At 43.3% G+C, this 72,089-nt stretch overlaps 1 protein-coding gene across 1 annotated transcript; it reads left to right on the top strand.

The window, feature by feature from the left end:
• Positions 1 to 33,485: 33,485 nt before the first annotated feature.
• LOC124788935 (trypsin-2-like) lies at positions 33,486 to 47,848 on the top strand. Its single transcript, XM_047256221.1, has 2 exons — positions 33,486 to 33,869; positions 47,486 to 47,848. Exons 1-2 carry the CDS (start codon positions 33,486 to 33,488, stop codon positions 47,846 to 47,848), a joined length of 747 nt encoding a protein of 248 aa, XP_047112177.1.
• Positions 47,849 to 72,089: the final 24,241 nt, after the last annotated feature.

The following is a 72,089-nucleotide window of genomic DNA, read 5'->3' as shown; positions in this document are numbered from 1 at the left end:
AGTAACGTTTGTTACGTGATTCACTCATATTTTTATGACTCTGGCTTTCATTTCTGCACCAATAAGACTTAATATATTGACACACGCAAACCTATACTGAAGAATACAAACCATGTCCACTCCATTTACTTTCTGAACACCAATTTGTAACTCAATCATCAGTCTGTCAACATCAATGTGTAACTCAAAATCATTTTGCCTTTCACTCGGAAGCTTTATAGGCAGTTCTAAATACATTAGCAGTTACTGACTTGTCATTCTCCAGTGCTTTAACACAGACAGTTTCCAAAGGTTTTCCACTTGCTGCAGATAATATTTTCAAAACAGCTTTGTGATCTAAGCTTCCTTTGTGTTTCAGGGGCTCTGGAAATGTTCAAAGTAATGAAATATCTAGTTTTTACTTTTTTTTGAATTTTAATAATCTAAAATCTTTCCCCTTTCACAATTATTCATTTCAGCAGTTTCAACTATTTTAAATATATTTTTGAAATCAGTTCTGCATGGGCATGACCCGCTGTGGCACTGTTAAACTGCTGTCAAATGTCGTACTCGTGAATGTACATGCTCGTCACGTACATCTTAGTGATGTGAGAGAAAATAAGTGTAACAAAATAAGTGTTGTGTCTAACCTGTGATAGTTCGATATATATCGCTCACTCGATTGCTGTGCTTATTTACTCTTTTGTAATCCTGAAAATATTCGTAGTGCCTTCTGTTCATTGAAGTATCAGTTTTACTGAAGGATAATCACGGGTAAACGTAAAGTGATTAGAAATCCTCTGAAGGTTTTTAAGAGAAGTAGAAATGTTGGAAAGTCAAAGGTAGGTGTTATTACCGTAAACGATAAAGACGATAACCAAGAGTGTGAACCTAACATTGCTGACACACCTGCCCATTGCAGTGAGAAAGAAAGTACTTTGCGGAGGCAGCTTGCATCAGTTAGTGAAAAGTATGAATGTTTTATAGACGAATGGGATGTGAATGAAATATCTGATATGTCAGTTCTCAACGGAACTATTGTCGACTGTGTATGATGTATTCAGCGTAGTGAAGTCGGTCTAGAACTCTCTATAAAAATCACGTAGGACTTGCCAGTGAAACGGAATTAAAGTGTGGTAAAGGTTCATACATGGCCACCTTTTGGAACAGTGTTGCAGTAACTCCAAATGAAGAAAATGTAGCAAAATCTATGAACACAACATTAGATTTGTTTATGCGTTGTGTAAAATTGTTAAGGGTGCTATTGCAGGTGCCAGTTTCTGTGACTTAAAGAATCTTCCAAATCCCCCAACCAAGTTTAGGAACTATAATAGATTTATAGGGTCTAAAGTAGAAGATATCTGTAAGGAATCTATGAATTAAGCTGTGGAAGAGGCAGTAATAGAAAACAGTGGTAATAGAGGCTTGGATGCAGCATTCAGTGGTACCTGGCATAAACGGCGACACACATCTCTTCGTGGTGTAGTATCTGCCACCAGTATGTACACAGGGAAAGTCTTAGATGTAGCAGTAATATCTAAATGTAGTAGGTCCCCACAAAAAAGTAAAGGTACATATGAAAATAATTGCACAGCTAACTATAGTGGTAGTAGTGGAGGAATGGAAGTGACTGGTGTTACTAGTGTATTTCAACATTCTATTGCGTGTGATAAAGTGCGATATGTGAATTACTTTGGTGACGGTGATTCCAAAAGTTTCAAGTGTATTCAAGAATTGAAGCCCCGCGATGGTGATGCTATAGTGCAGAAGTCTGATTGTATTGGAGACATACAGAAATGAATGGGTTCAAGACTTCGGCGGCTGAAAGTTTCGTTCAAAAAACAAAAACTCAGTGACAGTAAAGGGTTGGGTGGGAAGGGACGGTTAACTGACAGTGTACTTGACAGAATACAGAACTATTATGGAGTGGCTATTAGGATAAACACACACAGTGTCGATGAAATGAAGAAGGCTGTTTGGGCTCTTTTCTTTCATACCTATTCAACCTATGAAAATCCCCATGATTGCATGTGTCCCACAGGAGAAACAGTTGGTGTAAGAACAACAAGAGATTGCTGACTGGTAAAGTGAACAATCGTGAACATGGTGGTAATGCAGGAGATAAAAATCTATTTTTAGAGAGAAAGCAGCAACGGAACTGTTGAAAATGTGTGTTCATGGAAAAATCCCAATGAAAGTGTAAACAGTGTTATACTGTCAATAATCCCCAAGACTATGTTTGTTCGAACAGAAACACTTCACTTTGGTGTGTATGATGCTTTTGCTACTTTAAATGACGACAATATTGTAAGAGGCAATATATTTCAAAATATGGCAGTGAACACGGGATTCAACATGGTACAAACGATGCTTACTTTAGACAAGGGACTTCTTTGGGCTGCTGACAGGGCTGTAAATAGCCCAGAAATACAATCCAAAGTAAACAGGTGGAAGATGAAAAGCAGGTTGGAGGAGGAGTTTGCAAAAGATAAAGATAATCCATCCTGTGGCTCTAGAATGCACTAAAAAGTAATACAAACTTTGTCGGTCGATTCCCGAAAGCTTTATTTTTTCATACAAATTTCATGTTTCCTCACGATTTACCCAACCAATTCACTTCAAATTTTCAGTAAATGTTACACAGTTCCTTTTGCGTAAATTAAAGCACCCTTTTTTCAAAAGGAGTAAGGAATTAATGATAACGAAGAGCTTGCAGCCCTTGGAGAACAGTATGTTGGAAGCACGAAGCGAAATGCCGGAAAGGAAAGAAGCGATGTAGCAGGCTTTGTGAGGACGACTGGGAGTGAACTTATTCTCACCGTATCAGTGCCTGGAGTGACTACAGTAGGTTCAAAAGGAACTACCACCAAAATGAATGTGATGGAACATAGCTATGAAAACTTGACTTGGTGTTTTAACCTAGCCATGATGGAAGTGGGGACTCTTGGAGCGAAGGTGTAAGTAGGGGGACAAGGTTCGAGACACCCCACTCTCCATTGTTGCCAAATTTATTCAAGATGGCAGCGATGACGTCATCCAAGACTCCATGTAGACTTGGCAACATCACATGACGTCATACAATATGGCGGCTTTTGGCGGGAAAATAGGCCAATTGTGCTACATCCACTAACCTAACTTCAAGAAAAAATGGCAGCAATTTTGAATTTTGGCGCTAAAATAGCCCAATTGTGCTACGTCCACTAACCTAAGCCTCCAGAAGAAAAAATGGCGGGAAGTTTGAATACCAACAGGATAATGCATGCACAGACCATACTTGTCTTTTTATTACTATTGATTATCATTCATTAACATTCATCATTATCTATTATTATTTATTATCATTTATAATTATTTATTGTTATTGGCCTACCTCCACTAGAAAATTGCCCCAAATTCAAATTCCAACACGATATTCTCTCGAAAACTGTACTTCTATGTATTATTATCATTTATAATTTATTCAAGATGTCCGATTATTCTCGGTGAGAAAGCCATTCTCCTTACATCCATAACAAAAATCTATCACAAGTTCAAATCCCCAACACCATAATTGATCACATGTACGAGCTTTCTCCGTCACTTACCTTTTTTCACTGGTAGCCTAACATAATCGCGTCAAATAATAAACTGCTCTTATAGTAACGTAAGTCACGTCCTTTGATTTTGCAGGGGGGAAGGGACTGAAGACTTTATTTCAAGCAGTGCGGTCATCACTTGTTCTCCAACACAGTCAGGACACACATCTTTGATATCGCAGTGCAGCCACCACGACGTCCACGCTCCAACTGAATTAATTCAAATCCTTGCCACCTCCTGGCCAGCACACGGAGACACTGCCTTCGCCTGTCACGTGAGGCGGCCGGCCACTAGCGCAAGGAGGGGGGGGGGGGGGGTGGGGGGCGAGCCAAGCGATCGCTCCCACATCGTAAACATGTTTTCGCTGGACACGCTGGAAGTTGTCGAGTTAGACATCACAGCGACCCCTTGTCCGCTCACCCCATGAATTCATCGCCTCCGCACGTTTCCCGCCAAAATTGTCTGCCTCGGAGCTGAATCACACAACGGTTGGCCGTTTCCCTGCGACACTTTCGGCACCACGTTCAAACGTGTCGATGCCGACCGCTCACCGTCCGCCACGTGTCCCTGTGCAAGCGAGAACGCAGTGCTACACTTTTGTCGGTAAAGTATGCTCGACAGTGGAAACCGCCATGACTGTATAACAGCACGTTTGGACCGCACTAGAACGCCTGCTAATTGACTCCCTCTCGCGCGCGCGTAATAACTGTACAATCGATGCGCCGCCCCCCCAATTAGTCACACACCCTCCATACACGCGACGGACATAGCCTTCTGTAAATACCTGGAAAATAACTCTTTATTTAAGACATTACGGTCATGCAAGTGTGTCCAAACTGACTTCCCCATGCTCACACAGCGAAACTCCAGAGTGCATCTGACGTACGGGCGGCCGGCTGAGCCCGCTCCATCGACAGCTCCCTGGCCGGCTGACGTCAAGCGACCAGCCGTGCCCGCACACCCCCACGGCCAGCGCACAAGGTAGGCGGCGACAGGCGACTCAGTGTCCGACTACCTAAACATCTATCGGCGCCTGCGAGCACTTAACGCTGGACACGATGGAACCTGTTGACCGCGTGTCGGACAAAGGATACCTTTGGCGCTAGAGTCTGACCGACCCCGGAATCCACCATGACGGTATAACAGCGCGTTTGCTCGTCACCACCCCGCTATATTAAATAATTGAATTTACAATTTCATATACGTATGCAAACGTGTTCAACTCCCGAATATGAACTACTTTTCGAGGACCAGAACGCCACCTCCTCCTCCTAGGAACCAGCGCCAAGTTTGAAATCTGCCAGTAAACAAAGCTCACTTGCGCTTCCGCCACCAACCTAAGAAAATTGTTTCAAACTAAGCCACCAGCACTCAACCTCTTCCTACACGTTTCTGGTAAACGGACGCACCCTGCACTAGGTCCATGGACCGAGGAAAGGATTTACTTTATTTAGCAATGGATTATATGTATCACACCGACATGTCCCACATCATACAGACCTTCAAAACACTCCTAATAACTCATTTATAATGTTCAAGACACACGCTTGCTAATTGTAAACAGTTAAAAATAACTCAGAGCACAGCCTACAGACATGAGAACCACTCATAAATAATGCAAAACATTTACCTCCATATAGCCAAACAACTGCTAATTTTCGGAAATAATTTCAGTGCATAGGCTGATGGAAGGAAAACGAGTGTACTTTATTTATTTGCGACATATCGTTTTGAAACTTTTACTTCTCATAGGTTTCGATATGTAAGGCTGACATAAGGCAGTTTCTGAACTCCAGTAGTGCACTACACTTGGCAACACAACCACACCCACCAATATATTCATTCCAATCCAGACCTGTAACTCCTCTACAGATTAATTTGAACAGTTATTTGTCTACTCACTCGTATTCTGACCAGATTCCCGTTATTACGCAAAAACAGCTCAGACTGCGCTGTGCTGCTCGGGGAAGTAAGGAAGGGCTGCACTCTATTTATTTGGAGCCCTTTTATTTAGTCGTGGAGTATATTTGTCACAAAACACCCGCACTGATCCCACTCTGGTCATCTGACACCGGCCACAAACACATAACCAACTCTTAATTTCACCACACAATAGCAAACAGCTCTTAAATAATGCAGTACACAATATCAGCAGACGAGCTCAGTTCTCTTAAACTCTCCAAATAAAGCACTGCACAGTGCACAGACATGCTCGCAAAATAGTGCAACAGACGCGCCCAAACACCACCAGCTAGCAAACCGACCAAAAGTATCTGCTCGGCCTCCCCCAAAAATGACCTCAACACAGTCGCATTCGCACCTATTACCGGAGAAATTGATATCGCCTATGCGCCTTAGATTACGCTCCAAGGCAGGCCGCGCGCGCGTGCGGTCGGCGGGGAAGTGGATTACAGAGTCTCCAGCCAAGTTCAGCTTCTGAGCGCTCGTGACAGCCGACACATGTGAAAGCTGCATTGTTCTTCTCATGTATACCGCCGGTGTCTCAGGTCTGGACCTGCCTTCACGTCTATTCTCAGAATAGCTCATAGCTCGTTGACACACTCGATTAACGCGGCCGGGAATACATTTACTACTCGCAAGCAACCGAGATGGCGACGGAAAACCAAATCACTCTGACCTGCGCTACAGGCGCGTGTAATCATTGAGAACACTATTTATTTTTTTCGAACAACTTATTTAACCATACAGTGTATCTATCACGCTATCACAAAACATCAATCCCAGATGTGCCCTGGGCCATGTTGCACAGCCCACAGACACGCACCCAATCATAATTTCAGTACACTGCTACTAAATAATACATCACACAGATGTGTATATACGCTCAGTACTAAAGTATCCTCATAACGCATTAGCAGAGTCTGCAGATCCGCTCGCAAAATAACTCAGCAGACGTGCGCAGGTACCCCCACTCTGCAGCCTGCCCACAGGGTCGTGAAGTCACCCATCCGTCTGATTTCAGACCTCGCACAGCCCCTGCTCGGCTTCCGCAAGCGCGAGTTGGCGCGGTCAACGCGCTCGTCAGCGGTCAAAGCACACACATACGTCCGCCCAGGACCACGATCCCGAGTCGCGACCACCCAACTTTCGCTCCCATACAACAAAGTTGGTCGAAAGATTGAACGGTGCACAGATAACTTAGTCTTGGTACTGACTTCCTTCTTGCAGAAGAGAGTAGATCGTAGCTGAGCGCTCACTGCATTAGCTTTGCTACACCTCGCTTCCAGTTCCTTCACTATGTTGCCATCCTGTGAGAATATGCATCCTAAGTACTTGAAACCGTCCACCTGTTCTAACTTTGTTCCTCCTATTTGGCACTCAATCCGTTTATATTTCTTTCCCACTGACATTACTTTCGTTTTGGAGATGCTAATCTTCTTACCATAGTCCTTACATTTCTGATATAGATCTGTAATATTACTTTGCAAACTTTCAATCGACTCTGCCATCACAACTAAGTCATCCGCATATGCAAGACTGCGTATTTTGTGTTCACATATCTTAATCTCACCCAGCCAGTTTATTGTTTTCAACATATGATCCATAAATAATATGAACAACAGTGGAGACAGGTTGCAGCCTTGTCTTACCCCTGAAACTACTCTGAACCATGAACTCAATTTACTGTCAACTCTAACTGCTGCCTGACTATCCATTTAAAGACCTTTAATTGCTTGCAAAAGTTTGCCTCCTATTCCATAATCTTGTAGACCAGACAATAACTTCCTCCTAGGAACCCGGTCATATGCCTTTTCTAGATCTATAAAGCATAGATACAATTCCCTGTTCCGCTCATAACACTTCTCCATTATTTGCTGTAAGCTAAAGATCTGATCCTGACAGCCTCTAAGAGGCCTAAACCCACACTGATTTTCATCCAATTGGTCCTCAACTAATACTCGCACTTTCCTTTCAACAATACCTGAGAAGATTTTACCCACAACGCTGATTAAAGAGATACCTCTGTAGTTGTTACAATCTTTTCTGTTTCCATGTTTAAAGATTGGTGTGATTACTGCTTTTGTCCAGTCTGATGGAACCTGTCCCGACTCCCAGGCCATTTCAATTATCCTGTGTAGCCATTTAAGACCTGACATTCCACTGTATTTGTTGAGTTCCGACTTAATTTCATCCACCCCAGCCGCTTTATTGCACTGCAATCTATTGACCATTTTTTCCACTTCCTCAAATGTGATCCTATTTCCATCATCATTCCTATCCCATTCTACCTTGAAATCTGAAACATTACTGATCGCATTTTCACCTACATTGAGCAACTCTTCAAAATATTCCCTCCATCTGCCCAAGGCATCCACAGGATTCACCAGCAGTTTTTCTGACCTGTCCAAAATACTTGTCATTTCCATCTTACCTCCCTTTCGAAGACTGCTAATTACACTCCAGAATGGCTTTCCAGCAGCTTGACCCATAGTCTCCAACCTGTTTCCAAAGTCATCCCACGATTTCTTCTTGGATGCTGCAATTATCTGTTTGGCTTTGTTTCTTTCTTCAACATAACTTTCTCTGTCTACCTGGGTTCTGGTATGTAGCCATTTTTGATACGCCTTCTTTTTCCTTTTACAGGCTGCCTTGACTGTATCATTCTACCAAGCTGTTTGCTTCATCCTACTTTTACACACTACTGTTCCAAGACATTCTTTAGCCACTTCTAGTACTGTGTCCCTGTACCTTGTCCATTCCTTTCCCAATGACTGTAATTGACTACACTCAACTAACTGGTACCTTTCTAAGATCGCTGTTACGTACTTGTGCCTGATTTCCTTATCCTGAAGTTTCTCCACTCTTATCCTCCTACATATGGACCTGACCTCCTGCACTTTCGGCCTCACAATCCCAATTTCACTGCAGATTAAATAATGATCAGTGTCATCAAAGAATCCCCTGAATACACGTGTGTCCCTCACAGCCTTCCTGAATTCATGATCTGTTATTATATATTCAATGACAGATCTGGTTCCCCTGCCTTCCCAAGTATACCGGTGAATGTTCTTATGTTTAAAAAAAAGAGTTTGTGATTACTAAGCCCATACTGGCACAGAAATCCAAGAGTTGTTTCCCGTTCCTGTTGGCCTCCATATCCTCTCCAAATTTACCCATAACCTTTTCATACCCTTCTGTTCGATTTCCAATCCTGGCGTTAAAATCACCCATGAGCAGAACACTGTCCTTGTCCTTTACTCTGACAACTACATCACTGAGTGCCTCATAAAAACTATCCATCTTATCTTGATCTGTCCCTTCACAATGCGAATATACTGACACAATCCTAATTTTCTTGCTAGACACTGTCAAATCTATCCACATCAGTCGTTCGTTTACATACCTTATTGCAACTACGCTGGGTTTCATTTCTTTCCTGATGTAAAGCCCTACACCCCATTGTTCTATTCCTGCTTTGACTCCTGACAGGTAGACCTTGTATTCTCCCACTACCTCTTCTTTCTCACCCCTTACCCGAATGTCACTAACAGCTAAAACGTCCAGCCCCATCTTACTTGCAGCCTCTGCCAGCTCTAGCTTCTTCCCAGAGTAGCCCCCATTGATATTAATAGCTCCCCATCTCATTACCATTTGTTTGCCAAGTCGTATCTTAGGAGTACCTGGTTTGTCAGTTAGAGGTGGGACTCCGTCACCTCCAAAGGTCAGAGGCATTTTGCTCTGATTGTTGCCAGCATCATATTTAAAGTACCAGGGAAGCAGGTTGCTAGCCTTACTTGCCCTGAGTCCCATTGGGTTTTACCCCTAACGGCTGAGGGACTAACCGGTGGATTTGGTAGTCTTTGCCGTATGAGCACAAAGGTGACCATGACTCAGAATATGTCCGAGATGCCCAGCCTTATTCCAAAGTAACTGGCATCCCGACTGTCGGGACCACTTACTTGGCCACTCATACGTTGCCCATGGTTCATGAACTAGGACATGACTACAGGAACCCACACCATGAACCACTTTCTTTCAGCAGCAGACAACTATTTTTTTACAGTGGTAGCTAAAATTTTAATGTAAGAGGACTAGATAGATCTGTGACCGCCATAAGCAGAGAGATTGATCGAGTACTATGCGTGAGGTCTTAGAAATACACTCCTGGAAATTGAAATAAGAACACCGTGAATTCATTGTCCCAGGAAGGGGAAACTTTATTGACACATTCCTGGGGTCAGATACATCACATGATCACACTGACAGAACCACAGGCACATAGACACAGGCAACAGAGCATGCACAATGTCGGCACTAGTACAGTGTATATCCACCTTTCGCTATTCTCCCATGGAGACGATCGTAGAGATGCTGGATGTAGTCCTGTGGAACGGCTTGCCATGCCATTTCCACCTGGCGCCTCAGTTGGACCAGCGTTCGTGCTGGACGTGCAGACCGCGTGAGACGACGCTTCATCCAGCCCCAAACATGCTCAATGGGGGACAGATCCGGAGATCTTGCTGGCCAGGGTAGTTGACTTACACCTTCTAGAGCACGTTGGGTGGCACGGGATACATGCGGACGTGCATTGTCCTGTTGGAACAGCAAGTTCCCTTGCCGGTCTAGGAATGGTAGAACGATGGGTTCGATGACGGTTTGGATGTACCGTGCACTATTCAGTGTCCCCTCGACGATCACCAGTGGTGTACGGCCAGTGTAGGAGATCGCTCCCCACACCATGATGCCGGGTGTTGGCCCTGTGTGCCTCGGTCGTATGCAGTCCTGATTGTGGCGCTCACCTGCACGGCGCCAAACACGCATACGACCATCATTGGCACCAAGGCAGAAGCGACTCTCATCGCTGAAGACGACACGTCTCCATTCGTCCCTCCATTCACGCCTGTCGCGACACCACTGGAGGCGGGCTGCACGATGTTGGGGCGTGAGCGGAAGACGGCCTAACGGTGCGCGGGACCGTAGCCCAGGTTCATGGAGACGGTTGCGAATGGTCCTCGCCGATACCTCAGGAGCAACAGTGTCCCTAATTTGCTGGGAAGTGGCGGTGCGGTGCCCTACGGCACTGCGTAGGATCCTACGGTCTTGGTGTGCATCCGTGCGTCGCTGCGGTCCGGTCCCAGGTCGACGGGCACGTACACCTTCCGCCGACCACTGGCGACAACATCGTTGTACTGTGGAGACCTCACGCCCCACGTGTTGAGCAATTCGGCGGTACGTCCACCCGGCCTCCCGCATGCCCACTATACGCCCTCGCTCAAAGTCCGTCAACTGCACATACGGTTCACGTCCACGCTGTCGCGGCATGCTACCAGTGTTAAAGACTGCGATGGAGCTCCGTATGCCACGGCAAACTGGCTGACACTGACGGCGGCGGTGCACAAATGCTGCGCAGCTAGCGCCATTCGACGGCCAACACCGCGGTTCCTGGTGTGTCCGCTGTGCCGTGCGTGGGATCATTGCTTGTACAGCTCTCTCGCAGTGTCCGGAGCAAGTATGGTGGGTCTGACACACCGGTGTCAATGTGTTCTTTTTTTCATTTCCAGGAGTGTATGTATAGCGTTGTCTGGTATAATTTGATCGTCTTTATGTCTTCGAGAATTAAGTGTGAGTGGACGTGCTGAGTAGTCATCTATGAATGGTCGCAATGATACTTGCAAAGTAGAGGATGTATGGTTTAGCTATGATACCGAAATTAAGAAAACTAGCTGTCACATGATTGGCCAGTGTTGGACTTACTGTAAAATTGTTCGCGATATCAGCTGTGATAGATAATATTACAGTAGATCGGTGGTGTCTTATCCATCGCATCTGTGCATTGGGTACGACATAATGATTGACTGACAATGCTTGCTTGAGTTGGGGGAGAAATTTTGGTTGATGGACCGAAACTTCCAGGGTTGCTAGCACCGAAAACGGTGATCCTGTACTTGTGTGCAAAAATGACCGATCACTAGAAAGTGAATGCAGAGTTATAAACAATTCGGTCACTGCGACATATGAGTTTAAATGTAGAGGTGGTCAATCACTTTCGAGGGAAGTGGCTACACGCCAGCAGGCTCTTATATTTTCCTTGTCTTGAGGGTGTCCTTTATTTAAAATCATTCACTGTTATGCTATCGACTGTAAGAATAGGATTTATAAGGTGCAAGGTATAGTTTCCTGTGAGAGACCGTGCATCAGTCCGTATTAATGTCTGTTTAGAATCAGACAATGACTTCGAAGTCGCGGCAGAAAGACGAAATGTTCGGCAGTGTGGAAAAGCGTGTTAGAAAACATTGTTTGAACAAGGGCCAGAGGCAACTTCTCATTCGCTTAGAGTATGGGTGATCAAACTTTAAAGGGGTCTCTGCAGCATGTGTGTATATTTAATATGATCTTGTTCGTATAGGCATTTGTAGTTTGAGATGTTGAATTTGGTAAGCTGTTAGGAATTCTTGGATGGTTGCATTCTGATATATTCGGGGGGAGCATTGTGAATTCCGTTTGTCCGCACTGGAGGTGGATCGCATTGGTGCCTTCGTGACTTTTTCACTGTTTGATGGTAGAGGATAAAGATGATAGGGTGTTGAGGATCTGTTGTACTTGTACCTAGTTTGAGGCATACAACATTGCGTGCATTTCCGGCGAATGGTCAAAACAAGGTCCTGTTGTAGTAACCGAGATCGTTCTGTTTATAGACAGGTTGCAGAAGGTAATAGATATGTCTTTCTCCGACTGAAATTGCAGAGATCAGATGGGTGAAGACAAAAGCATACTCATCTATGCTTAGAAAGGGAGAATGCTTTTTTATTATTAAGAGAGTTTTTGCACTAGTGAATATGGTTTTATACATGCGAGTGGAAATTATCAGTGAAGGGTGAATGACGTTGGGTTCGCTGGCTGGGGGAGACACTGTTTACATGTCCTGTTGGAGATGCAAGAGGGAGATTGAGATCTGCGCTATTCAGGAATATATTTCTGCATTGTATGTCGTTAGACAATAGCTGGAGAGCAGGTATAGGGAGAACCCACTTCAGCATTCTGGTCCTGGGGCTGAGTGGACGGCTGTTGAGATGGACAGCTATGTGGCTTTGACATGCCGCCGGCGGCTCTCGGACACTCGCTTTGTAAGGTGTTATGGGATTAGTTTGAGCATTTAGTACTTGTTTCAGTGGTTATTGGATTAAGAACTGTAATATTGAAGGTCATGTCCTCAGCAGGACCACTGTGTAATTGAATAAGTGGGTTTACGTATTTGAAGATATGTTTCGCGAATGGTGATGTTAAGTTGATGGCGCAGTTTCGCTACCACTGTAAAAAAAATAGTTGTCTGCTGCTGAAAGAAAGAAAGAAAGAAAGGGATGACCTTGCCCCCAGACCTGATGGATGAGTTATTAGATAAGAGCAAGTGATAGTTGAATGATGCCATGTGTTTGGATATAGCAGTCTCTAAACGGCGGGGCGAGATTTTTTTTATGTGGAAATTTATGCAATCTATAGATAGTGATATTCGACCGCTAGTGATGGTTAAGAGCGGAAAAACAGGTACAAATCGAGCGCTGGTAGAATGTTGCGGCAATGGTAATAATATTTAATTAAAGGTGGAGGTGGTAAATATGGACCAGGCTTTGAATATTGTCGTATGTGCTTGATGCTCTGTATAAAAGTTTGACTCTTTAATTGCGTTTGGTATTTCTGGGTGTGTGTAAAATTAATTTTACTGTTGAAAGTGCGAGAAAGATGAGTTGATTGGTGTTTAGATACAGGCTACGTTTGTAATTCGAAAATGGTAAATTGATTGATGGGCATGGTTTGTGGGGTGATATATGAGTGTCAAGATAGGGTTGAGTACGTTTACATATGTTGGTGGTGGGACGGATGGGAGGTTGGGTGCAGTGGGAGGTGTAAATTAGACCGTATTTAAAAAAAAATGTTGTAAAGTAAGAATAATATTGAGAAGGTTTTTAGATGGGTGGTCACGCGACGAGGCGACAGCAGGGATGTGTAGTTATGTTTAGTTAAAGGGCCGTGTAATGTCTTGTGAGGAGCAATGTGCAGTGTGCTACAGTGTCATAGGAGGTAAAGACATGTGCTGCTATGATGTGTCTAGCGTATGGAGGCTGCGCTTTGGAATTATGCTACGTTGATATAAAGTTGACTTTCATGCGCGTTCGGTGGTCGCGGCTCGGGATCGCGGTCCTGGGCGGACGTATGTGTGTGCTTTGACCGCTGACGAGCGCGTTGACCGCGCCAACTCGCGCTTGCGGAAGCCGAGCAGGGGCTGTGCGAGGTCTGAAATCAGACGGATGGGTGACTTCACGACCCTGTGGGCAGGCTGCAGAGTGGGGGTACCTGCGCACGTCCGCTGAGTTATTTTGCGAGCGGATCTGCAGACTCTGCTATGCGTTATTAGGATACTTTACGAGTACTGAGCGTATATACACATCTGTGTGATGTATTATTTAGTAGCAGTGTACTGAAATTATGATTGGGTGCGTGTCTGTGGGCTGTGCAACATGGCCCAGGGCACATCTGGGATTGATGTTTTGTGATAGCGTGATAGATACACTGTATGGTTAAATAAGTTGTTCGAAAAAAATAAATAGTGTTCTCAATGATTACACGCGCCTGTAGCGCAGGTCAGAGTGATTTGGTTTTCCGTCGCCATCTCGGTTGCTTGCGAGTAGTAAATGTATTCCCGGCCGCGTTAATCGAGTGTGTCAACGAGCTATGAGCTATTCTGAGAATAGACGTGAAGGCAGGTCCAGACCTGAGACACCGGCGGTATACATGAGAAGAACAATGCAGCTTTCACATGTGTCGGCTGTCACGAGCGCTCAGAAGCTGAACTTGGCTGGAGACTGTAATCCACTTCCCCGCCGACCGCACGCGCGCGCGGCCTGCCTTGGAGCGTAATCTAAGGCGCATAGGCGATATCAATTTCTCCGGTAATAGGTGCGAATGCGACTGTGTTGAGGTCATTTTTGGGGGAGGCCGAGCAGATACTTTTGGTCGGTTTGCTAGCTGGTGGTGTTTGGGCGCGTCTGTTGCACTATTTTGCGAGCATGTCTGTGCACTGTGCAGTGCTTTATTTGGAGAGTTTAAGAGAACTGAGCTCGTCTGCTGATATTGTGTACTGCATTATTTAAGAGCTGTTTGCTATTGTGTGGTGAAATTAAGAGTTGGTTATGTGTTTGTGGCCGGTGTCAGATGACCAGAGTGGGATCAGTGCGGGTGTTTTGTGACAAATATACTCCACGACTAAATAAAAGGGCTCCAAATAAATAGAGTGCAGCCCTTCCTTACTTCCCCGAGCAGCACAGCGCAGTCTGAGCTGTTTTTGCGTAATAACGGGAATCTGGTCAGAATACGAGTGAGTAGACAAATAACTGTTCAAATTAATCTGTAGAGGAGTTACAGGTCTGGATTGGAATGAATATATTGGTGGGTGTGGTTGTGTTGCCAAGTGTAGTGCACTACTGGAGTTCAGAAACTGCCTTATGTCAGCCTTACATATCGAAACCTATGAGAAGTAAAAGTTTCAAAACGATATGTCGCAAATAAATAAAGTACACTCGTTTTCCTTCCATCAGCCTATGCACTGAAATTATTTCCGAAAATTAGCAGTTGTTTGGCTATATGGAGGTAAATGTTTTGCATTATTTATGAGTGGTTCTCATGTCTGTAGGCTGTGCTCTGAGTTATTTTTAACTGTTTACAATTAGCAAGCGTGTGTCTTGAACATTATAAATGAGTTATTAGGAGTGTTTTGAAGGTCTGTATGATGTGGGACATGTCGGTGTGATACATATAATCCATTGCTAAATAAAGTAAATCCTTTCCTCGGTCCATGGACCTAGTGCAGGGTGTGTCCGTTTACCAGAAACGTGTAGGAAGAGGTTGAGTGCTGGTGGCTTAGTTTGAAACAATTTTCTTAGGTTGGTGGCGGAAGCGCAAGTGAGCTTTGTTTACTGGCAGATTTCAAACTTGGCGCTGGTTCCTAGGAGGAGGAGGTGGCGTTCTGGTCCTCGAAAAGTAGTTCATATTAGGGAGTTGAACACGTTTGCATACGTATATGAAATTGTAAATTCAATTATTTAATATAGCGGGGTGGTGACGAGCAAACGCGCTGTTATACCGTCATAGTGGATTCCACTGTCGGTCAAATTCCAGCGCCAACCGTATCCTTTGTCCGACACGCGGTCAACAGGTTCCATCGTGTCCAGCGTTAAGTGCTCGCAGGCGCCGATAGATGTTTAGGTAGTCGGACACTGAGTCGCCTGTCGCCGCCTACCTTGTGCGCTGGCCGTGGGGGTGTGCGGGCACCGCTGGTCGCTTGACGTCAGCCGGCCAGGGAGCTGTCGATGGAGCGGGCTCAGCCGGCCGCGCGTACGTCAGATGCGCTCTGGTGTTTCGCTGTGTGAGCATGGAGAAGTCAGTTTGGACACACTTGCATGACCGTAATGTCTTAAATAAAGAATCATTCTCCAGGTATTTACAGAAGGCTATGTCCGTCACGTGTATGGAGGGTGTGTGACGTAAGTGGGGCGGCGGCGCAGCGATTGTACAGTTATTACGCGCGTGCGAGAGCGAGGCAATTAGCAGGCGTTCTAGTGCGGTCCAAACGTGCTGTTATACAGTCATGGCGGTTTCCACTGTCGAGCATACTTTGCCGACAAAAGTGTAGCACTGCGTTCTCGCTTGCACAGGGACACGTGGTGGACGGTGAGCGGTCGGCATCGACACGTTTGAACGTGGTGCCGAAACTGTTGCAGGGAAACGGCCAACCGTTGTGTGATTCAGCTCCGAGGCAGACAATTTTGTCGGGGAACGTGCGGAGGCGACGAATGCACGTGGTGAGCGGACAAGGCGTCGCTGTGTGTCGTCAAACTCGACAACTTCCAGCGTGTCCAGCGAAAACATGTTTACGACGTGGGAGCGATCGCTGGGCTCGACCCCCCCCCCCCCCCCCCGCCCTCCCTACGCTAGTGGCCGGCCGCCTCACGTGACAGGCGAAGGCAGTGTCTCCGTGTGCTGGCCAGGTGGTGGCGAGGATTTGAATTAATTCAGTTGGAGCGTGGACGTCGTGGTGGCTGCACTGCGATATCAAAGATGTGTGTCCTGACTGTGTTGGAGAACAAGTGATGACCGCACTGCTTGAAATAAAGTCTTCAGTCCCTTCCCCCCTGCAAAATCAAAGGACGTGACTTACGTTACTATAAGAGCAGTTTATTATTTGACGCGATTATGTTAGGCTACCAGTGAAAAAAGGTAAGTGACGGAGAAAGCTCGTACATGTGATCAATTATGGTGTTGGGGATTTGAACTTGTGATAGATTTTTGTTATGGATGTGAGGAGAATGGCTTTCTCATCGAGAAAATCGGACATCTTGAATAAATTATAAATGATAATAATACATAGAAGTACAGTTTTCGAGAGAATATCGTGTTGGAATTTGAATTTGGGGCAATTTTCTAGTGGAGGTAGGCGTATAATAATAAATAATAATGAATGATAATAAATGATAATGAATGATAATAAATGACAATGAATGATAATGACGTTAATAAGTAATATTGAATAATAATAAACAAAAGTAAGGTTTTGCAGCCATTATCATGTTGGAATTTGAATTTGGAGGAATTTTCTAGTGGAGGCAGGTCAATAATAATAAATAATAATAAATGATAATAAATAATTATAAATGATAATAAATAATAAAAGATAATAATGAATGTTAATGAATGATTATCAATAGTAATAAAAAGACAAGTACGGTCTTTGCATGCATTATCCTGTTGGAATTCAAACTTCCCGCCATTTTTTCTTCTGGAGGCTTAGGTTAGTGGACGTAGCACAATTGGGCTATTTTCGCGCCAAAATTCAAAATTGCCACCATTTTTTCTTGAGGTTAGGTTAGTCGACGTAGCACAATTGGCCTATTTCCCCTCCAAAAGCCGCCATCTTGTATGACGTCATGTAATGTTGCCAAATCTACATGGAGTCTTGGATGACGCCATCGCTGCCATCTTGAATAAATTTGGCAACAATGGAGAGTGGGGTGTCTCGAACCTTGTCCCCCAACCGATGTACATTTCAGTCGCTTTCCAGTAACAGGAAATCAGGCATTTTACCAACGTTACGTAGTCAATGCGTATCCCATCAGGTGGGGGATCCTGAAGAAGTTTGTCAGGGTAAGAGTGAGCGGTTGTTGCTAAGTGCGGAGGATAAGAGCAGACATGTGGAAATGGAGGGAGCGAAGTTACAGAAGTATTACAGGTGGGAAGTTACTTTTATACAACCAGGATAGTGAGAGAGGATCAAAACGCCTGCACAGTGTAGTTACCGCTGGGCCAAAAATGGGAAAAGATTGCGTTAAAGAGGTGATTTGACATGAGTAGTACTTCCAGTAGGTCGCGAGGCACATTATTTATACTCTACCTTCGATAGCTGATTGTAATAACCAGATGCTACGAACAGAGGAATCTCACACCAGCATAAAGGACGGAACTGTGCGGGAACTGAATGCTAATAAATGGGAGAAAATGCACCACAATTTCGAGGAGAACAGCCTCCTTTGTATTAGCCAGAGGACTCTACGGAAATGTTACCACCTGCGAATCCGACTGCTTTGAACCATGCTTTAAGATCCGAATTCATTCAGTCCATAGACAACTTCACTTATGGGCAGAAGGGGTGAAACTCCATGTAGACGTTAATGCATCTACATCTACACCTACATTTATACTCCGCAAGCCACCCAACGGTGTGTGGCGGAGGGAACTTTACGTGCCACAGTCATTACCTCCCTTTTCTGTTCCAGTCGCGTATGGTTCGCGGGAAGAACGACTGTCTGAAAGCCTCCGTATGCGCTCGAATCTCTCTAATTTTACATTCGTGATCTTCTCTGGAGGTATAAGTAGGGGGAAGCAATATATTCGATACCTCATCCAGAAACGCACCCTCTCGAAACCTGGCGAGCAAGCTACACCGCGATGCAGAGCGCCTCTCTTGCAGAGTCTGCCACTTGAGTTTGCTAAACATCTCCGTAACGCTATCACGGTTACCAAATAACCCTGTGACAAAACGCGCCGCTCTTCTTTGGATCTTCTCTATCTCCTCTGTCAACCCGATCTGGTACGGATCCCACACTGATGAGCAATACTCAAGTATAGGTCGAACGAGTGTTTTGTAAGCCACCTCCTTTGTTGATCGACTATATTTTCTAAGGACTCTCCCAATGAATCTCAACCTGGCACCCGCCTTACCAACAATTAATTTTATATGATCATTCCACCTCAAATCGTTCCGCACGCATACTCCCAGATATTTTACAGAAGTAACTGCTACCAGTGTTTGTTCCACTATCATATAATCATACAATAAAGGATCCTTCTTTCTATGTATTCGCAATACGTTACATTTGTCTATGTTAAGGGTCAGTTGCCACTCCCTGCACCAAGTGCCTATCCGCTGCAGATCTTCCTGCATTTCGCTACAATTTTCTAATGCTGCAACTTCTCTGTATACTACAGCATCATCCGCGAATAGCCGCATGGAACTTCCGACACTATCTACTAGGTCATTTATATACTCGTATATTGTGAAAAGCAATGGTCCCATACCACTCCCCTGTGGCACGCCAGAGGTTACTTTAACGTCTGTAGACGTCTCCCCATTGATAACAACATGCTGTGTTCTGTTTGCTAAAAACTCTTCAATCCAGCCACACAGCTGGTCTGATATTCCGTAGCCTCTTACTTTGTTTATCAGGCGACAGTGCGGAACTGTATCGAACGCCTTCCGGAAGTTGAGGAAAATAGCATCTACCTGGGAGCCTGTATCTAATATTTTCTGGGTCTCATGAACAAATAAAGCGAGTTGGGTCTCACACGATCGCTGTTTCCGGAATCCATGTTGATTCTTACAGAGTAGATTCTGGGTTTCCAAAAACGACATGATACGCGAGCAAAAAACATGTTCTAAAATTCTACAACAGATCGACGTCAGAGATATAGGTCTATAGTTTTGCGCATCTGCTCGACGACCCTTCTTGAAGAACGGACTACCTGTGCTCTTTTCCAATCATTTGGAACTTTCCGTTCCTCTAGAGACTTGCGGTACACGGCTGTTAGAAGGGGGGCAAGTTCTTTCGCGTACTCTGTGTAGAATCGAATTGGTATCCCGTCAGGTCCAGTGGACTTTCCTCTGTTGAGTGATTCCAGTTGCTTTTCTATTCCTTGGACACTTATTTCGATGTCAGCCATTTTTTCGTTTGTGCGAAGATTTAGAGAAGGAACTGCAGTGCGGTCTTCCTCTGTGAAAGAGCTTTGGAAAAAGGTGTTTAGTATTTCAGCTTTACGCGTGTCATCCTCTGTTTCAATGCCATCATCATCCCAGAGTGTCTGGATATGCTGTTTCGAGCCACTTACTGATTTAACGTAAGACCAGAACTTCCTAGAATTTTCTGTCATGTCGGTACATAGAATTTTACTTTCGAATTCACTGAACGCTTCACGCATAGCCCTCCTTACACTAACTTTTACATCGTTTAGCTTCTGTTTGTCCGAGAGGTTTTGGCTGCGTTTACACTTGGAGTGAAGCTCTCTTTGCTTTCGCAGTAGTTTCCTAACTTTGTTGTTGAACCACGGTGGGTTTTTCCCGTCCCTCACAGTTTTACTCGGCACGTACCTGTCTGAAACGCATTTTACGATTGCCTTGAACTTTTTCCATAAACACTCAACATTGTCAGTGTCGGAACAGAAATTTTCGTTTTGATCTGTTAGGTAGTCTGAAATCTGCCTTCTATTACTCTTGCTAAACAGATAAACCTTCCTCCCTTTTTTTATATTCCTACTAACTTCCATATTCAGAGATTCTGCAACGGCCTTGTGATCACTGATTCCCATTTTTGCACTTACAGAGTCGAAAAGTTCGGGTCTGTTTGTTATCAGTAGGTCCAAGATGTTATCTCCACGAGTCGGTTCTCTGTTTAATTGCTCCAGGTAATTTTCGGATAGTGCACTCAGTATAATGTCACTCGATGCTCTGTCCCTACCACCCGTCCTAAACATTTGAGTGTCCCAGTCTATATCTGGTAAATTTAAATCTCCACCTAAGACTATAACATGCTGAGAAAATTTATGTGAAATGTATTCCAAATTTTCTCTCAGTTGTTCTGCCACTAATGTTGCTGAGTCGGGAGGTCGGTAAAAGGAGCCAATTATTAACCTAGCTCGGTTGTTGAGTGTAACCTCCACCCATAATAATTCACAGGAACTATCCACATCTACTTCACTACAGGATAAACTATTACTAACAGCGACAAACACGCCACCACCAGTTGCATGTAATCTATCATTTCTAAACACCGTCTGTGCCTTTGTAAAAATTTCGGCAGAATTTATCTCTGGCTTCAGCCAGCTTTCTGTACCGATAACGATTTCAGCTTCGGTGCTTTCTATCAGCGCTTGAAGTTCCGGTACTTTACCAACGCAGCTTCGACAGTTTACAATTACAATACCGATTGCTGCTTGGCCCCCGCATGTCCTGACTTTGCCCCGCACCCTTTGAGGCTGCTGCCCTTTCTGTACTTGCCCGAGGCCATCTAACCTAAAAAACCGCCCAGTCCACGCCACACAACCCCTGCTACCCGTGTAGCCGCTTGCTGCGTGTAGTGGACTCCTGACCTATCCAGCGGAACCCGAAACCCCACCACCCTATGGTGCAAGTCGAGGAATCTGCAGCCCACACGGTCGCAGAACCGTCTCAGACTCTGATTCAGACCGTTGTCATATCTAGCACCACAGCCCTCTGTTAAGCATAGTCCTAGCTGACACGTACAGGAAGCGGAACATGAGACGAAGTTTGCACCCAGCCATTGTCCAGATCCAGGTAGACTGCATTCCCAGAGCCTAAGTGGTAATAAAGGGAACTATAACTGCAAGTTAATTTCAGCTAAAAAGGAACTGTCGGGGGTTAGAATAAATAGTGCATAGAAAACGTAGTGGTAAGAAAAAATCCGAGTAAAGGAGCAGACTAGATCCAATTGTGACAGCTGCCAGCGAAGTTTTTACCTTAGTCTGGTTAAAGATGATTTACTTTAAGGCTACCCGAGAGACTGGGACTTGTTAAAGGAAATGAGAACGTAGCACACTGACCACTCTTACTCATAAATGCTTGAAGTTGGAAGTTAATTACAGCAGCGACAGCTGGAGGCAAGTGCGGGTGTTTGGTTTTACAAAATATAAAACTGCCATCACATTGTTGTGAGCAGAGGCAGCCTGGCAGGTTGGAAAAACAGTTGACATGGCATTAACCACGTGGTAGATCCCATAAGCATTTCCACTCCAGCGGCAGCCGAAATTTTTAGTATAGCTGCCACAAGGCATTGCAAGGTCCAAACAAGCACAGCTCGAATTTGTATAAATTCTTAGCCTTTTATACTGAATTCACTTCTGCTGGTATCTCAGCTCTATCACCATCGCACTGTGTCTCTTGGCTGCTCTCTGGAATGCTGTTCATGGACTACAGTTCGACTATGCGTCAGGGCAGTCCGACTTGAAACTAGGGGACCGGCAGCCACCACCACAATGAGCCAGCCCTGGCCCTAGGTTGCGGCTTGCCAACTGTCAACTTGGAGACTATGGGTTACTGGGTTACTGGGTTACTGCTGCCATTACGTCATCGGCCTGCGGCCTTCTGGGCAGTGGGGAGGAGGTGGGGGGGGGGGGGGGAGAATGGAGCTGGAGTCGTCGCTAATGAAAGTAGTAGCCACTGTCCAACTGGTGCTGCATTCTCTCAGCACTGTGAGGTGATAACACAGGAGCAGATGTATGCAGCTGCCAAGCTGCTACTTGCTGTACTGAGCTACAGCAGGGGACTGTAATAAAGTGTTTGGAATTGCAAGCTGTTTCATTGGCCCCACACAGCACCTCCAACAGACCGATCTCCACCAGTTCTCTTACATAGCTTATACATTCTTTGCTCAAATCCTCCTCCTCCGGAATTTCTGTCATCGCCAACATGTTCCAGCCCCTTTCCTGCAGACGCACGATGCTTTTGTTCACTAAACAACATGCAACAGTTAGTGTATCTCAGTCGTGATGGCTCGTTTTCCAAGATGATATATCGTTGCTTACTGTCATGATCCGTTTTTCTGTCACGCCACCAGGTGGCGCTTCGGTCGTCTTTGATTTCCTCTGACGTGCCCACACTGTATGCATAGTAAGGCACTACAGTGCTCAAGCGAACCTTCGGATTGAACACTGTTTTCCGTGATTTGCAGCCCAAAAAATGAAACACAAAAATGCTTATAGGTGGACAGCGTTATCAGTTAAAGAGCTGTAACACGCAAGGAAACGTTGCTGATGCAGCCGCATTGTTGAGCAGCCAGCTGACGGCCAGTAGCGACAGATCAGCCCAACTAGGTCGACCTGGAATATGTGTTGTCTTTTTTCTCGCAACAGAGGCAAAAGCCCATTATTCAGGTTCACTTTACTATAATTACAAAAATTCTTTTTCCATCGTTTTAATTACTTTATGCGATGTTGTTTCTAAGCTCACTTGCATCCAGTAGATATTGGAGCACTTGGAAATTACAGTGACTCATCTATTTTCATGCAATCAATTTTGCATCAAGAATTCATTTAATACTGATTTACGAACATCAGAGAAAAGCACCACATCAAACAATGTCCTTGTATGAAACGAGGCATTTCGTTTATTTGAAAATTTAATGCAACCTTATGGAGGAAGGAATTGAACAAGCAACAAAAGAATCTTTAACTATGGACTGTCTTGGACATAGGCAGTTGATGGAATGCATAGTTAGCGCTCTGGGAAATAAATGGTGTACCTTTCGTCGCCCATTGGATGTACGGGAAGGCCTTGCAATTGTTATAAGAAAAGCATGCTGTGGCTTACTGGTTTATAAAACTATGTGCCAGAAAGAGCTGCCTATAAAATTGGAGACATATTGTACCATGACGTACAAGCTGTCGACAGTTATCGCGAATTTTGTTTCAGCATGCAAGCAAAGTCTGTCTCCTTCGGCAAGTGCACAAACACTGAAAGCAACCGCATACTTCTCCACGAGACACCTGCTCACCACTAGATGCGCAGAGCCAGCTGGCTGCTGTGCAGTCCGACGTGTTCTAATGCCCGACCGGCGCTCAGCTGCAATGTACCGTCATTCTTTTATTGGATGTCACAGCCTGGCTGTCAAAAAGGGGCTGCCGAGTGCCTTACACTATTACAATACCGACGTGGCCCCATTCAACGGTCTCTTCACCTGCCAGTATGTCTTCTCCCTCTCCCTTCTCCCCAAATTGCTAACATGAACAAGACCTCTACATAAGCAACCAACGATGAGACTGCATTGCGGCAAAAACCTTTAATCTTCAACACATTTCTTAGGCTATGAACGCTGTCGGGTATGAGTGTCTCCTTGATAAAATTACACAATCCATTTGTGTTTATAGTGCTACAAAATGAGTTATGCATGCAAGAAGTCAGTGGTTCCTAACGAATAACATCATTAGACTTTTAATCTGATGTCCCTGAAAACATTTATGGAATGCTGCTGGATGTCAAAGTATCCAAAGAGCTTTAGGATTAACCCTGACTAAGACTGCTGTTATAATATAGAATAGTCTTTCCATCCGACATCTGTGTATGCAGTTACGTAAAGCTTTGGAATTCAAATATTTCGGAAGAGACAGCGGTTTCGAGTGCATAAAAGAGTTCGCATTGCCCCACAATAGGAACTTTTGTACAGTGAAAGGGTTAAAAGATAAATGAAAGACTATTGTCGCCTTTCTACACCAACTGAAATTATTTCGGCAGTATCTTACCGACGGTTTAAAAACAAGTACTGTAGTTCACCTATATTGCTTGCCATGACCAAGGGAGGCTTACAACAACCTACAGAGACTTGATAGACAAAGAAATGTCAAAGAAAATGGGTCACGAGTTGTGAATGATATGATGGAATAAAAAGATTTTATTTGGAATGTGACTTTGAAGTGAAATTAAAGGCCGGCCGGGATGGCCGAGCGGTTCTAGGCATTACAGTCTGGAACCGCGCGACCGCTACGGTCGCAGGTTCGAATCCTGCCTCGGGATGTCCTTAGGTTAGTTAGGTTTAAGTAGTTCTAAGTTCTAGGGGTCTAATGCCCTTAGAAGTTAAGTCCCATAGTGCTCAGAGTCATTTGAACCATTTTTTTGAAATTAAAGTGGAATCACATTGAATTATTTGCCAAAAGCAGCGGAATTGATTATTTCTCAAGTTTTGCTGTTTTTGCTGAAGAAGACTGTGACTTGGAAGACATGTATCGTTGTCATAATTACATTACATGTGAAGAGCGTATTTCCTCCAGCATCACAAAGGATAAATCTCTGAAAAATCAAACAAACTTTCTGATGAGACGTTTGAAACAAAAAGTTGTTCTGAATATTAATTTTAAAAAAATGTAGTCTACTATGTTTATTATTCTTAACACGTTTTATTCACAGATGAACATGTAAGTGAATAATGCTTCAAACACTGTATCTTACTCACAAACAACGAATAGTAATTCATATGCTCCTCTGTTGTTTGCCATTCGCATACATTTCGCCCAAATTTAGTGTTAAGTGAAGCGCATCCATCTCACATGCGCATACTGCAAATTCGCTGCCAATGTGGGAGTGCAGGCGCATGAAATCTGCGTGGCTGCGAGCAATCCTCACACTGCTGGCACAGCAGGCCGGGAGTACATAAGTCAATGCAACTGAAATTAGCGCCGATAAACTTCGAGAACTTCCACCAACGCTCGCGAAGCGTATTTATATACTCACTCGCACATTAAAGGCGTGTTCAGGTAACACAGGTGGACCACGTGCTTGCAGGGCTCTATCGCTCTGCCTTCCCTTATCACCATAGGGTGCTTACTTTCTTCCCTCCTGCCAAGGGGGAAGCAGCTGCCTGCAAGCCTTCGCCGGCCCAGGTCGCTGAAGTGGGCCGCGTCTGCTTCACAAAAAATGGTTCAAATGGCTCTGAGCACTATGGGACTTAACATCTGTGGTCATCAGTCCCCTAGAACTTAGAACTACTTAAACCTAACTATCCTAAGGACATCACACACATCCATGACCGAGGCAGGATTCGAACCTGCGACAGTAGCAGTCGCGCGGTTCCGGACTGAGCGCCTGGAACCGCTAGACCACCGCGGCCGGGTCTGCTTCACATCTTTAATGGTATGATGTGTATCTGAAGATAATAAGGCATTGTTTCTGGGTCATCACTGTAATCATTAGAGCCCACCGGCCCACTACCATACCACTCACCCCACTGAGTGCCGCCAGTACTCTTTAGTGATGTCAAGGGTGTCAGGAGAGCTCACGTCGCCACAGTGAACCGCAGTGTGCCATCTGAACTGCACCTACTGTATCTTCATTGTGTGGTGACAATCATAGGGTCATCAGTTAAGGGTCGTGGTAATGTAGAGTGATAACGTAGAGTTAATTTTCTAAGGCCAGAATAACTGGTAAATGTCTCCCAGTTTAAAGATAACTTTAAGCACGAATGTCTAGAGCAGGGCTGGGCGCATAAGCTGTCAACGATGTTGCCCATAGTCACTGTGGGCATCTGTATTGTGGTGAGGACACAATTGGTGCACAGCCCGCATTCTCTTATTCGCGAACAGAACTGAAGATTGTCGATATTGGATGACGGACAGGTCACGTTCAAGTGTATAGTCACTCTCATATTCTTTACATTGTCGAAATTACTGCAGTACAACAGTGCAATGAGCAATTCCGACACAGTAGTACATCTGCATAAGTAGCTGATCAATCATTACAGGAGTTCTGTGTGCTGCAGTCAACGAACTTATCCTTAAGGACCACTGTTGTGTTACACAAAAATGCTATCGAATGGAAAAGTAATAATAGGAACTTTATAACAATTCTTTTTTGAAAAAAATCAAATGAATTTACGTTAATACTCATGCTTTTATATGCCATCTCTTTATATAAGGTTTTGCATCTCAGTTATTAGATAGAGTTGTTTTCCTAGGTTTGTCTGTGAGTGAAATTTAGTTACGTATTTTTTTCCTGCATGCAAGCTCTTATATCACGTTCCACTTTCTTATGAGCATAAATGTATCGCTCCATTTTCGTTACAAAATCTGACAGGAGGTACACACATTCAGATGACACCAGTAGACAACAGAAGATCGATTGACTATCTGGAGTTCGATATAGGCACTATACAGCGACAAAGAAAGAAATACGGAATAATTTTTCCAGTGTTAAATTTCGTAATGAGTACTGCAGCTGTTACCATCTACCTAATAGCCGGTATTGGTATGGCATTGCGTGGATAACACTAACGATGCAGCGTGGCATGTAAGCATTGTGGCCCTGGTAGGTTGCTGGACGGTTGACACCACACCTGCACACAAAAATCACCTAATTGACGTAAATTCCGGGGAGAGCGTGATGATATCACATGCTGTATTTATTCACATCGCAGATGTTATCGATCAGGTTTATTTCTGGTGAGCTGGAGGGCCAGCACATCAATGTGACAAGGCGTATTATCTTGCTGAAAAATGCGACTGCCGTTGGGAAGCATGATCATCATGAAGGGGTGTATGTGGTCTGGAACCAGTGAACAAGCCGCACGGAGTAGCCACGTGGTCTGAGACTCCTTGCCACAGTTTAAGGGGCTCCCCAGAGTAAGTTAGTTTCAGTCAGATTAAGTAGTGTGAAGCCTAGGGACCGATGAACTCAGCAGTTAGGCCCCACAGGAACTTAACCACCACCACCACCACCACCACCACCACCCGTGTATGATACTCCTTGGCTGTCATGGTGCCTTGCACAAGTTCCATTGAGTGCATGGATGCCCAATTGAATGTTCCTCAGAGCGTAATGGAGCCACTGCCATGTTGTCTCTGACCCACAGGACAGGTATCAAGGAGCTTCTTCCCTGGAAGACGACGGATTCGGTCCCTGCAATTGGCAAGATGAAGAAGGTATTGGGATTCATTAGAGCATGCGATGCTCTGCTACTGCGCCAACGTTCAATGCCAATGGTCACGTTTCCATATCAGCCTTAGTTGCCAATGTCATGTGTTAACATTGGCATGCACATGGATCACTGGCTGGCGGAAGCTCGTCGCTAGGAGTGTTAGGTGTACTGTGTTTCCAGACACAATTGAACTCTGCCTAGCTTTAACCAGATGTTAGTTCCGCCTTAGTTAACTGTCCTGTTTTACCAGTCTGCCTAGTCCAAGACGTTCAACATCTGTAATGAGGAATGGTTGCCCAGACGCCGTGGATTTGGGCGGCCACTCCACGATGTCTGGACGTGGTTTCGCCTTGGTTTCGCCACTTGTTAAGGACACTCACCATAGCGCTCCTTGAACACCAGACAAGTCATACAGTTACCGAAATGGTCTTACTGAGCCTCTGGGCCATCACAATCTGTCATCAGTCAAACTCAGATCGTGCACCTTCCCCATTCTACAACCAGACGGCATGCTCACAGAAACTACATGCACTGTGAATTTGTCTGACTTACACTCACTCCCCACCACGTGACGCTGGTATCACATGTACGGCTTAATATCGATAGTAGGTCTGTGGTCATAATGTTCTGGACCCGTAATCACATGCCCACCGTTCGTCACCCACTGTATATCAGCAACCTGCCTCCAACTTCCTCCAACCAAAGAGCCAACTAAAAGACGACCAAAGCGCCACCTGGTAGCGTGAAAGGAAAACGGATCATGCCAGTAAGCAACGATATAACAGCTTGGAAAACGAGCCAACACGACTGAGATACATTAGCTGTTGCATGTTGTTTAGTGAACCAAAGCATCGTGCGTCTGCAGAAAAGGGGCAGGAACATTGGTGGCGATGACAGAAATTCCGGAGGAGGAGGATTTGAGCAAAGAATGTATAAGCTATGTAAGAGAACTGGTGGGGATCGGTTGGTTGGAGGTGCTGTGTGGCGCCAATGAAACAGCTTGCAATTCCAAACGCTTTATTACAGTCCCCTGCTGTAGCTCAATACAGGAAGTAGCAGCTTGGCAGCTGCATACATCTGCTCCTGTGTGTTATCACCTCACAGTGCTGAGAGAATGCAGCATCAGTTGGACAGTGGCCTGTGACGCCACTACTTCCATCAACGACGACTCCAGCTCCGGTCATCCTCCGCTAGCTGCGATCGCATGTATTTTGCTGAATATCAGGGGCGAAAGACTATTTTCCTGCTTTACACCATTTCTACTCTAAACACTTCCTTCTTTGTCTCTGCCCTCTTGGTTCTCTTGCGTATTGTGTATTACTTGTATTTCCCTGCAGTTTACCCCTGTTTTCCTCAGAACCTCGAACACCTTGCACCATTTGACATTGTCGAACGCTTTTTGCATGTCGAAAAATGGTATCAACACATCTTGATTTTTCTTCAGTCTTGCTTCCATGAACAACCGTAGCATCAGAACTGCCCCTCTGGTGCTTTTACATTTCCTGAAGCCGAACTAGTAATCATCTGACACGTCCTCAATATTCTTCTCGATTCTCCTGTTTATTATTTTGCCAGCAACTTGGATATGTGAGCTGTTAAACTGATTGCACCGTATTACTCATACTTTTCGTTTCTTGCTGTAGTCGTTGTCAATTCTGCATGAGCCCAGAATTGTTTGTACTGTACTTATTAATAAATTGAATTACATTTGTTTTAGAATTTACCCCAACTCAGCCCCTGGCACTTACCATTACCATAATTTACGGTACTACAGAAACCAATCGAAAACCTTTTTGATGAGTTAGAACGTCGACTTCCCTCCAGACCTCAACGCCAGACATCAGTACCTTCTCTGGTTTCGACTGTTGAGAAAGAATGGACTACCATACCTACGTAGACAATCAAACGCCTCACAGAAAGTGTCCCCAGCAGAGTTTCAAACTGTCGTAAAGGCTTTGGGTGCACACATCCCACATTAATGTCCACTGTTAAGTGCCCCCATAATTTTCAACAGACAACGTATTTGTAATAATATTAGTATTTGTTACAGTTGTTTATTCATCCTCAAATCATTTGTACTATATATTAGATCTTAGAGGTTAACAAGAAAATATACTAAAGGGTTGACTTAGTCATGTTTACAGCAGCACAGCAACTTACTTATCCTGTTCAGCAGGCACTTAAACGTTATGTGCAATGAACTTTTGAACATACATTCGCAGAAACAAATTTGGGGATGACGTCGAAACTGACCTTAATAGTGTCTGGCATCGTCTGTAATATCGGAAATATCCATTTGCCAAAATAATGGGTGGCACATCTGGATCCTCACTATATTCAATTTCATTACTGCACTGTAATCAGAACTTGCTGTATATTGAACGTGCTATCCATGGACAGTACGTCTATAGATGTGTGATCCTGTCGACAGAATCATGTCTTGTGGAATACGTATTATGTACAATGTGTGCAGGATAAGTAATAAGTGGGCAAATCTTCCATCACACAGATCCGTTGCTTCATGCTGATAATCTTTTCTGGTAGTGTTTTTTTTTTTTTTTTTTTTTTTTTTTTTTTTGGTCATCAGTCTACTGACTGGTTTGATGCGGCCCCCGCCACGAATTCCTTTCCTGTGCTAACCTCTTCATCTCAGAGTAGCACTTGCAACCTACGTCCACAATTATTTGCTTGACGTATTCCAATCTCTGTCTTCCTCTACAGTTTTCGCCCTCTACAGCTCCCTCTAGTACCATGGAAGTCATTCCCTCATGTCTTAGCAGATGTCCTATCATCCTGTCCCTTCTCCTTATCAGTGTTTTCCACATATTCCTTTCCTCTCCGATTCTGCGTAGAACCTCCTCATACCTTACCTTATCAGTCCACCTAATTTTCAACATTCGTCTATAGCACCACATCTCAAATGCTTCGATTCTCTTCTGTTCCGGTTTTCCCACAGTCCATGTTGCACTACCATACAATGCTGTACTCCAGACGTACATCCTCAGAAATTTCTTCCTCAAATTAAGGCCGGTATTTGATATCAGTAGACTTCTCTTGGCCAGAAATGCCTTTTTTGCCATAGCGAGTCTGCTTTTGATGTCCTCCTTGCTCCGTCCGTCATTGGTTATTTTACTGCCTAGGTAGCAGAATTCCTTAACTTCATTGACTTCGTGACCATCAATCCTGATGTTAAGTTCCTCGCTGTTCTCATTTCTACTACTTCTCATTACCTTCGTCTTTCTCCGATTTACTCTCAAACTATACTGTGTACTCATTAGACTGTTCATTCCGTTCAGCAGATCATTTAATTCTTCTTCACTTTCACTCAGGATAGCAATGTCATCAGCGAATCGTATCATTGATATCCTTTCACCTTGTATTTTAATTCCACTCCTGAACCTTTCATTTATTTCCATCATTGCTTCCTCGATGTACAGGTTGAAGAGTAGGGGCGAAAGGCTACAGCCTTGTCTTACACCCTTCTTAATACGAGCACTTCGTTCTTGATCGTCCACTCTTATTATTCCCTCTTGGTTGTTGTACATATTGTATATGACACGTCTCTCCCTATAGCTTACCCCTACTTTTTTCAGAATCTCGAACAGCTTGCACCATTTTATATTGTCGAACGCTTTTTCCAGGTCGACAAATCCTATGAAAGTGTCTTGATTTTTCTTTGGCCTTGCTTCCATTATTAGCCGTAACGTCAGAATTGCCTCTCTCGTCCCTTTACTTTTCCTAAAGCCAAACTGATCGTCACCTAGCGCATTCTCAATTTTCTTTTCCATTCTTCTGTATATTATTCTTGTAAGCAGCTTCGATGCATGAGCTGTTAAGCTGATTGTGCGATAATTCTCGCACTTGTCAGCTCTTGCCGTCTTCGGAATTGTGTGGATGATGCTTTTCCGAAAGTCAGATGGTATATCGCCAGACTCATATATTCTACACACCAACGTGAATAGTCGTTTTGTTACCACTTCCCCCAATGATTTTAGAAATTCTGATGGAATGTTATCTATCCCTTCTGCCTTATTTGACCGTAAGTCCTCCAAAGCTCTTTTAAATTCCGAGTCTAATACTGGATCCCCGATCTCTTCTAAATCGACTTCTGTTTCTTAGTCTATCACATCAGACAAATCTTCACCCTCATAGAGGCTTTCAATGTATTCTTTCCACCTATCTGCTCTCTCCTCTGCATTTAACAGTGGAATTCCCGTTGCACTCTTAATGTTACCACCGTTGCTTTTAATGTCACCAAGGGTTGTTTTGACTTTCCTGTATGCTGGGTCTGTCCTTCCGACAATCATATCTTTTTCTATGTCTTCACATTTTTCCTGCAGCCATTTCGTCTTAGCTTCCCTGCACTTCCTATTTATTTCATTCCTCGGCGACTTGTATTTCTGTATTCCTGATTTTCCCGGAACATGTTTGTACTTCCTTCTTTCATCAATCAACTGAAGTATTTCCTCTGTTACCCATGGTTTCTTCGCAGCTACCTTCTTTGTACCCATGTTTTCCTTCCCAACTTCTGTGATGGCCCGTTTTAGAGATGTCCATTCCTCTTCAACTGTACTGCCTACTGCGCTATTCCTTATTGTTGTATCTATAGCGTTAGAGAACTTCAAACGTATCTCGTCATTCCTTAGTACTTCCGTATCCCACTTCTTTGCGTATTAATTCTTCCTGACTAATGTCTTGAACTTCAGCCTACTCTTCATCACTACTATATTGTGATCTGAGTCTATATCTGCTCCTGGGTACGCCTTACAATCCAGTATCTGATTTCGGAATCTCTGTCTGACCATGATGTAATCTAATTGAAATCTTCCCGTATCTCCCGGCCTTTTCCAAGTATACCTCCTCGTCTTGTGATTCTTCAACAGGGTATTCGCTATTACTAGCTGAAACTTGTTACAGAACTCAATTAGTCTTCCTCCTCTTTCATTCCTTGTTCCAAGCCCATATTCTCCTGTAACCTTTTCTTCTACTCCTTCCCCTACAACTGCATTCCAGTCGCCCATGACTATTAGATTTTCGTCCCCCTTTACATACTGCATTACCCTTGCAATATCCTCATACATTTTCTCTATCTGTTCATCTTCAGCTTGCGACGTCGGCATGTATACCTGAACTATCGTTGTCGGTGTTGGCCTGCTGTCGATTCTGATTAGAACAACCCGGTCACTGAACTGTTCACAGTAACACACCCTCTGCCCTACCTTCCTATTCATAACGAATCCTACTCCTGTTATACCATTTTCTGGTGCTGTTGATATTACCCAATACTCATCTGACCAGAAATCCTTGTCTTCCTTCCACTTCACTTCACTGACCCCTACTATATCTAGATTGAGCCTTTGCATTTCCCTTTTCAGATTTTCTACTTTCCCTAACACGTTCAAGCTTCTGACATTCCACGCCCCGACTCGTAGAACGTTATCCTTTCGTTGATTATTCAATCTTTTTCTCATGGTAACCTCCCCCTTGGCAGTCCCCTCCCGGAGATCCGAATGGGGGACTATTCCGGAATCTTTTGCCAATGGAGAGATCATCATGACACTTCTTCAATTACAGGCCACATGTCCTGTGGATACACGCTAGTGTACAATCGTGCAAACACCGAACCTCATTCATTTAATCATTTGACTCTCTTCCAGTCAAGGGATAAACCAGTGGACAATTCATTATGTGGGAAGCTCAGGCAGACCTTTGTTCATTGGTGGAAACTTACTAGTGGGTTATTCGTGGACATGCAATACTTTACAGATAATTTTAGCACGTTGATACTTCGCTTATGGTAATAGCTAGAGCCGTTAGGAGAGGCTGGCGCAACTGATAATAAATCTGTTTCGATTCAAAGCGACTGATAAATCTGGAGAGGTGCAGATAACTCGTGAGGCAGTTGCTGGTACACAACGCGGACGACAGTGTTGTCTGGCTGTCCCGACAGAGATGTGTCCGGCCCTCACCTTGTGGCTGCTGGCCGCAGCCTGCAGTGTAGCACCCACACTAGGGGGCGACGACCGTGTTCTGGGGGGCGAGCCGGCGGACATCTCGCAGTTCCCCTGGCAGGTCTCCGTGGAGTATGTGGAGGCGCACCGCTGCGGCGCCTCCATCGTCAGCGCCAACTGGGTGATGACGGCTGCGTGGTGCATCTGGGGCACCGAACCGATTTATTACGTGCTGCGGGTCGGTACATCTATACGCGAGAGTGGCGGCGCCACATACACGGTGTCCGATTTGTTCTGGCACGAAGATTTCGATTATGTTTTGACAGATAGAGACATTGGTTTCTTCGAGATCTCTGGCTCCATCTCGTTTGACGACAACGTTCAGGTATTCTGTACAGAAATATTTCATTCAGAAAAATCTTACAAAATCAAACTACGGTCGCACAATGAATTTCCACTCTGTAGCGAAGTGTGAGTTGGTTTGAATCTTCCTGGTAAATTACAACTGTTTGGCGGACCTGATATCGAACTTGGAACTTTTGCCTTTTAAGGGACAAATACTTAACCGATACGTTTGTAATATTTATATTATATGTAGGATCTCCTTCCTCTCTTTCACCCCTTCCATTGCTCTGCAGAACTACGTGCATTAGCCTGGGTACAGTGCCAGTGTTGATTAGAATACACTCTGGAATTGTTTGAAGGTCGTCATCACTCCGTTTTACATAGTTGAAAATTGGCGACCCACCACAAATACTCTTAAGAATATCTCCATTTTTCCCCGACTTCTACATCTCGGAGTGCCTAGCGTCATGTTTGGTATGTCTTCTCCATTATCTGGTTCGTCCATCATCTTGGTGGTCGTCCCTACTACCTTTTACCTTCGACTTTGCCACTGATGATCATTTTTTCCAAGTTATCCTCCTGTCGTAGAGTTATATGACCAAATAACTGCAGGATTCACTGGAAACACCCTGTGTTCTTGAAGGATTGATTTGATTGGTCTTTCTGTCTATCCATGATATTCTCAGCAACCTCTTCCAAGTCCATATGTCAAAAGATCAAGTCTTTTTGGTCCCCTTTTGTTATTGTCTATGTTTCAGCGCAATAAAGGAAAATTGGAAATATTAGAGATTGTGCACTGTTAATTTTGTTGTATGGTTAGGACTCCATCTTTCAAAACACTTTCAGTTTCGGTGCAGCATCCCTATCCAGAACAATCCTGCATTTTATTCACTGTGTTGGCCACCCTCTTTCTGAATCACAGAGCCCAAGTAGACAAAGTGATCCACTTCTCATATTCTGATAGTACGTCAGCGGCTGATATTGATTCACCTCTGTCAGTTATCATGATCTTTGTCATTTTCTTACTGATTGACAGTCTAAGTTTTTCATTTTCTGTCTTAACCCTACCCGGTAGTTTCTTTATTTACAGTTTTGATTCTGTGCACAGTACAGTGTCATCACCAAAACTTAAATTACGGACTCTTCGTCCTGCAATTTTGATCCCACCAGCCCAGCCAGGAAGACTCTTTCTCGTAACATATTCTCCATAGTTGTTAAACAGAACCGATGATAGAATGCAGTCATGTCTAGCTCCTTTACATGGTTCAAAAGGTCTTGAAATACTTTTTCCTAGTCTGATTATTGCCTTCCCATCATAGAACTGTGGGGCGTACTTGCAGACATGGGCGTTCACGAACATCTTATTACCTTTATCACATTCGAAGGCCATGCTATAGTCATAGAAACGAAGACTAACGGGGTATTGAATTCGCTAAATTTTTCAACTAGAGGGCTGACATTAAGAATCTGCTCTCGTGTTAGTTTATTACGCCTTGTGCCTTCGGAAGGTAGTGGGAGCAAAGTACTTGGAGTGGAACGTTATTAACAAAATGGCATAGAAACCAGGCGGCAGTTATAAGAGCCGAAGAAGGCATACTTTGCTATTAGGAAGTTTGAAATTAAAATTATGCCGCCTTTCTGATACCATTTCTGTTGTTTCATTTCATTAGAAATTACATGTTGCTTCTTTATGAGATGAATTGTGGTAAATCATATACAATTCGTCGTGGAACTAAGGGTCTCCAACTTAGACATTAAAATGAACTTCTTCGAATGAACTCCTTGGCAAGTGAACTGTCATTTTCTTTTCCTAAAGGTTTAAAATGAAAATATTATCTCCGTTAGGATAGAAAGAAGTGAAATGCAGATTTGAAAACTAAACTAATCGTACTGACAAGACTTGAATTAAATGAATTTCTTTCTCATTGACCTAAAAATTACTCTTCAATATAATTTTAAAAGAAGGCATTACTTTCAGTAGCATAACAAATAAATAAAAACACATATAAATACTAAAAACTAAGTTTAAAGTTAAAAGTTTCTCTGTGTTTGAATGTTCCAGTTAGCAAACTGGTAAATTTTCATTAGTAGATTTTTTGATTTGTTCATCCTCCTGATGCTTTGTTATCATATTTAGCCGGTAAACTGCTTTAATTTTTTTCCTTTTCCGTTAAAATGTGCTGCACCATCTGTCCCTTTAGCAAGGTCACTGCTCGTCTTTTAGTCTAAGAATAGGATGCTTCATCTGGACTAACTCGTCTATGCAGTGTAACTGTGCTGTGAGTCGTATATAAAACATAAGATTCTGTCTGCAGAGGAACCATATTACCTTTACATTGCCACACGTTTATCTACACGATATGATCAAAAGTATCCGGACATCCCTATCCAATGCATATTTGACCACTACATGACGCAACAACATGCAGGTACGCTAGTATAAAAGACTGCAGGGAGTATTGTGTTTTCAGTAGAGAAGAGGTAACACTAGAGCCGGCCGACCAGGAAAGTTTAGTGACCTCGAACGTGCACTATTTCATTGGATGTCACCTGAGTAACAAATCCATTTAGGATATTTCAACCCTTCTGATGCCGCCAAGGCCGAAGGCTGGCGAGGCGATATGAATATGAAGTGGAAGCGTGGAGGAACAACCACAGCTAAAGTGAGACCAGGCAGACCTCATGTAATGAAGGACAGCAACCGTAGAGCATTTCGGGGATTGACTGTAAAAACTCTCATGAAGGAAGCAATGTTAGGGTATAACGTCCCGTAGACATCTAGGTCATCAGAGACGGAGCACAGGCCCGCGGTGGTGAAGAAACAATTTCGAAGCAACCATACCGGCATTGGACTGGAGAAGTTTAGGGAAATCACCGAAACCCTAAATCTGGATGGCAGGACGCGGATATGAACCTGCGAGTACGGTGTGCTAACAATTGCGACACCTCCATCGGTAAAAATCGCATGAGACTTGAGACAGGAATCTCTCGTGAGTTTAAAACTGCTACCAGTGGTAAAAGTAAAATAGAGTTTCTCGGGGTGTTTGTATCAGACTGCAGAAGAAGGCTGTTCTATATTGACAATGGGTCAAATCACCGCTTTCCGACCTTGTGCAATAGCGCTGCCGGCCGGAGTGGCCGTGCGGTTCTAGGCGCTACAGTCTGGAGTCGCGTGACCGCTACGGTCGCAGGTTCGAATCCTGCCTCGGGCATGGATGTGTGTGATGTCCTTAGGTTAGTTAGGTTTAATTAGTTCTAAGTTCTAGGGGACTGATGACCACAGTAGTTAAGTCCCATAGTGCTCAGAGCCATTGAATCATTTTTTTGCAATAGCGCTATCTTTCTCTTTCCTTACGCTTGTCTCGCCCGCCCCGTCCCGACCTTTTCCAAAACTTCACCTCCGTTTTCTTCGTAATTGCCAAATGTTTATGTGCAGTGGGTGTGGAGGACTGAGTCTGATGGGACACGATTACCCGTGCAAAAGAAGTTTAAATAATAATAATGATAATAATAATAACTTTAAATTTGCTTTCTGCAGTTTATGTGACAAACTTATTTTGTCATCTCTTTTTTGGGAGTGATTATCATATCCACAAGAAAACCTAAATCGGGCAAGGTAGAAGAATCTTTTTAGCCATTCGCCAAGTGTACAAGTTCGGTGGGTCGACAACATATTCCTGTCATGTGACACACATGCCGTCACCAGTGTCGTATAGAATATATCAGAGCTGTTTTCCTGTGGAGGAATCGGTTGACCTATGACCTTGCGATCAAATGTTTTCGGTTCCCATTGGAGAGGCACGTCCTTTCGTCTACTAATCGCACGGTTTTGCGTTGCGGTCGCAAAACACAGACACTAAACTTATTACAATGAACAGAGACGTCAATGAACGAACGGACAGATCATAACTTTGCGAAAATAAAGAAAGTAAACTTTTCACTCGAGGGAAAACTTGAACCAAGGACCTCTCGTTCCGCAGCTGCTCAGGCTAACCACGGGACCACGGCGCTCCTGAGCTCACACTGTTCTTGATGTTGCCTATCTGCGTCATGGACTACTCAGTTTGTATATTTTGCTTAATTTTTTCATAGTTCCACACAACTTCTTCCTGTTTTCTCGATTGATCTGTGTTCAGTTTTTCAAGGCCTATCCACTGTGCCAACTTATAACTAAATCTGAGGGGGGTGCGATGGGGAGGTTCCCTTGTGAGCAGCTTAGGAAATTCTTCCTTCGACAAATTCTGGTAGAATTCGAGCAAACCTTTGGTATTATAAAATAAAACCTTTCGGTATTCATCGGTTTGCAAGTGGATTAGTTTGAAATGTAAGTAGAAAGGTGCACTTTCAATTGCCGGGCTTTACCAACAATTCAAACGTTGGCTGCAAGTTAGTAATTTCCTGAAACAAGAACAAAACTAAATGGTAATAAATGAGAGTAGCGTATAAAGTTGCTTTGAAGTATTAAAAGGCGATATGTTTCAATAAAAAGGTACTGTTTACTGTTGTTTTTAATTTAATGTTATGCTTGTACATTTAACAAAATCGACTTTATTTTACTCTTAGTGGTATACCGGTGCATTAACTGGAGTCGGTTGCCTAACTCATTTTTAGGGGATTGTAGCAATTTGACAAATTTTTCAAAGCGTGCTACTTCCCGCGCATATGCTGTAAAATAAAACCAAAGTACCGTTTTGAATAAAGCACTTTTAAAAATCCAGATACCTAACTAAGTAAAGAGTTGCTTACCTCTATAGAAAAGTTGTTTTTTCAGGAGCTGAAGTTTACTGCTAAAAATCCTAAATCAACTGCCCATTCAGGGTCATGCATGAGTGGCTCTAGTTTCCCTTGTCCTCTAAAAATTGAGCCACGGCGTGGCGCAGTCGAAAAATGCGGGAAATTATTTATCTCTTGCTCAGTCACCGTCCATGAGCATGGCACGACATATCTGGATACTCCTCTTCAAATGAAATAAAAAATTCTTTGAAATGACGATGAATGAGTCCATGAGAACGAATACATTTCACGATGCGCACCACAACATTCATTACATCTTGAACTCCGATAACTTTTGCACAAACAACCTCTTCGTGGGCAAAACAATAAGCGGAAGATAAATTCAGTGTGTTAAGCTTTCTCCGCAGTAGGCCAATAATCCTTTTAACTTTACCATGCATTGCTGGCACCTCGTCTGTGGTTACAAAAAAGAGCTTTCTTCAAGTGAGTCCTATTCTTTCAGTTGTCATTTCGATCGCTTCTCACATATCCACTGCTGCAGCAGTGTCCTTTATCGACATCATATCCATGAGCTCTTCCGTTACATTTAGGTCGTCATTCACGCCACGAAAAAAACGGCTAACTGATCCATGGACTCATCAAGCCCGCCTGGACGTTTTCAAATTTGGCTGACAGTTGTTCATGAAATTCCCGGCAATGTCGCTGCTTCGCCATATTTTATCGTTCTAGAAAACGGGTATTCTGCTGTATGTGGGAGATATTGTGGGACTTACTGTCTCTACTACATCCAACAAAATATTGTTTATTAATGGCCCTTCACCAAGCGGCTTCCGTGCTCTTGCTAAACATAAAGCAACTTTACAACTAGTTCTGAATCCTTCAAGGTACCCTTCATCTTCGTCGCACTAAATCAGAGAAAAAAAGAATGGGTTTGGGAATAGTACAAGCGAAAACGAAAACGAATACACAATTGAGAGGAATGTAAACAAACTTCAGTTCGTTTCGCAGATCCTTTGATCAAAGTAAATATGATAAAGTGCTGATACAAGCCTCATTTGTGGGTATAGAATTCTCTGGCGCTAAAGTTTGCACTGTAATTTTTTTTTCTCTGGCTTCCCCTATGATTTCAGTATACTATTGTGATTGCAATTTGCTATAGTGTCTTCAAATAGATGATTTTCTTACACATATAATTTCTGTACGGCAGATTTGACATTTGGCGCTATTGTCACAACTAACAAATAAAGAAAGAATTTCCCATTCCAGTTTAAATGGACTTTCGGAAATCTTTGCTTTCTTGGAGCAGATTGTTCCAGTATTCGAGTAACGGTCTTTCGCTTATCTATTTCAGTGATGAATATGCCTTCCGTCAACGTTCTCGGCAGTGCACCACGGCGGCTTCACCACGCAAGCCGAGATGAGGCAAATGAAGCCCAGTTCGACCGAAGAACTGTGCAAACACACTTTGCAATTCACCTTGCAAGCGCGCGATTTGTCGAATGTGAAAGGTCCCGAACTAGAAAAATGGGTTGAAAAGGACGGAGTAGAATGATTGAGCCGCTCCTCATAAGCCACACATTTATATGGTGAATGCTGAGCGATGCTTGAGATGGTTTGAAGAGCGGCCCCACAAAACATCGATTACCTGAAATAAAGGGATTTTGACTGATGAATCACGTTGTAGCCTGTGTGGGCTGGGATTGCGAATCCGTGGCGAACGATACCTGCCATCATCCAAAGTGCCAACGGTGAAGTACAGAGGAGGTGATCTGACACTATGGGGGTATTTTCGTGGTTAGGATTGTGATCCATAATTGCGCTTAAGGAACTGGTAAATGCGAAAGGAGGTGAACAAATTTTACCACAGTGTGTACTGCATGCAGCAGAACAGTTCGAGGGCGATGAGTGATTTTACCAGCAAGACAACGCATAATGCAATATTTCTGATTCATTTGTTTGTGGACATTAACATTTCTGAAATGGGTTGGCCGACCCAGAGTACCGAGCTGATCCCAAAGAAATATCTTTGGAAAGAGTTGGAAGGTTGACTTCGCTCCAGACCCCAGCATCCTATATCACAACCTTCTGCGGTCTCGGGTTTTGAGGAAGAATGGGCTACCACTCCTACGCAAATTTTCTGGCACCTCATTGAAAGTGTTCTTTGCAGAGTTCAAGTCTTCATAAATGTGCATGGTGGACACTGATAGGTGTTCACATACTTTTAACCAGATACTACACGTTCGTCCAAGTGCAGTAGGTTGCACCTGATGTAGTTTGGTGTGTCTGACAGATGAACTGTTTGGTTTTTTGCGTTGGTCGGGGTTTTCCTGTTTGCAGCCAAGTACCTCGTTGACCTCACATTGGTTCATAAGTGTGAGTCCCGAATATTTTCCGAGACTTTGCTCCAGCTTTATTCCATAGACTTTTGCTTTGTTCTATTCTTCCCTTCCTTTTCTGCCATGTTGCTGCTGACTGCTTCGATTTTGTATAGATCTTTGTCTGGAATTGTTCTTTCGATGAAGCTGTACTCTTAGAGAAAATGTTTTAGGTGACCTCTGCTGATAATTTGACTAAGGGGTGCTGGTATTTACTGAGCTATGTATCTTGGTAATTGCTGTACGTGAGCGACTCTGTTTATTTCGGATATCATATAGCTACTGACCAAACGTATACTCATGTCCAGAAAAAACAGAACACAGTGAACCATGGGAGGTAGGACGTTCATATTCACAGGACGTTGCAGTAGTATGTTCTCCAGAAATGATTAGCATTTGAACTACGTCGGCCGGCGATTTCAAGGTAAACGTCGACATCACGACGCAACGCCACCTACCGGTAAAATGTGCCTATGGATCTCGTTGTCGCTGTAAACCGATGATAATAGATCTGTGTAATCTGAGCAGACGTGCGGGATTTCTCACAGACGTATATGCCTTTCGTAAGGTCAAATCAATGAGCCTGAAAGAGGGCGCGTTATTGGCATGAGAGGACGTAATGCTTCCATCCGGCAAAATACTACTCGTGTGGAACGAAATGTTTCGGCAGTGCAACGGGCGTATGCAGAATAGTTCACAGAAGGCCGTAGAACACGAGGAAATGGGTCAGGTTGCACCGCCCAGACCACCCCCGGAAAGATCGACACCTCAACCTAATGTCATTGCAGGAGAGATCTGCGTCGTCCTCGGCTAAAAAATGATTCAAATGGCTCTAAGTACGATGGGACTTAACATCTGAGGTCATCAGTCCCCTAGATGTAGAACTACTTAAACATAAATAACCTAAGGACAGCACACACATCCATGCCCGAGGCAGGATTCGAACCTGCGACCGTAGCAGCGACGCAGTTCCGAACTGAAGCGCCTAGAAGCGCTCAGCCACATCGGCGTCCTCGGCTATGGTGTAACAATGAAACAGTGTGCACACTATCAGCAGGGACAGTCCGTCCCTTTATTACGGCATCGGTTGAGTCCACATCTCCGCTTACCTTTGATGAATGTGTAGAAACACGCTAGACGGCAGTGGTGTGTGAACGACGTCGCTGGCGACAGGAATGGCACCATAATGTTTTCGGACGAATCCAGGTTCTCTTTTTTTGAAAATGATGGCCGCATTTTGGTTCTCCGCAGACCGGGGGGGGGGGGAGTAGCATCACAGTAACTGCTTTCACACTAGACGAACAGCACCAACTCAATGCCTTATGGTGTAGCGCGCTACTGCGTACAATCACAAATCGCAGTTGGTGCATGTCCAGGCCACTGTCACCCATGTGACCTAAGTGAATGACATACTACGACCTGTAGCATACAGTTTCTGCACAACACCCCAAATGCCATTCTTCAGTAAGACAATGCATGAGCACATGTTTCGGCTCGAACACGTGTCATCTTGGTGGCACAGGATGTCAGCCTTCTGCCCTGGGAAAGCCAGATCACCGGACTTGCCGCCAATCGAAAATGTATCGGATATGGTGAAACGAAGAGTGCAGGACTGTGACCCAATGCCAACCACCACAGATGAACTTTGGAAATGAAAGCAGCATGGATGGATATTGCACAGGACGAAATTTGCGCCTTATACGCATTGGTGCTTCAACGCATGGAACAAATTATCAAGGCCCATGGCGAACACGACATATTCTGAAGCGAGGTGACTGAAATGTTAATAATTTCTGGAGAACTCACTAACGTACAAGTCCTATGAATACGAACATCCTCTATGTAGTCGTTCAAGATATTCCTTTTTTTTGTTTTTTTTTTTTTTGTAACAGGTGTGTAATTTTTGTACTGCTTTTGGATTTTTCAAACTGTTTTGTTGTATGCTGACTGTAGTTTAGCCAATAATTTGTTCTTCCGCTCAAAATTCTACATATCTACCAATGTTCAGAAGTCCCGTCTTATTTCGGTTTAATTTGTTTCATGTTCTGGCTTCATAATTCCTTATGATTTAACGCGCTTCTTCCCTCTCATTTTCTTCCATCCCCAGGAATCGCACGTATGTGGTCCGTGTATGCTTGGCATATGATCTTCTGATCACACATTTGTAATCCATAAAGTTGTTGCCCCAGGGTAAAGAGAAAATCATCAACAGCTATTGCATATAGCGCTAAGGAGACGGGGTAATCTTGTCGTACCGAATTATTAATTTGTAGTAGTCTACGTACTTGTCCGTTTACCCTGTGTCCGGACATGCCAATTTTGGGAGGTTCTTTGCTGTGTCAGTTACTTTTTGGGAAGTTCAATGCTTTCACAGTCTGGAAAAGACAAATGGTTGACTTTATCAAAGGCTTTTTCGATGTCAAGCGATATGATTGCGCATTGCAAATAGCGAGCTTCTACTTTTGTTCTGATGCCTCTGTAATCAGTTAAAGTTTGGTGTATCAGCCGATCTTCCTCCACACATGCCTGGTATGTTCCAGTTATAGTGCTGACAACTGAACTGAATCACAGTGTGATCCGCATGAAAATTTTGTAGTCACTGTTGAGCAGTGTTACAGGTCGAAGACTCTGACTGTCTTTCCTCCTCGGTTTTTGGCAATTAGGACCACACCACTGTCCCATCCACAATTATCTCGAGATGCATATGTAAGCAACAGGGCCGTATAAACATTTTTAGTTCTTTTCAGTAGCACCAACTACTTTCACGGTTAGCTCTGTTGCGAAGTGTTCTTCTTCCTCTGGATTTTTTTTTCGTTGTCATATAATAACTCTCTGTGTCTTTTCGTCCGTTGCTATGCTGGTTGCTAGTTCTGTAATGTAACTAAGGATTTCTTCTTTTTTTCAGCTTGTTTGTTCAGTAGCATCGTGCTTGTACACTGTGTTGACAAAGTCATGGGACACCTGCTAATATCACGTCGGGCCTCTTTTTGGCCGGCATAGCGCAACAACTCGACATGACATGGACTCAATAAGACGTCGGAAGTCCCGTGCAGAAACAATGGTCCACACTGCCTCCCTAGCTGTCCATAATTGCGAAAGTGGTGGCGATGAAGTATTTTGTGCACGAACTAAACTCTAGATTACGTCTCATAAATGTTCGATGGGATTCATGTTGGCTACATAATTCGCTCAAATTGTAAAGAACTTTTTCAAACCAATTGCCAACGACGATGGACCGGTGACATGGCGCATCGTTATTTAGGGACATGATGTCCATGAATGTCTGCAGATGTTTTCCAACAAGCAGAACACAGTCAGTTAATGCTCGGTTCAGCTGGACCAGAGGACCCTGTCCACTCCATGTAAACACAGCTCACATTATGAAGCCACCACCAGCTTGCTAAATTCAGTGTTGAAAATTTGGGTCCATAGCTTCGCGGGGTCTGCACCAAACTCGAATCCTACCATCAGCTCTTACGAACTGAAATCAGAACTCACCCGATCACACGGCGATTTTCCTGTCCTTTAGGCCCCAACCTATACTGTCACGAGCCCAGGAGAGGCGCTGCAGGCGCCGTCTTGCTGTTAGCAAGCGCATTCGTGTCGGTCGTCTGCTGCCATAGACCATCAACTTCAAGTTTCGCCGCACTGTCCTAACGTATACGTTCGTCATATGTTCTACATTGATTTTTGCTGTTATTTCACGCAGTGCTGCTTGTCTGTTCGCACTGACAACTCTACGCAAACGCCGCTGCTCTCTGTCGTTAAGTGAAAGCCGTCCGTCGTGAGAGGTAATGCTGAAATTTGGCATTCTCGGCACACTCTTTACACTATGGATCTCGGAATATTGAATTCCCTAGCGACTTCCTTAAAGAAATGTACCATCCGTCTAGCTTCAACTGCCATTCGATATTCAGAGTCTGTTAAATCCCGTTGTGCGGTCATAATCACGTCGCAAACCTTTCCACATGAATCCCTTGTGTACAAATGACAACTCCGCCAATGCACTGGCCTTTTATACCTCGTGTACGCGGTTATACCGCCATTTGTACACTGTGTGATCAAAAGTATCCGGACACCCCCAAAGACATACGTTTTTCATATTAGGTGCACGGTACTGCCACCTACTACTAGGTACTTCACATCAACCATCTCAGTAGTCATTAGGCATCGTGAGAGGGCAGAATGGGGCGCTCCGCAGAACTCACGGACTTCGAACGTGGTCACGTGATTGGGTGTCAATTGTGTCATATGTCTGCACGTGAGATTTTCACACACCGAAACATCCCTAAGTACACTGTTTCCGATTTGACAATTAAGTGGAAACGTGAAGGCTCACGTAGAGCGCAAAAGCGTACGCGCTGACCTCGTCTGTTGACTGACAGAGACCGCCGACTGTTGAAGAGGGTCGTAATGTGTAATAGGCAGACATCTATCCAGACTATCACACAGGAATTGGAAACTGCATCAGGATCCACTGCAAGTACTATGACAGTTAGGCGGGAGGTGAGAAAACTTGGATTTCATGGTCGAGCGACTGCTCATAAGCCACACATCGCCCTGGTAAATGCCAAACAAAGCATCTATTTGTGTATAGAGCGGAAACATTGGACGATTGAACAATGGAAAAACGTTGTGTGGAGTGACGAATCACGGTACACAATGTGGCGATCCAATGGCAGAGTGTGCGTACGGCGAATGCCCGGTGAACGTCATCTGCCAACGTGCATAGTGCCAACAGTAATATTCGGAGGCGGTAGTGTTATGGTGTGGTCGTGTTTCTCATGGAGGTGGCTTGCGCCCCTTGTTTTGCGTGGTACTATCACAGCACAGGGCTACACTGATGTTTTAAGTATCTTCTGGCTTCCCACTGGTTGAAGAGCAATTCGGGAATTGCGATTGCATCTTTCAACACGATCAAACACCTGTTCATAATACAAGGCCTGTTGCGGAGTGGTTATACGACAATAACATTCCTGTAACGGACTAGCCTGGACAGAGTCCTGATCTAATTCCTATAGAACACCTTTGGGATGTTTTGCAATGCCGACTTCGTTCCAGGTCTCACCGACCGACAACGATACTTCTCCTCAATTCAGAACACCGTGAAGAACGGGCTGCCATTCCCCAAGAAACCTTCCAGCACCTGATTCAACGTATGCCTGCGAGAGTGGAAACTGACATCAAGGCTAAGGGTGGGCCAATACTATATTCAATTGCATCAGTACCGATGGAGGGCGTCACGAATCTGTAAGTCATTTTCAGCCAGATGTCCTGATACTTTTGATTACATAGTGTATATGTGCACATCGCTATCAAATGACTTTGTCGCCTGGGTGCAATTATCATATCTGTAAGTAGTTTCAGGTTTCTTTTTTTATTTTCTTGTATAACGTGATACATTGATGCCGTTTCTTGGTGTACAACTTTTTGAAAATGCTTTGTTAATTAGCATAGACTTTGCTATTACTGTTGCATCAAGTTTTAACTAGTGTCTCAGACGCTTAAAATAAAATTCGGTTTTCTTCTGGTAGAGACAGTTTTCGCAAGCGTAAACAAATGAAATCGTATGGCATTGTTGGCGGGGATTCCTCATGGTTTATATTATAGCTGGTTTTGTAAACTTCATCCACCAGTTAATACTGTAGCTGAATTGTACGCTGGGAACTTTCTTTCTTTTCTACCCAGATATTATGAAAGGCAGCACAGCGTCTTGTGTCTTCCAGATGAGCTAAGTTTAATTTTCACAATCCTCTTGCTCTGTAGGTTCCTTCTGTCTATAGTACATACGAACGCCACATTATCTGAGATTATGGTTGGCCATAGCTATGACTGCAAAACGTGTTCCCTTAACCTGTATGTTGCATACATTCTGTCAGTACAGCTAGTCATCTTATTTAAGCTCTAACTTATGAAGTGGATGTAACACTCTGATGTTGTTCTTCAGTACCATGTATGTCTGGATGTCTGATTTTGGACCCGGTTACACTGCAAAAATCACCTAAAATATTATTTGTTTGGGATGGATTGTAAAAATGGGACTATCTAATCGTTGAAAAACGCTCCTCTGTTAATTTTTCCTGTAACTGAAGAGCAAAGAAATTAATTAATCTTATATTACAGACCATGCCGGCTGTACCTCTACTATTCGGCATTTCTCTATGTTTGTTACTATGACCCCTTCCCTAGTCATAATCACTGTTCCAAGTTCGTTGTCATTTCTATGATATACTGAGGACCATTAGCCCTAAATTCGATTCAAATAAGAAAGTCACTTCTTACAACATTATGATGTCCGTATCAGCTTATAAGGCACCAGTCCTTGAAATCTAAGAACCTATAAAGCCGCATTACTTTCGATTTTCGTTAAATCGTTGGTTTTATCCAAAAACGTATCTGAACTCATTTGTTTGGTATTCACAACCCTAATAGCACATTAATTTTTAAAGAAAGATTATTTCTTTGTTACTCATATTATCTACACTATTTATTTAATGTTCACCTCTCACAGCGGACTGCCCTGTTATTGCCATCACTGTTTCCATAGGCTGTGGCTCTGGCTACTGAGGAGCTCGAGGCCGGCACCACCGTCACGGTGAGCGGCTGGGGTAGCCTTCAACCTGGGGTGGACTACCCGGAGCAGCTGCACGCCGTCAACACGACTATCATCGACCGTTCCTCCTGCAACGACACCTACGAAGGAATAGTCACAGAGAACATGATTTGCGCTGGTGAGCCAGAAGGCGGCAAAGACGCTTGCAATGGTGACAAAGGTGGTCCCCTGGTTGCGAACTCCACGCAATACGGAATCGTCTCGTGGGGCTATGGCTGTTTTTACCCACCATACCCAGGAGTGTACACCAACATCGTTTCCCTGCGCTCTTGGATTAACGAAACAATTGGTGTCTAATTGTCTGCTTTTCACATTCAAAAAGTTGCCTTCTGTAACCATACACACATTGAGGCATACAAACGTGTACATGGCCAAGAATTGTTTTAGACATGTACCTTCAGCAAAGTCCAGGAGATTTTTTATTTGATTTATGAAATTATTTTGCGCCTGAGCCCTCATTATCAAATAAAAGAAACGCTGTCTTTTCCCAAAGATCAGCCTCAGTAGAGTACGCAGGTGTTAGGGTAGGTTCTCTAAATAACAAAAAGAAGAACTATAACAGGATGCCAATGCACTGACAACACACTAATGTGAAATGAATTTTAATTCCACCTTTCTTTTTTTCGTCAAAAAATAAATGGAAGTTAGCAGTTCTTGATGACTAGAAATTAGTATAACATCTACAATTAAGGAAAGGCGAGGGAGTCATTTAATCCTATATGTATATACCTGAAATAGTGACTCACTCAATTTCATTTTCATGAAGTCACTTTTGCAAGAGCAATCCGCGTTCAGGAAGGGCGTACCTTGACACAAAATAAACCAAAGAAGCCTCTTTTATGAGATCAATACGTTTAAACGCAGAAAATTCAAAAACAAACTTATTTATTAGGTGTTGATGAAATGAACAATGCGCAAAACCAGAAAGGAACGTTTTAGCCAAAAATATAAGAACGCAGTGACATATCCAATGTTACACAATATAGATTACATGTGCCGAATTTAAACAAATTCATAGATGTCAATAAATTATGTCAGACGTGAAACTTAACAAAATTCTTCTCGCAAGGTGGAATTTACTAAAATACTATAGCGTGTTAGGTATGCTTTTCCTGCAGTAGGCATTCTTGTGATTTTAGTTTTATGCGATAGAAAAACATTCATGTAAAGGATACACCATATTGCCAGCAAGAAAAGAAAACACATAGCTATAAAATTCGAAAGAAGGTGTTAGATCTTTCGCTCTATTTTTACAGCATAAAATGATTCTGTAAGAGATTATTTCTTTACTCGTTATAGTTTGATTTTATTCTCATATAATACTTAGCTGCAGGTTTAGGAATCGTAGTCAGAAAAGAGCGCGTTTGGTGACGTAAAACCGTGTTATTTTTAGCTATCCATGCAAAGAAATAGTTTGCATGGTAATAATAACCACACTAAATACATAGACTGCAACTTCCACTTACAAATATTGAAATGAGAAAAACAATATAGCACTGATAGCGTGCAATTTTTGCATCATCGAACTGACCGATTTCAACTCATTTATAGGCTCAGAATCGAACAAACCTAACTTCGTTATTATAGAAATGTAGGGTTTCGTACTATATTACTCAATTAAAGAGGAGTTTGTCCAAATAACATTTTTATAGAACAAAAAGTTACAGGAATGATACAACCTTACATTTCCGAGGCTTGAAGAAGAAGAAGCACGAACTGACAGTTCTAGTGTTTTAAAAAGAACCAATCGAAAAATTCTGTTTCATAGGTATTTAGTATACAAAGATGAACTTGATTTTCTGCTTAAAATAAAAAGTTTTTTACAAGCGTTACTGTTTCGACTCATGTATCATAAAAAGTATGTATCAAAGAGTAATTTCAAAAGCAAGGTAGTTCATCTTCCTGTGAATTGTCATCTCCTTCCAAAATGAAAAACGTATGGCAGCAAGTAATATACAGATGTTCAGCTATGTCATCAGAAGCCCACCTGGAAATATCATTAAAAATACTAGCAAAAAATGTTAACCAAATTTTACAAAATGAAGGCAGCAAGACCATGGAAATAACGTGGGAAAAGAACACATAATGCAAACTGGTTAAGGGTTAAGCGATGTTTTTAGTAATATCTGACATTGTAGGGTGAACGAGAAACAGTAATCTGCATAACATGTTGTAATTTTTAATATTGTTCAGCGCAATAAAACATAAAATTGCAACTTTATGATTCCAAGTTTCTGTTGGCTAACAATCATCCTCACATCACGCTTACTAAAGAATCATACTAAAGAATTAGCATATAAGTACAATTTTGGCCACAAAACCATGGTTATTAAGTGTTATTGAGATCATGCTTACCAAAGAAACAGTTGGCTATAACATCATCGTTACTAAGTGTAGCTCAGACCTAAAGTTGCGTGTCCTACAGGCATTAGATTGCAGCTTCTCACGCATGATGAGTTATTCTCAGATCGCTGTGTTTGTCACATCTGAGTAGTAATCGTTTTGAGACTGATATTAGCGTCCTCTATGTTTTCATATTCTTATGCAATAAGTACTTTAAAACATAGGCATTCCTTAATACAGTTTTGTTAAGTTACTATTATACCACTATCAATGGGATTAAGTTTCTCTTGCTCTTACACCGACCACCCTAACTGGTTCTAACAGAATTTGTAGAATCTAAACTCTCTTAGCTATGTAAGTAATCTTTGCTATCATGCTCACAAGCAAGAGGCAGGTCCTAACTTGTGCCACTAGAGAGTCATGTAATTATATTTCATTATACGAAAAGTAACACCAGGTAAGAGTACAGTGCACGACATATCATATTACTTGCGCAATCGAACTGAAGGCATTAAAGAACTTTGGACATTACCCCCTAGGGGGCTCACGGTTCTTTCTTTTGTTAGTTCGTGCGTGGTGCACACGGGGCCCCAAGCTATTGCAGCCAATGCCTCCTTCGCTTGATCCATTTCCTTCAAGCCACTTTCTCTACCTCTCGTCACTCCTTCCGCATTGTCCCCTCCTTTCCCTCTCTTGGCCTTCTGACTTATGTCGACCTGGCTATCCACCTGGTTTCCTGTATTGGTTGCAATTTTGATCCTTTCGTCTGTTCTTTCATCCTTTTTTGTCTTTTAGACCCCAACTTGAAGTTTGACCTCCATTTCAAAATTTCCTTTTTTTAGTGTGAGCCATTTGGGGAAAATCTCCCTCCCTAGCATCTATGGTGCAGATTCCTCCCCCCCTTCCTTCTCCTCTCCCTTCCCCACTGTAGCTCCCTTCCACCCTGCTAGGTCACCAGCACGTGTAGCCAGTCCGTGTGAGGATCTGTTATGAACCCGTATGGCTGAGCCCTGTGACAACATGTGGATCACACTACTGATACCTAAGCTGCCCCATCAGAACTCGCGGCAATGGCTGCCATGCCAGACGGTCCTTGCTGTGGCTGGGTGGCGCCCATGGAGAGAGCCCCTGGATGGACAGGGTTGTATCAGGACAGATGCTTGGTGTATGAAGTGCATCAAGCTGCAAAAATCAGGCAGTTCTCAATTGGCCATCTCTTCGAATGGTGAAGGATCATGAATGCTGCTTCATATGACCAGCAGCCTTCCCTTCCCTGGCTACACCATCGGAGGAGGGCAGGCCCGCGATCTTGGGATGAAACATTTTTCCTATTTCCTCATCTGTACTAGGACAGACGGGGACACATCCACTGCCAAAAAGCCATTACTTTTGTGGAGAATATCGAGGAAAAGTTTGGTGGAGTCGGGCTCCTTGTAGGTCAAAGCTTCTTCTGCCACCCAATCAGCAGCTCTTTGTGCCTGTGATCGTCTTCGCAGTATCCTAGTGTCTATTACGCCTCACCAATCTCTGAATTTGCTCCAGGTAGTGATTTTTCATATGGACCTCATCCTGCAAACAGATAAGGAACTCTGGGCTAATCTGGAGTGGCGTGGTGTTCAGTTTGTTCGACGTATGCAGAAGGGTCACAAAGACAACTGCACCGGTACTGGCATCTTCAATCTGGCTTTCGAGGAGGATACCCTCTCGTAGAAGGTCAAGGTTATGTGCCACAGATGCGGCGTGAAGCCATACATCCCTCCACCTATCTGATGCTTTTGGTGCTTGCGTTTTGGGCATATGTCTTCCCACTGTACGGCGGACCCTCTGTGTGGTGGCTGTGGCCACCCACCCTATGAGGGAAGCCCCTGTGTTCCGCAACCTGTGCATGTCAGTTGTGCTGATCGCCACGCCCCTCGCTCGCTGCATTGTCTGGCTTACAAGAGAGAAAAAAAGATCCAAGAATACAACTCCCTGGATTGTCTGTCTTATGCCAAAAGTAAGAGAGATTTCATCCAGTTTCACTATCTTCAGCTGTTGTCTCTGTTACTTCATTTCCTCCCCCTACCTCTTCCTCACCCAAGCCCCATCCTCCTCTACCCTCCCCCTGCCCTGCAGTTTCCACGACCTCCCATCCAGGAGCTGCTACCCCTCCCCAGCTGAAGAAATGTCCCTCTTCTTTGGCATCTGCTGTCGATTGGGCTCTCTCCTTGGACCCCTCTCCCTGGCCAGAAGACTCTTACCACCAATCTGCCACGAGACACACCATCTCTGTGCCTCGAGGTCACCTAACCTCTTTTGGTTCCAGGTCTTGCAGAAGCCTGTACTCCCCCTGTGCCCTCCTCCACCTCAGAAAGAGAAGAAGAAGAAACATAAATCCCAAGACAAGACCACCCCGGTGCCCCTGGAGGTGCCATCTCCCACCTCACATCTTATTTATGGATGTCACCCCATCCTTGTCCGTGATGGGCTACTGACTGAGTGACATGATCTCTCCTCGGCTTCTTTATGTCTAACCTGGAGTCTCGCTACATGATCATCCAGTGGAATTGCAACAGATTCTATCCTCACCTACCGGAAATGCACCCTCTTGTCTCCTCCTATTCTGCATTCTGTCTTGTTCTTCAAGAAACACATTTCCATGATGACATTCTCCAACATTTTGTGGCTATCGGGTGTTCTATTGGAACCATGCTGGTCACAGGGCATCATCTGGTGGGGTCTGCACTTTGATTCGCTCCACTGTCCTTAGCGACTTGATCCCCCTACGTACCAACTTGAAAGCAATAGTGGTTCGAGTGCAAAAAACTCAGGCAATCACCATTTGCAGTGTCTACCTCCCTCCAGGTAGGCCACTTCCTTATGTTGCACTGTCTACCTTAATCCAGCAACTCCCAGCCCCATTTTTCCTCCATGGGGACTTCAATACCCACCATCCACTGTGAGGGAGTGTCACTTCAATGTGTAGGGATATCCTAGTTGACCAACTTATTACGGAAATCGATATGTGTCTTCTCGATGATGGTTCTGCTACCCACTTCAGTGTCACTAATGGCACCTTCTCTGCTGTTGATCTCACGCTCTCCTCCCCTACCCTAGTGGCTTCCCTACGTTGGTCATCCCATGATGACCTTAGCGACAATGACCACTTTCTGTAGTATTTTCCTGCTACCTCCAGGCAGACAGGCTCCCATGTTGGCCTTTCTGCAGGGCCAATTGGCCTTTATATACATCCGCTGTACACTTTGACACCTCCCTCTCGAATTCCATTAATGTAGTCATGCAAGGCGTCTCTGCCACTATTCTTCATGCTGCTGGCACTGCTGTCTCCTTATCCACATGTCCCCCTCGTCGTCGACCGGTACCATGGTGGACCAAGGATGTTGCAGTCGCTGTCCAGGACCGCCAACAGACGCTGCAGCGATTTAAGCGGCACCCTTCCAGACCAACTTCCTCTCGTTTAAGCTTCGCCGTACTAAGGCTCGTTATCGTCTTAAGAGGAGTAAAAAGGAATGCTGGGAGTGCTATGTTTCCTCACTGGGGACGTATGCCTCTTCCCTGAAGATTTGGTCCAAGCTCTGTAACCTTCTGGGCCTGCAGTGACAGTCAAATGTCCTTGTTCTTAACCTCCAACGTGCTCTGTGCGTAGATCCATTGGTCCTCACAGTACACCTCGTGACTCCCTTTGCGACAGCATGAGCATCCACTTCCTACCCTACTGCCTTTCTCTGACAGAAAAACAGAGTTGAACAGATCCCCCTTTGTACCATCCCGCACCACACTGAGCCCTATAATGAACCCTTCGCTGAATGCGAATTGTTGCAGGCTCCCTTATCTCTTCACAAGACACGGCCCCAGCCCAGGATTCCATCCACAACCAGATGATCCAACACTTGAATATTCCCAAGAGGCAACATCTACTAAGGGTCTTCAACTGCATTTGACTTACAGCTGCTTTTCCATCACAATGGCGAGACAGTACAGTTATCCCCGTCCTTAAGCCCAGGAAGAACCCAACGTTTCTAGACAGCTACCAAATAGCCTGATGAATGTACTTTGTAAACTGCTCAAACGAACGGTCAGCTTCCGATTATGTTGGGTACTCGAATCTGGGGGCCTTTTGTCCTCGTATCAGTGTGGCTTCTGGGCAGGACGATCTCCAATGACCTTTTACTACGACTGGAATCAGCCATCTGACAGGCTTTTACTCACTGCCGGCACCTTGTTGCAGTCTTCTTTGACCTACATAAGGCATACGACATGGCCTGGTGTCATCTCATTTTAGTTACCCTCCATGACTGGAGTTCCTGTGGTCCCCTTCCGAATTTTATCCGCAAGTTTTTATCCGTGTTAGAGTTGGCACTTCACTCAGTGCCCCTCAGATTCAGGAGAAAGTATCCTGTGCTAAGTGTCACACTCTTCTTCACTGCCATCAATGGGTTTGTGACCATTGTTGGGCTTCTGGTTACCCTGGCGTTGCATCTGATGTAGCTCCCACTTGGTAGCATCTGATGAGCACCAGCTCCAAAGCACCTTCCAGAAGGCCTCTGCGTGGGCCACCTCCCATGGCTTCCAGCTACCTCTCTCCAAAATGCAGGTTATGCATTATTGTTACATCCTGATCCAGAACTGTATTTAGGCGGCCAGCTTCTCTTGGGCTGTATCTATGATAACAAGCTGACATGACTGCTCTACATTCGCCACCTAAAGACTACATGTATGCAGAAGCTTAATGGTCTCTGCCTCCTGACCCACATATCTTGGGGTGCAGACCATTCCACTCTTCTCCATCTTTACTATGCTATGGTCTTGTGTAGACTAGGTTATGGTAGTCAGGTTTATCTGTTCACCATTTTGGGGTGTGCCCGACTATTAGTGCCTTTCACACTAGTCCTGTTGATAGTCTCCTCACAGAAGTGGAGATCCCTCTCTACACATGTGATGGAGCCAATCGCCATTCGCCGATTCCCTGACCATCCCATGTACCCTGTGCTCTTTGCCGATGAGGCATATCTCCCTCTGGACAACCACCCATGGGTGAGGTTACTGGTTGGCATGCATCTCACATCCCTCTGTTTGGATCTCCATCTCCACTCACTGGAATGCACCCCGTGTCTTTCCTACCATATCTCCCCCCCCCCCCCCTTCAGATGAAGCCTACACCACGGATTAAGACTGATCTATTCCAGGGTCCTAAGACCTCTGTCGCTCCTATGGTTTTCCAGTGTCTTGTATGTGCCTTCCTTGCAGAGGTCCAGAGTTCCAGGGTGCCATCATCTTGTACACTGTTGGTTGTAAGACAATCAATAGGGTGGGATACGCTTTCACGTTCACGGAAGAGCTTCTAACCATTCACAGAGCCCTCCTTTTTGTTTCTCAGGCCTCCCTCCACAGTGTTTTAATGTTTTTGTTCAGACTTAATGAGCAGTCTGTAAGCTATCGACCGATGCTACTCTCGACACCATTTTGTCTCTGCTATACATGACCATCTCTCTGGACTTGGCCATGTCGCCTGTTCTGTTGTCTTTCTCAGGGTCCCAAGTCATGTGGGCATCCTAGGATATGAACTGGTTGACCGTTTGGCTAGAGAAGCAGATACTTACCCCCATTTCCTTTCATAATTCCAGCTATGGATATGCAGATCTACGTCAAACCCCTCTTAGCCCAAAAGTGGAATGACATTTGGTGCGCTACTCCTCACAGTAATAAACCCCACACGGTCAAGGAGTCTACTGCAATTTGAAGGAGTCCACTGTTTTGTGCCATCTATGCATTGGTCATACCAGGCTGACCCATTGTTTCCTCCTACATAACGACCACTCCCACAACGTGGTTTTGGAGCCAGGCTGATGGTATCCCACATATTAGTGTCATGTCTCCTTCTTTCAGCCCCATCGTGCTAAGTATCGTCTTCCCGATTCCTTAAATTTAATATTAGCAGACGATTTATGGGCGGTAAATCTGGACCTCAGTTTCCTCTGTGAAAGTGGTTTTTATTTCGAGGTATAAGATTCTACTTTAGTCTTGGAGCAGGGGCAGTTTGGCTGTGGCTGGGACCTCTTTTACAGTCCTCTTGGTCTGTGACCCCACGACAGCCCCTTTCTTCCAGTTTTTAGATTTTGTCTCGCCTTTTATTTTACTGTGTGTGTTTAATGTTTATTATTTTATAATTTGACTCCTCTGCTGGTTCCATCCTCTTTTAGCAGACCCTCTTTCTTCTATAACTAACTTCGGATTCGCGGGACTGATGACCTCGCCGTTTCGTCCCACAACCCCTCTTAATTAATCAATCTATCTATCAATCAACTTTGCACTTTTTTGGTCGTCGTTCTTCTGACTGGTTTGGTGCGGTCCACCACGAATTCCTCTCCTGTGCTAACCTTTTCGTCCTCAATTATTTGCTAGAGGTATTCCCATCTCTGTCTTCCTCTACAGTTTTTGCCCTCTACAGCTCCCACTAGTGCGATGGAGGTCATTCCATCATGTCTTAACAGATGTCCTATCATCCTATCCGTCCTCATCAGTGTTTTCCACATGTTTCTTTCCTTTCCGATTCTGCACAGAACCTCCTCTTTCCTTACCTTATCAGTCCACCTAATTTTCAACATTCGTCTATAGCACTACATCTCAAATGCTTCGATTCTCTTTTTTTCCGGTTTTCCGACAGTCCATGTTTCACTACCATACAATGCGGTACTCCAGAAGCACATTCTCAGAAATTTCTTCCTCAGAGTAAGGTCGATACTTGATATTAGTAGACTTCCTTTGCCAGGAACGCCCTTTTTGCCATTGCTAGTTTGCTTTTGATGTCCTCCTTGCTCCGTCCGAATTGGTTATTTTACTGCCTAACTAGCAGAATTCCTTAACTTCATCTACCTCGTGACCATCAATCCTGATGTTAAATTTCTCGATGTTCTCATTTATACTACTTCTCATTACCTTCGTCTTTCTTCAATTTACTCTCAATCCATTCTTTGTACTCATTAGACTGTTCATTCCGTTCAGCCGATCATGTAATTCTTCTTCACTTTCACTCAGGGTAGCAACATCATCAGCGAATCGTATCATTCACATCCTTTCACCTTGAATTTTAATTCCACTCCTGACCCTTTCTTTTAATTCCATCATTGTTTCCTCGATGTACAGATTGAACAGTAGGGTCGAAAGGCTACGTGATGTATATTACTGGTATTACAGGTCGAGGTTTAACTATCTTGGATAACTTTTTTTATTCTGTCTTAATCAATACGTATCGCATCTGAGTAAGCGAGAATTTAGAGACCAGAATTAGGAACGAGCAAACAGAATTTGAAACGCATTAGATAGCATTTTATTAACGCAAAGAATCAGTGAGTGGGGATAATAAGCAGCAAGGAATCCTACGTAGCAGCGTAATATAGCTCTATGGATGGCAAACTTTCAAAGCAGAGATATAACCTTCGCAGTGCTAACTCGAAATGGTTATTTTACAGTTTTTTTGTTCTTATATGTCAGTATAGTTGCGAAGCATTGATATGTGTAGTACATGACTGTCATTGAGATTTCATCCGTGCAGTAACAATACTGGTGTATCACAAATTACATGTTTCATTATCTCTGCTGCTTCTTAGCTATTCGTGAGTCTGGAAGCTGTTCCTTAACTTAGGATAACACTAATTACATCCCTTCCCATTCGGTCGCGATTCCACAAAAACGTGGGCAAAACATGCAAATGGCCTTCAGCATCATGAAACAATTTCTTACAGTGCAGTTCACAAAGTCTAACTGTTGTTGACATTTTGTCAAAGAACGATTCTGGCGACTAATATTTATATTTTACAATTTTAGAACAGCCATTTCATATTCTTCAAATATTTCCGGTTTGTTGTCGCGACATGATAACGATAATTAATCATACATAAAGTTGCAGTTTTGCTTTACTTAACGTTTACAACATATTGAGCTCGAAATAATCCTAAAATGTGATTCGTTACGATGATGTGCAGAAATGTGTTTCGATACTTAGAGAGCATAAAATATAAATATACGAGTATTACATAAACGTGTATAGTGCCTCTTTTTCATTATCAAAGTGTTGTGATACATAATTTATTACAAAAGCTTAAGAAAAACAGCAAAAGCATCTTCTTCATTCTTGTAAATTAGTAGCAGAGGTGGTCAGATGAAGCACGAGATGCGGATTTCATTCAAATGGTTTGTCGTGTAATGAAGATACGCCTGTAGTTAGGTGAACAAGCGAAGACACGTCTTGGCTCTCCATTCCGTATCAGCTGGTGAAGTACGTGAAACAGTCAAAAACAGCAAAATCACTAACCAATAATATCTACCTACGATATTGCAGTACCTATGTTAAACCGAACTACGATGCGTATTTCTTTCGGAGATGTATGCCTGTCGGAAGAAATAGGCACTGCGGTTATTAGAGCCGTTATGAAATACATGAAATATATCCGCAGTTGTGAATATTGACTACCATCAGACGTATAATGGAATGGCGACATGGAAAATTTGTGTGAGACCGGGGCTCGAATACAGATTTTCTGCGTATCACATGGTTGACGACATATGGAAGTTTGGGTCCGGCCGTGAGACGGGCTCGGATAGCCAAATGGTAAGGTACCGCTCGCGATAAGCGGGAAATCCGAGTCCCGGGCCGTCGCTAATTTTCATAATTCATTCTATTCACAGCTGATGGCAATCAATATTTGCAATTGCGAATACATTTCATGTCAATAATACTTACATTCTTCATGTGGAAAAAATATGCTACTTCGTTACATAACAAGAGCAAGCAGAGCCATTTCCTTTTCTCTCCCTGCTGAAGCTAAATTAAGCTCTGGAATCGGGTGCATTAAGGATTGGTGGTCCCTTAGGATGTTAATTTAGTGACTCTCTTGTTTATTGTGTTTTCTCTCTTTTTGTTCATACATTTTCGCCAGCTAGATACCACTACAAGAACTCTTCAGCGTCATTGCAGTTTAGATTGGGACTTCTGCCATTGCATGTAACTCTGTCTGGAGTCAATTGATTCGCTGCACTCCAACAGCACTACAGTCGGACCGTTAGCGTCATAGTTAATTCTGACGCGAGCCAGTCCTCAGTTCAGATATAACCGCATAGTATAATAAAACAATGCAGTTGTTTACGTTCATATCTGGGACTGATTCAACACGCAAGATCACATATGAAGCGTCTACGTATTCTTAGCGGCTTGACGATGCAGCAAAAATGTAAGTTTGAATTAATTCTCACTTTTTTTAAGTCTCAGTTGGAAGATTTTTAATTATATGACATGTTTCGATCGCTCTGAACCATCTTCACGTCTAAATAGTTGTGTGAGCATCTCGTCTCGTATGCTCACATCCTCATATCAGAGTACTCTGATATGGGGTTCTGAACACACAATACCGGTTGCTGACGCAACTACTTAGATCTGAAGACGATCCAGGGCGATCGGAACACCTCATATAATTAAAAATGTGCAATTGAGGCTGAAAAACAAATAATTATTTTAAATAACAATACGGGTTGTGATTCTCTCAAGATGAATGTGTTGGCTGTGATGAAAAATGTAAATCTTTATGCTTCACCATTTAGCACCCCAGTTGACCCTTACACTCACTTTGTTAAAAATACACAGCTCTTACCTTCAAGATTTTACGTTTTAAAGTCTTGTTTATCCACAAATGTGTTAAGAATACATCGTTCTTTATGATTTATATCATTAAACTGCTATGTATTTTCCAAAGACCACCATCCTAACAACTACAACGGTTTACTGTTAACTAATATTTAACTGCTTTAGAGAAGAATATATTTATTCAAAATATGTAGACTTTCTTTAGTATTTCTTGCCCTTTTTGTACTTCAGGTAATGTAACGTTGTCTGAAGTCTCGGTTTCTTCCCATTTTCCAGACATGGAGAGTCCAGAGCGTGCTTTGTATTGTTTACATACCCTTGTATAGGGAACTCCATGTTCAGATCACTAATTTATTAACAGTGACCTACGTAAAGTACGAAACAAGTTCCAGAAACAATCTCCATCTTTGTCCGTTGGTCTATGCCATCATTCATTTTACAGTGCTTTATAACTTCCTATTCAAATAAACTTGTGAGGTTTTCAAGAACAATTTATCTACGTTTTGATAGGTACTATTACTTTCTATATAGGCATCATTACTTTGTATGGTAATCGATTAATACGTGCAAACACTGATGCAGGTAGAAAAAAAATCAAGAAAATTATTGTACTACATACATCAATGCTGTACAGTTAAGGAACAAACTCGCTTGTGAATAAAGAACCTTACCTATTTATATAAGAACTACATCTATAGCTATCTATTTGTAATAACAGAAAAAGTTGTCACTTCCTGTGAATCTCATCAATCAAAATATTTCTGTACCTCTTCGCACATTCCTTTTCTTCTTTCAGTAACTGGATACAACAGTAAGTATGCACTTACACATGGTGTCTCACTGATTATTTATAGGCCTAAATTCAACACTTGCCATTTGTTATTCCATTTGGCCAACTTAGACGATGTTTTGTATTTCCTATCAAGTACCTTCCCTCTACTACATACTTTTGTATTCATAATGAGGCGACGTCAAAATATCGTTTCTCCGGGACAGCTTTTCACAAAAGTGTGATTAAGGAAGACTAACATTTCGTTGAACGATTATACATGTCTTGTGAATGCTTGACAAGAGCATCACCGTCTGATCGTTTTCCTTTTTTGTTTAATTGGCCCTCACGATACCAAATTTTTGAAAATATTGTTATCTACTCAGTTAGTTCCTACTTAAAATTTTGAAAAAAAAATTATTGTTCCTAATCGACTCCTCTACCAAATTTTATAAATGTAATAAATTTTTCATTTAAACTTAACCAAAAAATTTTAGTCCCATTAGTAAGTTTCAGTTGCCACAAAGACATCATAGTCAATATTTTCAGGTTCAGGACCCAGGTAACACTTCAATATTTCTTTAAAAAGAATGTTGCGAGTAGAAGTCAACAGCAATTAACGATTTTCGCATTTTAAATTTTTTTAGTTTGTGTGTAAAGTACTTATTACTGAAAATGTGTTGATGTTGCTAAGAGTGTGCCGGAAGATACTTTCGTGTATGGAACCTACAAACACATCATAATCTGTCTAAAAAGAATGTTTTGGTGTAAGTCAACAGCACTTAATGAGTTTAGTTTCTTAAAATTTTTGGCGGGGGTGGACATAAAGTTCACCATCTTCGTAATGTGCACTGTGAAAAATGTGTTGGTATCGTAGGGCTAATATATATGGAGCGCATTGTGTAGGTGTGTGTATCGCCTTGTTAAAATCCTTCTCGAACAATGGTAAACCATCAGTCAGGCTGTTCGCTTATTCGCGCAATAAGTCCTCATAAATCAGTTAGCATCTCAAAACCCCCAACACAGGATTCTGTTCAGCGATATTAAGATTTGTTTTATATCAAAGGCCTGCAGAAACTGTTTTCATTTCACACTGGTAAAATTCTGTGCATTATTGGACGGAATACCTCCTGGCTTCCCAATGTGTGGGACATCCCTCTCTATGAACCAGAGAATTATTTGTACCCTATTAACACTCTTTAAGGCAACAATTTAACACGTTTAGAAAAAGTATTGGACATCTCAGTTGTTGTAATGAACTCGGGAAATTATTTTGTGACATCAGAAACCACGAAAATTACCAATAATTTCGCCCCACGCTTGGGGCCAAAAAAGGTTGTGGAGTCTAGAGAAACTATTTTGTGACATGTGATACCGGCCGCCCCATGTTGGGCGCCAAAACTGTAGTGAATTCAAGAAATTAAATGAAATCAAATACAAAGGGTACAAAATTAAGGGGTTCGTGTATGAATATAAATTGAATATAAAAGATCGCTTATATGTTCAAAACATGAAAGAAAAGTATTTATTATCGTGCTGTTTACACAAAACAAAACAAAATTATAAATCTCAGGGCCGATTTGACTTGGCGTGGACACGACCCAGTTATTAAGGGGAAAGAGGAGGGAACGAATCGTCTCACCATTCTTGTTATGGTTCGTCGTTTACTGCTGTCGGCGGCAGGCGCTGCGTCGGTGCGGCACGTCGCGTCGGAGCTGTGCTGTATGGGTTGGCTGCGCTCATCAGCAATCGCTGCTTTGCGGCGGGTCCCAGGTACGATCTCCGCGTTGTCTGCCCGTCGTCGGATGCGTGACCGAAGCTGTGCTATCTTGGCATCGGAAGGCGGATGTTGGCGATGGGTGGAAGAGCGCCATGTCCTCTCGCTTCCGCGGTGTCTCCACGACTCCCCCTTTTTCGCTTCTCATCCAACTCTCAGCTCAACTCCTCTTCGAAACGTTATTCCTTTCGGCATTGTCATTGGCGGACGAAATTTTCAATGTAGCCCAATGACAGATCGCCGTTTCATCGCCACGCCTCTCCGTGTGGGGTGGAAATTTTCTATCTGGCGTGGACTGGCGTGTGCTTCGTGAATTGGCATCTCTCTCACGACTTCACATTCTTAAGATGTTTTCCTGCATTCCGGGGCTGTTGGGAGAGCAGCTACACAACACTTCTTTATAACCACTCTCTCTGTGTGAGCACTGGACAGACTCATGTTTGGGCTCCGTCTCAAAATATGCCGGCGTCCGTCATTTACAAGGAATGTCCTCACTGTCGAGGAAAACATCTTCTTAAGAATGCTGGCTTCTTTCACACGCCTCCCTGTGCAAATACCCCACGCTTCTTTTTTTTTGTTTTGCATGCTCCTTCATGGGCCCGTGGTGTACTGGAATGGTTAGCATCCCTGGTTTCTAAGGCAGGTAAATTGACTGCCGCAAGTCCAGAAGAACTCAGATGCTTTCGTGCATGCATTCTTGGCGTTCCCTCCTAATGGTTCCAGACGTCCACCAGTTCTCGGTGCGCTTCTCGTTGTCAGAAAGGCCCTTCGCACCGTGTCCCTCTTTGAATGAGCCGAGGACGTCGGTCCGCTTCCCGCTGTGCGCTTCCAAAATGACGGCAGTGCCCCTCTTCTTGGGGGCTCGCCCCGGGGATGATGATGATGTTTGCTTTGTGGGGCGCTCAAATGCGCGGTTATCAGCGCCCGTACAAATTCCCAACCTTTGCTCAGTCCAATCTCGCCACTTTCATGAATGATGGTGAAACAATGAGGACAACACAAACACCCAGTTATCTCGAGGCCGGTGAAAATTCCTGACCCCGCCGGGAATCCAACCCACGGACCCCGTGCTCGGGACGTGAGAACGCAACCGCGAGACCACGAGCTGCGAACTCTCGCTCCAAGGAGTCCGGGCCCTACCTCCTCCATGGCCACTCGCAGCAACTTGGCGAAAGTGGCTGCGGTATTACATTATGTACTTAGCACTTGCATATGCCCATGGGAAAGGACCAGAGATGTCTGTAACAATGATTTACAAAGGTTTCTCAGAGATGACAGGATTTAATTCGGCCTTAGATCTGTAGTTCGAAGACTTTGTCTTCTGCAAAACATTCATTTTTGCGTAAGCTGTTATGTCCTCCTCTGCAGCTTGGGGAAATAACATCACACATCAATAATCGTAGCACAGTTCCCCCATCCCCTACGATTGTATAAAACGCGGTTTTCTTGGCTGTTCTCCAGAAAACAGACACAGGACTTGTGTTGCTGTGGACTGCAGCGATAACACATTACTGTCCATGATACAATGCCTAATCAGAGCTTCAGGTGAGTTAGCGCTAACTGTCTCTTCATCTCAGTGAACCTATTATCTCCATCTTGTAGCCATCCATACCTTTTTTTTTTTTGACTCATCAGTCTTCTGAATGGTTTGATGGAGCCCAACATGAATTCCTCTCCTGTGAAAGCCTCTTCATCTCAGAGTAGCAATTGCAACCTACGTCCTCACTTATTTGCTAGATGTATTCCAAGCACTGTCTCCCTCGACAGTTTTTGCCCTCTACAGTACCCTCTATTACCATGGAAGTCATTCACAGGAGTATTATGTACTATCTTCCTGTCTCTTCTCCTTGTCACTGTTTTCCACGTTTTCCTTTCCTCCGTGATTCTGTGTAGAACCTCCACATTCCTTACCTTATCAGTCCACATAATTATCAATATTCGTCTGCAGCAGCTAATCTCAAATACTTCGATTCTCTTCTGTTCTCATTTCCTAAATGTTCAAATGTGTGTGAATTCGTAAGGGACCAAACTACTGAGGTCATCGGTCCCTAGACTTACACGCTACTTAAACTAACTTATGCTAAGAACAACACAGACGCACATGCCCGAGGGAAGACTCGAACCTTCGGCTGGAGACCCGTTTTCTAACACTCCATTTTTCACTACCATACAATGCTGTGCCTCAATCGCACACTCTTAGAAATTTCTTCCTCAAATTAAGGCTCATGTTTGATACTAGTACACTTCTTTTGGACAGGAATGCCCTTTTTGAATGTGCTAGTGTGCTTTTGATAGCCTTCTTGCTCCATCCGTCGTTGGTTATTTTGCTACCTAGATAGTAGAATTCCTTAACTTCATGACCATAAACCCCCATATAAAGTTTCTCGCTGTCCTCATTTCCCCTACTTATTACTTTCGTCTCAGTCTATATTCTGCGCTCATTACACAGTTCAATCCATTCAGCAGATCATGTAAAGCTTCTTCACTTTCGCTCAGGATAGCAATGTCATCTGTGAATCGTATCATTGATATCCTTTTACCTTGAATTTTCATTCCAGTCTTCAACCTTTCTTTTATTTCCATCATTGCTTCTTTAATGTATAGATTGAGCAGTAGGGGCGAAAGACTAAATTATGTCTTGCACTCTTTTTAGTCCGAGCATTTCGTTCTTGGTCGTCTACTCTTATTATGCGCTTTTGGCTCTTGTATTTTGTCCATCTCTCCCTTTAGCTTACCCATATTCTCCTCAGAATTTCGAACAAGTTGCAACATTTTACACTGTCGAACGCTTTTTCCAGGCCGACGAATCCCATGAAAGTGTCGATTTTTCTTCAGTCTTGTTTCCATTTTCAGCTGTAGGGTTACAATTGCCTCTCTGGTGCCCTTACCTTTCCTAAGGCCAAACAGATCGTCATCTAACAAATCCCCAGTTTTCTTTTCCATTCTTCAGTGCATTATTCTTGTCAGTAATTTGGATGCATGAGCTGTTAAGCTGATTATGCGATAATTCTCGCATTTGTCAGTCTGAATGTCAATTTTACGAAAGTCAGGTGGTAAGTCGCCAGATTCACACGCTCTGCACACCAACGTGAATAGTTGTTTTCTTGCCACTTCTCCCAACCATTTTAGAAATTCTGATGAAATGGTATCTATTCCTTCTTCCTAATTTGATCTTAAATCCTCTAAAGCTCTCTTAAATTCTGACTCTAATACTGGATCCCCTATTTCTTCCCTTTCGACCCCTATTTCTTCTTCTATCACATCAGATAAATCTAACTGCTCATAGAGGCCTTCAATGTACTCTTTCCACCTATCATTTCACTCTTCTGCAACGTAGAGCTCCCGTTGCACTCTTAAAGTTACCACCCTCGCGTTTAATTTCACCGAAGGTTATTTTGACTTTCCTGTATGCTGTGTCAGTCCTTTCGACGATCACTGCTTTTTCGATTTCTTGACATTCTTCATACAGCCATTTCGTCTTAGTTTCCCTGCACTTCCTATTTATCTTATTCCTTAGTGACTTGTATTTCTGTATTCCTGAATTTCCGTGAACCTTTTTGTACTTCCTCCTTTCATCGATCAGCTTAAGTATTTCTTCTGTTACTCATGGTTTCTTCGCAGCTACCTTCTTTGTACCTATGTTTTCCTCTCCAACTTATCTGATTGCCCTTTTTATACCATTTCCCTTCAACTGTGCTGACTACTGAGCTATTACTTGTTGCTGTATCTATAGCCTTAGGGAATTTCAACTATATCTCGTCATTCCTTAGTAGTTCCGTATCCTGCTTATTTGGGTATTGTTTCTTCCTAACTAGTCTCTTAATCTTCAGCCTACTCTTCATCACTACTACATTGAGATCTTAGTTTAAAAATGCTCCTGGGTACACCTTACAATCCAGTATCTGATTTCGAAATCTCTGTCTGACCATGATGTAGTCTACCTGAAATCTTCTCATACCACTCGATCTTTTCCAAGTCTTCCTCCTCCTTCTGTGATTCTTGAAGAGAGTGTTCTCTGTTTCTAGCTGAAATTTATTACAGAACTTAATATTCTCCTGTAACATTTTGTTCAACTCCTTCCCCTACAACTGCACTCCAGTCCCCTACATGACTATGAGATTTTCATCTCCCTTTCAGTATCCTCATATATCCCCTCTCTCTATCTCTTCATCTTCAGATTGCGACGTCAGCATGTATACCTGAGCTATTGTTCTCGGTGTTGATTTTCTGTCGATTCTGATAAAAATAACCCTGTCACTGAACCGTTCACAGTAACACACTCTCTGCCCTACCTTATAACGAATTCTACTCGCGTTATACCATTTTCTGCTGCTGCTGATATTACTCTACAGGGTGTTACAAAAAGGTACGGCCAAACTTTCAGGAAACATTCCTCACACACAAATAAAGAAAAGATGTTATGTGGACATGTGTCCGGAAACGCTTAATTTCCATGTTAGAGCTCATTTTAGTTTCGTCAGTATGTACTGTACGTCCTCGATTCACCGCCAGTTGGCCCAATTGAAGGAAGGTAATGTCTTCGATGTTTGTGTTGACATGCGACGCATTACTCTACAGTACTAGCATCAAGCACATCAATACGTAGCATCAACAGGTTAGTGTTAATCACGAACGTGGTTTTGCAGTCAGTGCAATGTTTACAAATGCGGAGTTGGCAGATGTCCATTTGATGTATGGATTAGCACGGGGTAATAGCCGTGGCGCGGTACGTTTGTATCGAGACAGATTTCCAGAACGAAGGTGTCCCGACAGGAAGACGTTCGAAGCAATTGATCGGCGTCTTAGGGAGCACGGAACATTCCAGCCTATGACTCGCGACTGGGGAAGACATAGAACGACGAGGACACCTGCAATGGACGAGGCAATTCTTCGTGCAGTTGACATTAACCCTAATATCAGCGTCAGAGAAGTTGTTGCTGTACAAGGTAACGTTGACGACGTCACTTTATGGAGAGTGCTACGGGAGAACCAGTTGTTTCCGTACCATGTACAGCGTGTGCAGGCACTATCAGCAGCTGATTGGCCTCCACGGGTACACTTCTGCGAATGGTTCATCCAACAATGTGTCAATCCTCATTTCAGTGCAAATGTTCTCTTTACGGATGAGGCTTCATTCCAACGTGATCAAATTGTAAATTTTCACAATCAACATGTGTGGGCTGAAGAGAATCCGCACGCAATTGTGCAATCACGTCATCAACACAGATTTTCTGTGAACGTTTGGGCAGACATTGTTGGTGATGTCTTGATTGGGTCCCATGTTCTTCCACCTACGCTCAATGGAGCACGTTATCATGATTTCATACGGGATATTCTACCTGTGCTGCTAGAACATGTACCTTTACAAGTTCGACACAACATGTGCTTCATGCACGATGGAGCTCCTGCACATTTCAGTCGAAGTGTTCGTACGCTTCTCAACAACAGATTCGGTGACCGATGGATTGGTAGAGGCGGACCAATTCCATGGCCTCCACGCTCTCCTGACCTCAACCCTCTTGACTTTCATTTATGGGGCATTTGAAAGCTCTTGTCCACGCAACCCCGGTACCAAATGCAGAGACTCTTCGTGCTCGTATTGTGGACGGCTGTGATACAATACGCCATTCTCCAGGGCTGCATTAGCGCATCAGGGATTCCATGCGACGGAGGGTGGATGCATGTATCCTCGCTAACGGAGGAAATTTTGAACATTTCCTGTAACGCTGGTACGTTCTGTCGCTGTGTCTTTCCATTCCATGATTAATGTGATTTGAAGAGAAGTAATAAAATGAGCTCTAACATAGAAAGTAATCGTTTCCGGACACATGTCCACATAACATATTTTCTTTCTTTGTGTGTGAGGAATGTTTCCTGAAAGTTTGGCCGTACCTTTTTGTAACACCCTGTATACTCATCTGATTAGAAATACTTGTCTTCTTTTCATTTCACTTCACTGATCTGTATTATATCTAGACTGAGCCTTTGCATTTCCCTTTCCAGATTTTGCAGCTTCACCACCATGTTAAAGCTTCTGGCATTCCACGCTCCGACTCGTAGAACGTTATCTTTTCGTCGGTTACTAATTTTTTTTCTCATGCCAATCCCCTCTTGGAGATTCGAATGGGGAACAATTCTGGAATCTTTTATCAATGGAGAGATCATCATGGCACCATTTCATCTACGGGCCACATGTCCTGTGGATACACATTATGTGTATTTAAGGCAGTGGTTTCCATTGCCGTCTTCATTCTCATACCGGTTATGATTGTTGATTCTTCCGCCTTTAGGGACAGTTTCCCGCCCCAAGACAAGAGTATGTCATAAACCTCTGATTGCTCCTCCGCTCCCCTTGACAAGGCCGTTGGCAGAATGAGGATTTCTTATGCCAATATTCTTACACATATCTACAGTAAATAGTATTCCCAAAAAATTTTGTCTTGCAAATCCGTATCTTGTTCTTCGAATTTCTTCATGTCAGACAACTCTACAGGGTTAAGGGATAAAGCGTAAGCTACTATATCGTTCTCTTCTCTCACACAAATTATTTTAATACTTTGTTCCTGTATAATAAGTAAACGCTGGACTAAGCGCGCGTGTAATAGTTTCGCTTCCAAAACAGAGCTCAAAGCTTGCAAGTCAGTCATGAAGTTTTTTAAACACCTGTATGCTTGCCAGTGCTTCTAATTCAGTAGTTGCCTTGGCAAGTTCACAATCGGTTAATATCCTGCTGACAAAGTCAGCTGTTCTCACAGCAGGTTTTTTTTTTTTTTTTACCTCTGCCATCTCGAATTTAGAAAAGATAAGCCTCCAGCCCAACAGATCAAGAACCTGCCACCAAGCAGAAATCGTGGGACGTATCTGGGAGATATGATAGATATGAGTTTACCATTCCAGCCTTGATCTTATTGAAGGCCAACTGATCCTCAGCGGAGCAAATCCATGATACCCAGTTACGCAGCAAATCCAACAATAGTTCGAAATTCAATATTTGGTTAGGAACGAGATGACAGAAAGCTGTTAAATCGAAATATGCTTGCAGTTTCTTTTTGTCCGCAGGACAGGAATCTTCGTAACGGCTTGACTCTTAGATTTGTGCAGTAAGGTACCCTGGGGCGTAATGTGTCACCCGGATTTGATTCTTTTCTTGTCTAAACTGTGACTGTTGTAAATTAGCCTTGACCCATATTGTTGAAACTTGTCCAATACTCTACTTACCAATTCCATAAGCTCCTTGCAAGTTTGGATAGCGATCAAGAAGTCATCAATGTATAAAATGATTTTATCCAATACATTAGGACCTAACACATAATCCAACACTGCAATAAACACATCGCCATTCATATTCAACCAAAACGGCATAGCTCTAAACTGATAGCTGCGATATGCAAAAAAATAAATGCTCTATACTTCCATGAAGTCTCATCCAAAAGTAACTGCCAGTATGAAGACTTAACCCAACAAAATTTAAATATTTAACCACAATGGATCCACTGTATCTGCTCTTGGAAGTGTTCAAGCTGGGTTCTCATAGGTATAATTATTTTGTTAGTTGCTCTTGCGTCGACTGCTATTCTAATGTTGCTCCCAGCTTTAGCTACGGGTCACAAATGGTTGCAGCATTCACTTGAAGGCAGTTCAGTTACTTCCCCATTAAGCATTTTTTTAATCTTCTGTGATGCAGCTGCATGTTTTAACAACAGAATGGAATAATAAAGTGAACAGAATAGTTCAAAAGCTATGAATAACAATTGCAGTCTTTGATGACTCAGCGTTTATCTTCAGAATCCTTGTTATCGTCCTAGCAGGCCAACTCGCTGATTTTCAGTTATGTTTTAGTACTCAGACAGTTTTATTTCAGTCTAGTTCTATGTTGGACTCATTAATTAGTTCAAAATGCTACTGAAAGGTATTGCATTCTCCTCAGTTATAAATTCATATTTTATTTCCTGGCAATATTTGCAATGACCCAGATTTGTCCTCATGAAATCAGTTATCACTTCCCACCCATCAATTGACAGTGTGCATTACTCCGTGCAGAGGGCTACAGTTGCCTTCATCTCGCATAAGAAATTAATGTCAGTTATGTATTTCTCAATTAATATGGTGACTACAAGTAACATGTTTATCATTGCAATATATCTTATGGTCAGTGGAATGCGACCCTACCATTATACATTTGAGACTAGGTACCGTAAGAGATTTTACATTTGCTAATTGGCATGGAGGGCACAATCATCTTCTGACACAAATTTCTAATAAATCAAGGGAAACACAGTAGCCACAGCGTCCTACTACTGTAGGAATGTCTCTAACTAGAGCATATACAGTTGATTGAGACACAATCTGAGGCTGATTCTGAAAATTTATAGTAATAGCACGCAATTTCGCCCGAATTTTTCCCTGCCATTGGCATACATCCATTTTTTTTCTTTTTTGAGACATCAGTCTTATGACTGCTTTGTTGCAGCCCGCTATGAATTGTTTTCCTGTGCTCATCTATGCATCTCAGAGTAGCAGTTACAACCTATGACCACAATTATTTGCTGGACATACTCGTGGCTCCATTTTCCTCTATTGTTTTTATCTCCTACAGCAGCTTCTAGTATTCTGGAAGCTATTCCCTGATGTTTTGAGAGATAACATGTCATCTTGTTCCTTTTCTCGCGGATTTTGCACAGAACCTCCTCATTCTTTACCTTAGGAGTCCACCTAACTTTCACTGCCCTTCGGTACCAGCACGTCTCAAATGCTTCGATTCTCTTCTGTTCCGGCTTTCTTACATTCCATTGTTTACTCTAATAGAATGCAACGTATATGCACAGAAATGTCTTCCTCAGATTAAGGCCTGTGTTTGATACTACTAGACTTCTTGGCCGACGATCCCCTTTTTGCCATTGCTTTTCATGTCCTTCTTCCATTCGTCATGTGTTATTTTGCTGCCTAGGTAGCAGAATTCCTTAACTTAATGTACTTCTTGATCACCAATCATGGAAGTTCCGTTTGTCTCTGTAATCGTTCTTGTTAATTCTCATTATTTTCGTCTTTCTTCCATTTACTGTAATTCAATATCTTTATTCATTAGACTTTTCGTTCCATTCAACAGATACTCTAATTCTTTTTCACTTTCACTGCGGATAGCATTATCAGCAGATAATCTTATTATTGCTATCCTTTCATCCTGAATTTTACATAATTCCACTCTTGAATCTTTTGTTATTTCCGTCAATGCTTCTTCGATGTATAGGTTGAACAGGAGGGGCGAAGGACTAGGCCTCTGTCTTATATCCTTTTTAATCCGTGCACTTCATTCTTGGTCTTCCACTCTTGTTGTTCCCTCTTGACTATTACACATACTGTATATTATCCTTCTTCCACTATAGACTACCCCTATTTTTCTCTGAATTTCGAACATTTTGCTCCATTTGACGTTGTCGAACGCTTCTTCCATGTCGACAAACCCTAGCAATGTGTCTTGATTTTTTCTTTAGTCTTGCTTCCCTTATCAACGGCAACGTCAAAATTGCCTCTCTGGTGCCTTTACCTTTCCCAAAGCCAAACTGATCGACAGATAGCACATCCTCAATTTCCTTTTTCATTCGTCTGTGTATTATACTTATCAGTAACTTCGATTCATACGCTGCCAAGCTGATTGTGCTGTAATTGTCGCACTTGTGAGTCTTTCTGTCCTCGGAACTTAGTGGATGACGTTTTCCCGAACGTGCGGTGGTATATCTTCAGTCTCATACATCATACACACCAACGTGAATAGTCGTTTTGCTGTCACTTCTAGAAATGATTTTAGAAATTCCGATGGACTTTTATCCATCCCTTCTGGCTTATTTGATCTTAATCCGTCCAAATATCTTCTAAATTCTGGGTTTGCGACTGGACCCACTATCTCTTCCCGTCTGATATGAAAGGTCCCCTTTGAAAAATTTATGAATTACTGTGCTGATGAACCTCTTACATTACTTGATTTTCAAACAGGTGAGCAGAACTGAACGTACTC

This window comes from Schistocerca piceifrons, chromosome 3, assembly GCF_021461385.2.
Source record: "Schistocerca piceifrons isolate TAMUIC-IGC-003096 chromosome 3, iqSchPice1.1, whole genome shotgun sequence".
NCBI lineage: Eukaryota > Metazoa > Arthropoda > Insecta > Orthoptera > Acrididae > Schistocerca > Schistocerca piceifrons.
The sequence above is the reverse complement of the archived record's forward strand: the minus strand, read 5'-3'. Positions and strand labels throughout refer to the sequence as shown.

Bases quoted from the DNA above. Each gene is read 5' to 3' on its own strand.
- LOC124788935 (XM_047256221.1), top strand. From the start codon at position 33,486: ATGTGTCCGGCCCTCACCTTGTGGCTGCTGGCCGCAGCCTGCAGTGTA. The intron at 33,870-47,485 runs GTATTCTGTACA...CTGTTTCCATAG, and splicing joins CGTTTGACGACAACGTTCAG to GCTGTGGCTCTGGCTACTGA.